At 44.6% G+C, this 72,089-nt stretch overlaps 1 long non-coding RNA gene across 2 annotated transcripts; it reads left to right on the top strand.

Annotated features, from left to right (window-relative positions):
* The first annotated feature begins 25,961 nt into the window (after positions 1–25,961).
* On the top strand, positions 25,962–29,333 carry LOC147965774 (uncharacterized). Of its 2 annotated transcripts, XR_015608564.1 has the most exons (3): positions 25,962–26,096; positions 26,186–26,955; positions 27,762–29,333. It is a non-coding gene; the product is annotated as an uncharacterized LOC147965774 (long non-coding RNA). The 2 variants fall into 2 exon arrangements; XR_015608563.1 differs by having other exon boundaries at positions 26,186–29,333.
* The last annotated feature ends 42,756 nt before the right edge of the window (positions 29,334–72,089 follow it).

The raw sequence follows: 72,089 nt of genomic DNA, 5'->3' as shown, positions 1-72,089 counted from the left end.
TGAGGATGATCAGTAAGGATGATTTGTTCATATTGTGGTGCTCTATCCATACATGTCTTGTTTTGCATTTAAGGGCACCCTAGCTTGAGTCAATCGAGCTCTACTTTTGCTATTTCGTGAGTCCTGGCAGATTGTTCACTCGTTAGCGATTTTGCCGAGGATGTTGTTGTTGATCCGTGCATGCTATGTTGTTGTTATTGCCATGTCTAGCTTATATGATATGTATTCTTGATGGGTGTATGCTTAGTTTGTCATGCCTTGCTCTGTAGTGAGTGCATCGAGCTCGTAAACATGCCTACTCGTTAACAGATTTGCATGTTCCAGTTTTTCTCTAAGTCTGTAACCTGATTATGTTTTTGCAATGTTCACATGCTTGCAATTGTATTTTCTGATCCCTTTTGGCTCAAGGTCACTGAGGGACTTTTGTTAAGTGATTTGAGTAGCTGCATTTCATGCCTTGCTTTGCCATGTTAAGTTCTGTAGCATATAGTTTTCATGCTCCAAAGTGTGCTACCTGATCTGAAATTCCAGACTTGTGTTAATTTCGCTAAGTCTGAAATCTGTTATCGTTTGCATTTTTGCCATGCTTGTTTGAACCTGTTAATGGATGAATTGGCCATAGCTCAGTGTTAATATTTTGTCAAGCATCATTAGTGGATCCCTGCCATGTATTTTGTTGCCCTGTTTGAGTGTTGTAGCATAATTATCTGGATGCATTTAGATGGCTACTTGCTGTTTGTCGCAGACCGTTACCATATTTGTTTTGCTTGCCATTTCCAAACTGTGCATCCGATTCCGGTGTTCTTTATATCAATTTCAACCGAAATCACCTCACCTTTCTAGTGGCACTCTTGGATTTCCATGTTGAGGCCAGATTCAATCATTCCTTGCCAAATCTTGCATATGCATCACATATCGCATCCCGCATAGCATACCATGTTTGCATCATGTTGTCCGAGCATTTGCACGTGGTTGATTGTGTTCCTTTCGCTTGTTTGTCTTGTTTGGGTAGAGCTGGGAGACGAGTTTGCTAATGAGGAGCCCGTTGAGTTTGCTTTCGAGGATCCAGTCAACTCTAACAACTTTGCAGGCAAGATGATCATACCCTCGAAATCACTTCTATCTTTGCTTGCTAGATGCTCGCTCTTTTGCTATGCCTATGCTACGTTGCCTACCACTTGCTTATCATGCTTCCAAAATTGCCATGTCAAACCTCTAACCCACCATGTCCTAGCAAACCGTTGATTGGCTATGTTACCGCTTTGCTCAGCCCCTCTTATAGCGCTGCTAGTTGCAGGTGAAGATTGGAGATCGTTCCTTGTTGGAACATTGTTTATTGTTGGGATATTATTATATTATCTTGTTATCTTAATGCATCCATATACTTGGTAAAGGGTGGAAGGCTCGTCCTTGTGCCTAGTGTTTTGTTCCACTCTTGCCGCCCTAGTTTCCGTCATATCTGTGTTATGTTCCCGGATTTTGCGTTCCTTACGCGGTTGGGTGATAATGAGAACCCCTTAACAGTTCACCTTGAATAAAACTCCTCCAGCAATGCCCAACCTTGGATTTACCATTTGCCACCTAGCCTCTTTTTCCCTTGGGTTTCCGGAGCCCAAGGGTCATCTTATTTAAACCCCCCCGGGCCAGTGCTCCTCTGAGTGTTGGTCCAAACAGAGCCACTTGCAACGCCACCTCGGGGAAACTTGAGGGTTGGTTTTAGTTGTACGTAGTGTTCTTCTGAGTGTGCCCCGAGAACGAGATATGTGCAGCTCCTATCGGGATTTGTCGGCACATTTGGGTGGTGTTGCTGGACTTGTTTTATCTTTGTCGAAGTTGTCTTGTAGAACCGGGATACCGAGTCTGATCGGAATGTCTCGGGAGAAGGTTTATCCTTCGTTGACCGTGAGAGCTTGTGATTGGCTAAGTTGGGACTCCCCTGCAGGGATTTGAACTTTCGAAAGCCGTGCCCGCGGTTATGGGCAGATGGGAATTTGTTAACGTCCGATTGTGGATAACATGAACCTTAACTTAATTAAAATGAATCAACTGCGTGTGTTACCGTGATGGTCTCTTCTCGGCGGAGTCCGGGAAGTGAACACGGTGTTGGAGTAATGTTTGCCGTAGGGTGTTCTATAGTTATTCGTTCGTGCTTTGCCTTCTCTTCTCGCTCTCTTTTGCGAACAGGTTAGCCACCATATATGCTAGTCGCTTGCTGCAGCTCCACATATTACCTTGCCTTACCTATAAGCTTAAATAGTCTTGATCGCGAGGGCGCGAGATTGTTGAGTCCCCGTGGCTCACAGATTACTTCCAAACCAGATGCAGGGCCCGATGACTCCGTTCCAGATGATGTGCTTGAGCTCTAGTGGGAGTTCGACAAAGACTCACGCCGTTACTATGTGTCTTTCCCTGATGATCAGTAGTGGTGCCCAGTTGGGGCGATCGGGACCGTGTCGCATGTTGGGGTTGATCTTTTATTTTGGTACTGTAGTCGGACCATGAGTGTATTGGATGATTGTAATGCTATTTATGTACTTTGTGTGACGTGGCGAGTGTAAGCCAACTATGTACCTTTCCCCTTATTATCTATTTACATGGGTTGTTGTGAAGATTACCTTACTTGCGACATTACTTTCAATGTGGTTATGCCTCTAAGTCGTGCTTCGACACGTAGGAGATATAGCTGCATCGAGGGTGTTACAATGTTGCCTTTGTTAAACTCAAAGGGGGGGCAGCGTATATCGTTTCACACTCAAAGGTCGCACATTCCCTCTTAGAACCACGAGCTTCCAAATTGGCCCAATTTTCAAGCTCGAGTATCTTTTGTCTCACCTGCTTTAAAACTCCCACTTCTTCAACCCGCGCCGCGCCTTGTTATCCCAAAATTTGGACGCACGCGATAACTCCTTCCTCATCCGAAATCGCTCCCGCAGCCCAGACACGCGAAATCCCCCTTCTACCCCTCAGCCGGAAATGAAGCTCCACATCGCGGTGTCAAAACCGGTGGGGGTACGCTGGTAACTTACCCTACATTTCAGACAAGCGCGTCCCTAAGCTTGGCTCCCCACTCACCCTTCGCCCCCCCCATTCGTACACCGAGGCCGCCAAAACCCACGAAACCCCACGCTCCTCCGTCAGCCTCCCGACCGCCGCCCAGCCGGAGACTCTTCCCCGACTACATCGTCCACCGCAACAGCTCGCCGTCCCTCATCCACCGCACCGGACGAGGATCCGTTGTCGATCTTGTCGTCCCGCCGGATCAGCCGCCCCGTCCTCCACCTCCAAGGAGTTGCCCCGACGTTCGCCTCGTCTATCGCGCCACCTCAATCCCCACAGTGCCGTCTTGACCTGCCTCACCGGAACCGCATCACCCTCACCAATTCCTCCGATGAAGCCGAGGCCAACTCGGCGCAACCAAGGAGGTTCTGCACTCACCGCTGCATTTTATCTTTTATTCGATCTCACGGGGCTGCAGGCACTCGATACCGAGCAAACATGGTGTGGCTCCATCGACGGCGCCGTCACCGGCCACATCATCCACGGCGTCTCTCCCCCATGTCGTTGCTTCCTCGGCGGCGACTTCCACAATGGCACTAGCTGCAGCTGCTCCGGCTCTCGCTCGCGCTGCAGCTCTGTTCTTGCTGTCGGTCGTGCTGCTGCACTGCTCCTGCTTTCGTTCGTGCCGCTGCTCTGCTCTTGCTCTCGCTTGCGCTGCTGCTGCTGCACGACCTCCTGCAGCTACAGGAGTTGCTGCTTTAGCACTCGCTCGCGGTGCTACTGCACGACTTGCTATCTGCTAGTGCGTTCCCTGCTCGAGCGTCTGCTGATTTAGATCACTGCTTCTCTGCTACTAGTGCTCGAACGCCCTAAACATCTATTGCAATGCTCTGTTACTAGTTCAATCAGTTTCGACAGTAAAATTCAGTTTCGACTGTGAAGTTCATTTTCTTCAGTTAAGTTCAAAGTGAACAGTACTTACAGCATCTGTCGGAGCAGCCGTGGCGCAGCTGATACGTTTTACATCTAGCAGTTTTTGGTGATGTATTTTACATCATCTATTGCAGATGATATTAGGGTCCCACTTCAGATTAACATTGTCTGTCTTGTCATGCTTCAGCCTCGTCGCCATACACCTTAGCGGAGCTGGTCCAATGACGGAACCGTCCATCACAGCGGAGAAGTACCCTCTGCGCCATTTCCAGAGGCCTCGGATCTTCTTCCCCGCCTCCGATAGTCACACCAGCATCATCACCATCCTCCACGTCCAAACCGATGATGCTGAGGTCCACAAGGCTATGCTAAAGAGGTTGTACACTCGTCGCATCACTTTGTTTCTCCATTCCTTTGTTCTTCTAATTCATGTGAGCCAAACACACAGGTTGACTGAAATCCTATGTTTCCAAATGCTCTGTTTTGCACGTGCATTCCTATCCTATTCCTGTGTTTTTCCTGTCCCTGCGTTTATAGAATCCTCCAATTCTAAGGAGCCCTTACGGATTTACTTCATTTTCAGATAGGCGTCAAAGAAAACTCTGTGTGTTATGTCCTGCTCCTGCCGTGCCGTCATCCACCCCACCTGAGGTGCACCATCGACAGAAGCATTCACTATAGCAGAGATCCCCCCTGCAGACTTCCTTTCGCCGCCTCAGATCATCTTCCCCGTTGCCGGCAGCCACGCCAACCGCATTACCATCACTGACTGAGCAGATGAACCTGAGGACTACACAGTTCCGGAAGAGAGGTCGCAGTCTTTTGTGTTTGCTTACGTTATACATCGGTTATTATTACCTGCTACTTTATCGTTCAATCTTGAGTTTTGAATTGCCCATGGGTCTCATATCGAGCCAGCAACGAATAGTATCTGTCTACTATCTGGTTCATCTGGGGTCTTCTATGTGGTTCATGTTGGGTGGGCAACAAACAATAGATGATCCATTGTCTATCTTTTTAAACTGAAGCTATAATCTACCTGGTATCATTATTTTTGGATCCATCCACTCGTTTGCTACCATCAGTCTTGATTTTTGCATGCACCCCTTAGGCCTTACAAAATCTAACTATTTTTTTTATTATGCATGTCAGATATTGTACACAATCGTACTGAACATGTAGAGAAAAAGAGAAGACCGTTGCGTGCGAATATAATGTCATGCAGACGCCGCTCCATGGTGGGCGAAGTGCCCCCCCCCCCCTCCTGCATTTCCAGATTGTATTCCAGAGGAAGATAACTGTTCAGATGGAGATTCAGAAGGAGCCGACCACGCCTGTTTACCACCTGAGGTGTTTGCTCTAACCTGGCATGCTGATGTTGGTCATATCATGCATATGGCGCCTTGCATTGCTTACATTATACATCTTATATGTCATCAGCTTAGTTTAGATTTGCTTTGTGTGAATGCCACCTGTTTGGTTTCTATATCATACTCCCACCATTCCTAAATATTTGTCTTTTTATAGATTTCAACAAGTGACTACATACGGAACAAAATGAGTGAATCTACACTCTAAAATATGTCTTTATACATCCGTATGTGGTAGTCCATTTGAAATATCTAAAAAGATAATTATTTAGGAACGGAGGGAGTATATGGGAATTATGCAATGCCATCTTCTTTAGCCAGGCATCATATACGTGAATCATGCAATGCCATCCTGTTTAGCCAGTCATCGTATATGTGAATTGTATCGTGCCATATTTTTTCCATAATGTATTCCATTTGTCAACAATGTTTATACATTCATCTACTCTTCCTGTGCATCAGCCATTTGAGTCGGTCATTGGAAAATCTGGAGTGAAAACAAGGTCTTCTGAGCAGTCAGTGCTACCTGTCGATGCAGATTTCTTGCTGGTTATAGATAGCTCCTCAGAGGAGGATTCAGAGAGAGATGACCAGTCGTATTCCCCTCCCCCCGAGGTGCATGCTCTAACTTGGCTGGGTTATATTGCTCATATCTTGCATATCTTGCATTGACATGCCATCTGCTTAGATTAGACATGCTTTGTGTGAATGGCTCATGTTTGCTTTCTATATCAGATATGTGAATTATGCAATGCCATGTTTTTCAGCCAGTTATCATATATGTGAATTGTGCACCGCCATAGAGCCAGGCATCATATATGTGAATTATCCCATGCCATCTTTTTTTCATTACGTATTCCATTTGTCGACAATCTGTGTATATTGAACTACTCTTCATGTGTATCATCCATTTGAGCCGGTTATGGAAAAATCTGGAGTGAAACAAGGTCTTCAGAGCAGACAATGGTACCTGTTGAAGCATATATCTCGATGGTTACAGGGAGCTCCTCAGAGGAGGATTCAGAGACAGATGACCAGTCCTATATCCCACCTGAGGTGTATGCTCTAAGTTGCAATATTTATATTTCTCATATGATGCATATGGTGTCTTGCATTGCTTAGTTTAGACATCATATGCACACTATTGAATTCTATCTGCTTAGTTTAGAGATCATACATGCGAGTGCCAGTTGCTTAGTATATGAATCAATTATGTCAATTATATCATGCCATCTTGTATACTTAGACAACATGTATGTGAATTATTTCATCCCAACCTATTTTAGAAAGACATCATATAGTTTTGTCATGTCATCCTGTTTAGGTACTCATCATATGTTGAATTATGCCATTATATCCTATTAAGTTATCCATCATATATCTGAAACTATGTCATCCTATCCTGTTTAGTTAGGCATCATACATGTGAAATTGTGTCATGCTGTCCTATTTGGTTAGACAACATACATGTGAATTACCAAATCTGTCTATCATACAATGTCTGTACGTTCAATTTCTATTCTTGTTTATCAGCCATTTGAATTGGAGGGGGTGATGGCAGTATCTAAGGGAGCAAAAACCCGTTCTTCACAAAAGACAGTGCTACCCGTTGATGCAGTTAGAACCATGGTTGTACTGGCCCACAAACTAGCCCCACCACACATAATCGTGACTCTTCAAGATTGCACACTTACACCGTTGGGCAGAGAACCAGCTACAACCCATCTAACCGCAACCCCAGCGGATAGTAACCCACTTATAGTTGACAAAGCACCATGTCCACCACAGAGTACCCCCACACGAGCAGTTTGTAAAGCTACTGCAGTGGCCAAAGCACGAAGACCACCACAGCTAACCCAAACTCCACGTTTAAAGCAGAAGAGCAACTGTTCTCAGGTCAGATTCCGTAGCTATGGTCCATACTCCTTTGCTGTTGCATCACTGTATTTACTCATACCAACTACTTTCGAATTTGAAGGATCCAATTGAAACTCCAATGGTGCAACAGGTATGTTTTAAACCTATTTCTTTAACTGGATTGCTGTTCTAACTTCTTGCTCTATGTTGATTTCAGTTTAAGTTGCATAAACAGTTATGTTCTCATGTGATGCACATTACAAGTGCTGCCAATGTTGTGTAGTTTCTCACACTTATATTCTGTCTATGCTGCTGTGTCTTAAAAATATATGAGTTGAACTGTGTCTCTATCTTGATTAGGGAACATAAACTAGAATGATATGGACAATACAGTGACCATAGTACATAGATATATGTTTGTTTCATGCTGTTATCCTGTCCACCTTACTACTGAACCGGTTTACCAAAATGAGTTTCGTATACTACAAGCTAAACCTGTGATGTGTCTGCTTGTTTCTCTTGTAGTATGCAAACAGAATATTGGAGAAGAGCACCCCACTATGCAATGGTAGAGAAAGTAATGCAGATAAGGTTCAAGATAGTGAGACAACCCTGTTAGTCTCCAAGAAAGGTGATAAAAACGATCTTGTAGACAGTGAGATAACCCCACAGTCCTGCGTTGATGTAGTGTTCGAGTTACTGGCAAGTATCGCTGGCACAAGCTCTTCCAACTCGCTGCTTGAATCACTTCGGCTTCTTCGGTCTCAGCTACAAGCTGAAAGGCATCAGTCAGCTGTGCTGCGGCAAGAAGCCGAAGGACTGAGGAAGTCCCTGCAGAATTCAGATGTGTACTTTCTTGTGCAACAGCAAGCGCTGGAGGATTTAAGCGCCAAACAAGAGAAAGTTAATAAGCTTCCTAAGCATCTTGCCAGCATTATGGGTACCCAGGATATTGTTTCTTGAGCTCTTCTGAAGTGGTTTCAATTTTGGACTTGTTTTGCTGCGGCGATTATATGCTAGTGTGTTCCCTATATTTGCATTGGTGGCGAACTTTGATGCCCAGTGGATGTAATATGTGTAATAGCCGTGATAGCCTAGCATAAGTTGCTCGCTTATTTATTTCCTTGTTTTGTTTATTTGTTTGCTTGTAGTCAGTGCAGTTCTTTTTCCGCGGTTTTGCTAGTGGATGCAATAACCTATTTTTTAAAACTAGGCCACAATAACCATGGGCTAATATTTACTGTAGTGACACTGGGCCTCCTACGGGCCGTAGAAACAGTGGGCCTTCTACGGGCCATAGAAACAGTGGGCCTTCTACGGGCTGTAGAAACAGTAGGCCTTCTACGGGCCGTAGAAACAATGGGCCTTCTACGGGCCGTATCATCAATGGTCCTTATACGGGTCGTATGATCGATTGGCCAAACATGGGCCAATAACAGGCCTCATTATGGCCGTAAATGGGCTAGAGTTGAAATCGTCCGTTCATGGGCCGACCATAACGGGCCATCGTTAATAGACCGTATTTGATGACCCTATGAAAACGGCCCAACGAATTAACGGACCACAAATGGGCCGACTGTAACCACGGGCTGAATTTGGCCCACAAGCAGAAAATGACAGTAACGGGCCGTAAGTATACGAATGCTGGAAATGAGCCCAAGAATAAATGGGCTCTGAGAAGGCCAAAAGATAACATGGGCTGGAAACGGCCCAACGGAATAACGGGTCGTCAATGGGTATAAAGTGATACACTGTTCATCATGGGCCGTTAATGGGTGTAAAGTGATACACTGTTCATTACGGGCCAGTTTCACCATGGGCCGTTAGTAGGCCAAGAGTTACATAGGGCCTCATATGGGCCGAAAGAGGTCATGGGCCATACATGGGCCAGAAGTGAAAACGGGCTGGAATCATATTGGATGGCCCAGATGACACTACTGGGCCTAATTCGGATAGGGCATAACGGGCCTTGGGTTAGCGGGCTGTAAATGGGCTATATTCGAACAGGCCGTTAATAGGCTTTCCATGGGCCGGCCCGCCAGCTTTTGACCAAGTCAAACGGGCCGGCCTTTACACAGGAATGGGCCTCTGTTGGGTCATGCCATGTGTCGACGTATCATAGGCGCCTATCTGACCCACTGACGAGCTGACACATGTTTCGTCTGGCCATTAAGAATTTTACACGTGGAAATTTCCCATTGGTCGGGGCTGTTAACGGGTTATCGGATCCAAAACCCGACCCGATAGCTTAACGGCGTTCCGTTACGGTGGATGCCACGTGTCGGCCACCCTTGACGAAAGCACTTCTATGACGCGCGATTTATCGTCATGGAAGTGGACACTTCCGTGATGATAATTTTGGTAATGTCATGGAACACTTCTACGACAGCACAGGTATGACTATCTTGATTCTGTCATAAATTTGTCATGGATGTACATGCATGAAAAAAAAAGCGACCTGCTGTGACAAACACGTATCATCACGGAAGTGTATTTTTTTGTAGTGTAGCAAAGTGCATAAGTTTGATCAATGATAATTTCAATCACTTTTCCTAGCATCATAACAACAATTCTTTTTTATAAAACCTCTCATGTTGTAATAGCAACCAATTCACATGTTAAGGTTCAAATGATGAATTCTCTTGAAACTCAAAAACCTATGTTCTTAGTCACCAAGCAATTGCAATTCAACTTATTCAACTGAGTTTAAGTAAGAGCTCCACATACTCAACCATCATATTGTCTTCTATGATTTCTAACACTCACCGCATACACATGAGCAAAACGTTTCAACCAGACACATAGAAAGATAGGGGCTTATAATTTCGCCTCCAAACGTATTCACCTCAAGGGTGATGTCAACAATAATAACTCATGCTACCCATATCCAACTGGATATATGTGCGTACATCTTTCCTCACCACATGATGCTTGCCAAAAGAGAAAAATAAAAAGGAATAGAGAGAAAAACTTTGACTCTTTGCATAAAAGTAAATACATAAAAGTAAAAGATAGGCCCTTCACAGAGGGAAGCAGAGGTTGCCATGCGCTTAGTTGTTTGTATGTTCAAACCCTTAGTGCAAAAGAACGTCATGTTGTATTGCCCCTTGTGATGGCAACCTTTATTATGCAGTCAGTGGCTTTTATTCTTCACCATCACAAGTTCGTACAATGCTCAATTTTCTCTTACACTAAATGATCTCACACTTTTAGAAATTTTTATTGCCTTATTACACCGATGACAACTTACTTGAAGGATCTTGCTCAATCCTTAGGTAGGTATGGTGGACTCTTGAAGATAAGATTTGGGTTTAAGGGTTTTTGGATGCACAAGTAGTATCTCTACATGGTGCGGAATTTTTGGCTACAAAGATGGGGGGCAAGCACCACATGTTGAAGGATCTATGACAATATAACTTCTATGTGAATATGAACAAACATAAACCATTACGTTCTCTTCCTTGTCCAACGTCAACAATTTTGGCATATAATATTTTGATGGGGGCTCACAATCACAAAAGATTTCCATGATAGTGTATTTGCATGTGGAAGTTCTCTTCCTTATACTAATTATTTGTGAATTGCTTGTATGACCAATATTGTGATTGTCAAGCCTTAAAAGATTTCACTTTCTAAACCTAATGTGAAGCTACCACTAGGCATGATATGATTTCAACTTCATGATATTCAATTCATTCAACAATTTACTCATAGGATATAAGTGAAGCACAAGAGTAAATGACAAGATACTCCAAAAATATATAAGTGAAGATCATGGGCATCATATTTCTTCATCTCAAATTAATTTAAGTGAAGCAAGAGAGATTTCTTCAAAACTACTAAAGCACATCGTGCTCAAAAAGATATAAGTGAAGCGCTAGAGCAATTCCATAGAAAAGAGCTTCGTTGATGGGATGTGAATGCCGCTTACTGAGCCTCCCTGACAACTATTTGAGGACTCTATTTTATTTAAAAACTTTCAGATCTAAGTATTTTATTAAAACAGCAAGCAAAGTGAAAATAAAATGACATTCTAAGAATAACACAACTCATGTGAAGAAGCAAAAACTTAGGCTCAACCTATACTAACCGATAATTGTTGAAGAGGAGAGGTGGGATGCCTATCGGGGCATCCCCAAGCTTAGATGCTTGAGACTTCTTGAAATATTATCTTGGGGTGCCTTGGGCATCCCCAAGCTAGAGCTTTTGTGTCTCCTTAATTCCTGTCATATCATGGTTTTCCTAAATCTCAAAAGCTTCATCCACACAAAACTCAACAAGAACTCGTGAGATAAGTTAGTAACCAATGCAAAAATCTTATCATTCTCTACTGTAGAAAATCACTAAAATTATTATTAAACATTGCACACTAAATGCCTCTGCATATTTAATACTCATATCCTCAAATAGAATCATTAAACAAGCAAACATGTGCAAACATAGCAGCAATCTGCCAAAACAGTACAGTCTGTAAAGAATGCAAGAGTATCAACAGTTCCCTAACTCCAAAACTTATGAAAATTTTCCACACTGTAGAAAATTTATAATAGCTCATTTTGCAAAAAGTTTCAACATTTTATCACATTCTTACTTTTCTAGGGAATTTTTGCAACAGCGGTAAACTTTCTGTTTTCAAACAGCAACATGTATACTTGCAAAATAAGCATGGCAAAGGCTATCATTGCCACTTTTATTGAAATAAAAGATGAAAAACATTATTCTAAATAAAAGCAATCAAATCCTAACAAAATAAAATGATGCTCCAAGTAAAACTCATATCATGTGATGAATGAAGACATAGCTCCAAGTGAGGTTACCGATAATGTTGAAGACGAAAGAGGGGGTGCCTTCCAGGGCATCCCCAAGCTTAGTTGCTTCGATCTTCTTTGAATATTACCTCGGGGTGCATTGGGAATCCCCAAGCTTAGGGTCTTGCCACTCTTTATTCTCCTCATATCGACATCTCACCCAAAACTTGAAAACTTCAATCACACAAAACTTAACGAAACTTTGTGAGATAAGTTAGTATGATAAAGAGCAAACCATTTCACTTTTGGTACTGTCAAAGACAAGATTCATAATTGTTCTCACACAATTAATACTGTAGCATGTCATTTCCACAATTTATATTGATCAATATAAGCCATGGAAATTAGAAAACAAGCAAACTATGCATTGAAAACATAATCTGTCAAAAACAAAACAGCCTGTAGTAATCTGTACTCCAACCATACTTCTGCTACTCCAAAAATTCTAAAAAATAGGAAAACCTAGGTAATTTTTCTATTAATATTCTTCAAAAAGAATCAGTATTTTATCACGCTTCTGTTAAAAACGAGAATTATTTTCCTCAGCACAAGAGTTTCTATTTTTCAGCAAGATCAAATCAACTATCACCATAGACCATCCCAAAGGCTTTACTTGGCACTTTATTGAAACAAAAGCAATATAACATGATTACTACAGTAGCCTAATCATGTGAACACACAAAAACAATAGGTAAAAGTGTTGGGTTGTCTTCCAACAAGCACTTTTCTTTAATGCCTTTTAGCTAGGCTTGATGATTTCAATGATGCTCACATAAACGATAAGAATTGAAACATAACAAGAGCATCATGAATCACATGGGAAGCACATTTAAGTCTAATCCACTGTAGTGATCCGACCTCAAACGGTCAAATCTCTATGCATAAGTGTCATCCCTGGATCGGTAATGCTGACACACACAATACTTGAAGGATTTATAACAGAGTGCAATCACACACTTATTACATCGAATGTCTCAAAAGAGAACTTATTACAATAATATGGTTGAAGGCCATCTAAATAAGATAACTGCGGAAGCTTCGAAGGTAAATGAGTCCATCAACTCCAACGGCATAGCTGAGTGTACGACAATGACCTAGCGCACCTTACTCTTCGTCTGAAAAGTCTGCAACATAATACGTTGCAGCCTGAAATGGGTCAGCACATGGAATATGCTGGCAAAATAACACTGTAGAGCAGTGAATAAGATAAATGCTAATACTACATGCATATATGGCTGGTGGAGGCTCTATGGTTATCATGTTTTTGTGAAAAGCCATTTTTTCCCAACTGCAAAGGAATATAATTTATTTTAACTACAAAGTTGGTTGTTAAACATTGAGAATGGAAACCCCATCTCAATCCCAATTAAATAGTAATTAACAACCCAACAAATTAATTAAGAGTGTTGAGATCACATCAATAATTCAAGAACCAGATACTCAAAATGTCCATAACCGGGGACACGGCTAACCATGATTAGTTTGTACACTCTGCAGAGGTTTGCACACTTTTTCCCACAAGACTCGATCTCCTCCATTGGATTTCTCGCGCTGCATGATGTTTGAGAAAATGGATGATCGAGACACAGTTTTTCCAAAGAGGTCCCCTTAACCGATAGATAGGTCGGTACACCTACAATCCCCTACATCTGCTAGCCCATCATGGAAAGGATTCCCACAACTTACTCAACTATGCCAGAGCCCATAATGGCTCGTGGCTGCACACAAAAGTTTCTAGCATGAATAATCTTATGATCCCTTTGAGCCTGGTTGGCGAACCATAGGATGAAGACACGGATTCCCCGGGATCTCCTTGGACAACACTGGATTGCCCACGTGCCCACAAACAATCCACCCAGATGTGTGTTAAAGTAGCCACCTTAAATAAACCCTTAGTTCATAATAATACTCACAACTATCATGAATCACTCAAACCAAACCACGTCTACGAGCATAGCATAGCAGTGTAAGCATAACCTAGTAACTCCCAGGGTATAAATAAAGGACAATATGTTCTACCTCATCAACTACTTCCCAATACCCACATGTTATCAAATCCTAACCATGTAGTGTTTAAGGATTGAAACTAATGCATAAAAATTGGGTAGTAAAGGGGTATGATCAAAGTGTTACTTGCCTTGCTGACGATCTGCAAACCCTAGAGACTCGTAGTAGCACGCTTCTCACTCTGGAAATTCTATCGCAAACATGCAATAGCATACATAAGCACTCAAGCATAGATGCAAGGGTAAAATTCAGATGAGAAAGTACAAACTGAAAGTTCAACTGAAGTGCTTCGATTCGCAAAAAGAATCAATCAAATCGGAGCTACGAAACTCAAACTACGATCAAAATAAGTTCGAATTCAAATCTACTTGAAACCAAATTTTAATTTTTCAAAACCACATTCAAGTTGATTAACCGGAAAGAGGGGTTCAAGACGAATATTTTGGCATTGGTTTCACTGGATTTCGACGAACGGTTAAAACGTTGCGAGGGTTTACAGATCAGGGGCTAATGTGTGATAAACATAATCGTGGATAGGTCTCTGGCCGAAAATGAAATAAAAATAAAAAGACTAACGGACGAACGTTCGTTAGCAGAGACAAACGAACAAAAACGTTCGCGAACAGAGACGTTTGGGTGAACGTTCGCTAATTAGCGGAACCAAAAAAACCAAACCAAACCGATCTAACGAAAAAAACCAGGGACGCTTTTGTCGGTTTTACCGGTCCAACAAAGCAAAACCGGCGGCGGCGGGATCCGGTGATGACGACATCGAGCAACGGTGAGGCAGGGCGGCTCCAGCAGCAGCGGCGAAGCAGCGGCGGCGACGGCTCAAGACGGGTGGAGAGGCGGCGGGGCAGCGTGGTATTTAAGGAGGGGTGCGGGGCATCGCGGCTTGCGGAGGGGCCCGGCATGAGCGGGAGTCCGGGTCGGACTCTCCTCGACGTCCGCGCCACGCACGGCGGCGCGCGGGAGGAAGACGGCGGCAGGAGTTGGGCCGCGGCCTGCTCGGCTGGGCCTTCGGCCCAGTCAGGCGGGAAAGATTTTTTTAAATAAATTCCACCGAAAACAAAAATCCTAATAAAATATAAAAAAATTCTTAAAATGCCAATTTTCACCATCTAAATAAAAAATTTAGAAAAAAGTGAACATTTTTCTGGCCTAAAAATGCAATTTTGAAAAATGCATATTTTTCTAATTCAAATATAATAGCAATGAAATTCCAAATAAAATATTTATTTGATTTTAACATTTTTCCTCCAATATTCCCCTCTTTTGGAGAAGTCATTTTATCTCCACTCATTTTATTTTTAATATTGGAAATATTTTGGAGAGAAAATTTATTAAAACCAAAATGATCCTCTTTTCAAATTTGAGAAAATTCAAATATGAAAATAAATTGAAATCCCCAACTCTCTCCGTGGGTCCTTGAGTTGATTAAGATTTCTGGGATAAAAAAATGCAAATAAAATATGATATGCATATGATGACCTATGTATAACATCCAAATTGAAATTTTGGGATGTTACAAACCTACCCCCCTTAAGATGAATCTTGCCCTCGAGATTCGGGTTGGCTAGAAAACATGTGCGGGTGGTCTTTCCGTAGGTCTTCCTCTCGTGCCCAGGTGGCTTCATCCTCGGTATGGTGGCTCCACTGAACTTTGCAAAACTTGATAACCTTGATGCGTGTAACTCGGCTGGCAAACTCGAGAATCTTGATGGGTTTCTCCTCGTAGGATAGGTCACTGTCCAAATGAATTGCTTCCAGGGGTACTGTATCTCTCAGAGGAATATCAGCCATCTCTGCATGGCACTTCTTCAACTCGGAAACGTGAAACACATCATGAACTCCTGACAATCCTTCGGGTAACTCCAACTTGTAGGCCACTTCTCCCATACGTTCCAAAACTCGGTATGGTCCTACAAATCTCGGGGCTAACTTTCCCTTAACTCCAAATAGTTTAACTCCTCGCAGAGGTGACACACGAAGATATGCTCTATGTCCGATCTCATTGACTACCTCCTTGCGTTTGGAGTCTACATAAATCTTCTGCCTAGACTGAGCTACCTTTAGTCTGTCACGAATCAACTTAACCTTCTCTTCGGACTCCTTGATCAGATCTGGTCCAAACAACTGGCGGTCTCCAACTTCATCCCACATCAACGGTGTCCTGCACCTTCTCCCATACAAAGCTTCGAAAGGTGCCATCTTCAAACTAGCTTGATAATTGTTGTTGTATGAGAACTCCGCATAAGGTAAATTATCATCCCAACTGGAGCCATAATCTAATGCACAGGCTCTCAACATATCCTCCAGAATCTGATTGACTCTCTCGGTCTGTCCATCTGTCTGCGGATGAAAGGTTGTAATGAACTCTAGCCTGGTACCCAAAGTCTGGTGCAACTAGTTCCAAAACTTCGAACTGAACTGTGTTCCTCTATCTGATACGATGGTCCTCAGAACCCCATGCAGACATACGATCCTAGTCATATATATCTTGGCCAACTTTGCACTCGTATAGGTGGTTTTCACTGGGATAAAGTGAGCCACTTTGGTCAAACGATCCACTACTACCCAGATAGAATCATATCCCGATCGGGTCCTAGGTAATCTGGTGATAAAATCCATGCCGAGCTTGTCCCACTTCCATTCGGGTATCGGCATGGGCTGTAGTAATCCTGCTGGCTTCTGATGTTCTTCCTTCACTCTCTGACATACATCACACACGGCTACATACTCGGAAATATCCTTCTTCATACCAGTCCACCAGAAATGCTCCTTAAAATCCAAATACATCTTGGTGTTTCCGGGGTGTATCGAGTATGGCGAGTCATGAACTTCTTGAAGTATTAACTTCCTGATCTCTGCATTATTCGGTACGTATACACGGTCCTCAAACCATAAGGTTTCGTGCTCATCCTCTCGAAAACCCTTGGCTTTTCCTTTACTCATTTTCTCCTTTATCTCAACAATTTCTTTGTCATCCTTCTGAGCTTCTCGAATCTTTCCCAATAATGTTGACTGAACCTCCATTGCTGCGACAAAACCTCTTGGAACTATCTCCAAACGAAGTTCCTTGAGATCATCAACTAACTCCTGCGGTAATCCTCCGCTTACGAGGGTATTGACATAACTCTTCCGGCTCAAAGCGTCTGCTACGACATTGACCTTTCCTAGATGATAATGCAGCTTCATATCATAATCCTTTATAAGCTCCAACCATCTCCTCTGTTTGAGATTCAGCTCCTTCCGAGTGAAAATGTACTTCAAACTCTTATGATCCGTGTACACATCGCAACGGTTTCCAATAAGATAATGTCTCCTGGTCTTGAGCGCATGCACTACGGCTGCTAACTCCAAATCATGCGTGGCATAATTCAACTCCTGTAGTCGAAGTTGTCGTGAGGCATAGGAAACAACTCTTCCGTCCTGCATAAGTAATCCTCCAAGTCCTAAGCGAGAAGCGTCGCAAAACACTTGGAAATCCTTGCATATATCTGGAAGAATCAGCACTGGGGCTGTAACCAAACGTTTCTTCAACTCCTAAAAACTGGCCTCACATTCATCCGTCCATTTAAACTTAGTGTCCTTCTTTAACAACTCCGTCATAGGCTTGATACGTCTCCACCGTATCTACTTCTCCAAACACTTTTGCCCTTGTTTTGGACTCTAACTTGCATGATTTGAATGGAACTAACCCGGACTAACGATGTTTTCAGCAGAATTGCCATGGTGTTATTTTTGTGCAGAAATAAAAGTTCTCGGAATGACCTGAAAATCAACAGAGCATTATTTTGGAATATATAATAAATATTGGAAGGAAGATCCACGTCAGGGGGGCCTCCACCTGTCCACGAGGGTGGGGGCGCACCTGCCCCCTAGGCACGCCCCCTACCTCATGGGCCCCCTAACGCTCCACCGACCTCAACCTGGACTCCATATATTCACTTTCGGGGAGAAAAAAACCAGGGAGAAGGATTCATCGCATTTTACGATACGAAGCCGTTACCAAGCCCTAAACTCTCTCGGGAGGGCTGATCTAGAGCTCGTTCGGCGCTCCGAAGAGGGGAATCCGTCGCCATCGTCATCATCAACCTTCCTCCATCACCAATTTCACGATGCTCATCGCCGTGAGTGAGTAATTCCATCGTAGGCTTGCTGGACGGTGATGGGTTGGACGAGATTTATCATGTAATCGAGTTAGTTTTGTTAGGGTTTGATCCCTAGTATCCGCTATGTTCTGAGATTGATGTTGCTATGACTTTGTTATGCTTAATGCTTGTCACTAGGGCCCGAGTGCCATGATTTCAGATCTGGACCTATTGTGTTTTCATCAATATATGAGAGTTCTTGATCCTATCTTGCAAGTCTATAGTCACCTATTATGTGTTATGATCCGTTAACCCCGAAGTGACAATAATCGGGATACTTACCGGTGATGACCGTAGTTTGAGGAGTTCATGTATTCACTTTGTGTTAATGCTTTGTTCTGGTACTCTATTAAAAGGAGGCCTTAATATCCCTTAGTTTCCATTAGGACCCCGCTGCCACGGGAGGGTAGGACAAAAGATGTCATGCAAGTTCTTTTCCATAAGCACGTATGACTATATTCGAAATACATGCCTACATTACATTGATGAACTGGAGCTAGTTCTGTGTCACCCTAGGTTATGACTGTTACATGATGAACCGTATCTAGCATAATTCTCCATTACCGATCCATTGCCTACGAGATTTCCATATATTGTTCTTCGCTTATTTACTTTTCCGTTGCTATTGTTATCATCACTACAAAACACCAAAAATATTACTTTTGCTATCGTTACCTTTTACCACCGTTACCACTACTATCATATTACTTTGCTACTAAACACTTTGCTGCAGATATTAAGTTTCCAGGTGTGGTTGAATTGACAACTCAGCTGCTAATACTTGAGAATATTCTTTGGCTCCACTTGTGTCGAATCAATAAATTTGGGTTGAATACTCTACCCTCGAAAATTGTTGCGATCCCCAATACTTGTGGGTTATCAAGACTATTTTCTGGCGTCGTTGCCGGGGAGCATAGCTCTATTCTTTGAGTCACTTGGGATTTATATCTGCTTATCATTATGAAGAACTTCAAAGACGCGAAAACAAAAATTTATCCCCCAACTACGAGGTGGGTAAGGAACTACCATCTAGCTCTGCACTTGATTCACCTTCTATTTTGAATAAGCTTGTGACACCTAAACCTGCTTCTGCTATTAATTCTGATATGTCGCATGTTATTGATGATGCCACTTCTGCTATGCATGATACTTATGATGAAACTACTTCTATGCTTGATACTACTGTGCCACTTGGTGAATTTCTTGATGAACAACTTGCTAGGTCTAGAGAGAATGAAATTATCGAAACTGATAATATTGATGAAAGTGATGATGAAGACTCTCCCCCTAGATATGAATTACCTGTTATGCCTGAGGGCTATGTTATGGATGAAGAAACTGCTAAAGATTTTCTTGCCTGCAATGATAGGAGTGATCTTAAGAAATTATTAGCTAAGCTGAAACAAAAAACTCTGAATGCTAGAATGAAATATGATCCTGCTTATGCTACTTCACCTATCTTTGTTACTGATAAGGATTATGATTTCTCTGTTGATCCTGAGATAATTACTTTAGTTGAATTTGATCCTTTCTATGGCTATGAATCTGAAACTGTTGTGGCACATCTTACTAAATTAAATGATATAGCCACCCTGTTCACTAATCATGAGAAAACTTGCTAGTATTATATCCTTAAAATATTTCTGTTCTCGTTAAAGGGTGATGCTAAGATATGGTTTAATTCTCTTGATCCTGGTTGTGTGCTTAGTCCCCAGGATATGATTTATTACTTCTCTGCTAAATATTTCCCCGCTCATAAGAAACAAGGTACTTTAAGGGAAATATATAATTTTGTGCAAATTGAAGAAGAGAGTCTCCCACAAGCTTGGGGGAGGCTTCTCCCATTACTTAATGCTTTTCCTGATCATCCTCTTATGAAAAATTAAATACTTGATATCTTTTATAATGGACTAACCGATGCTTCCAGAGATCACCTGAATAGTTGTGCTGGTTGTGTTTTTAGGGAAAGAACACCAGATGAAGCTGAAATTTTATTGAATAATATGTTGAATAATGAAAATAATTGGACACTTCCTGATCTAATTCCTGATCCAATTCCTAAACCAACTCCTAAGCCAACTCTGAAGAAAAGGGGTATTCTATTTCTCAGTCCTGAAGATATGTAGGAGGCAAAGAAATCTATGAAGGAAAAATGTATTAAAGCTGAAGATGTTAAGAATTTACCTCCTATTGAAGAAATACATGGTCTTAATTTACCGCCTGTTGAAGAAATACAAGGTCTTAATCCATTACCTATTGAAGAAATACATGGTCTTGATAACCTGACACATGTAGTAAAGGTAAATTCTCTCTATAGATATGATAAAGCTGAAATTCCATTTACTAAGGTTGCTAGCCCATGCTTGGATGAGTTTGATAACTTTATGGTTAAGCAAGAAAACTTCAATGCTTATTTTGGTAGAGAATTAAAACGCAATGCTGATATGCTTAAACACTTGGGTGATTATATGGCTAATGTTAAAGGTGAACTTAAACTTATTAGTAAACATGCTTCTATGGTTACCACTCAAGTAGAACAAGTATTTAAAGCTCAGAATGATTTGCTCAATGAATTAAATAGTAAGAAAAATGATAATCCTGTTAGAGTTATGACTAGAGGTGGTAAAATGATTCAGGAACCTTTATATCCTGAGGGCCATCCTAAGAGAATTGAGAAAGATTCTCAGAGAAATAATGTTGATGCACCTAGTCCTTCTAAGAAGAGGAAAAAGAAAAATGATATAGGACTTTGCATGCTTCTAGTGAACCTGTTGATGACACACTTGAGAATCCCAATGATATTTCTATTTCTAATGCTGAAACACAATCTGGTAATGAACATGAACCTAGTAATAATGTTAATAATGATGTCCATGTTGATGCTCAACCTAGCAATGATAATGAAGTAGAAATTGAACCTGATGTTGATCTTGATAACCCACAATCAAAGAATCAACATTATGATAAGAGAGACTTTGTTGCTAGGAAGCACGGTAAGGAAAAAGAACCATGGGTTTATAAATCCATGCCTTTTCCTCCTAAACCATCCAAGAAAAAGGATGATGAGGATTTTGAGCGCTTTGCTGGAATGATCAGAACTATCTTTTTGTGTATGTGATTAACTGATATGCTCAAAATGAACCCTTATGATAAGTATATGAAAGAAATTGTTACAAATAAAAGAAAGACACCGGAAGCTGAAATTTCCACCATGCTTGCTAATTATACTTTTAAGGTTGGAATACCTAAGAAACTAGGAGATCCAGGAGTACCAACTATACCATGCTCCATTAAAAGAAACTATGTTAAAACTGATTTATGTGATCTTGGATCCTGTGTTAGTGTTATGACTCTCTCTTTATATCGTAGACTTGATTTGAATAAGTTGACACCTACTGAAATATATTTGCAAATGGCTGATAAATCAACTGTTATACTTGTCGGTATTTGTGAGGATGTGCTTGTTGTGGTTGCAAATGTTACTATTTTAACGGACTTTGTTATTCTTGATATTCCCGAGGACGATAGTATGTCTATTATTCTTGGAAGACCCTTTTTGAATACTGTAGGGGCTGTTATTGATTGCACCAAAGGCAATATCACTTTTCATGTCAATGGCAATGAGCATACGGTACACTTTTCGAGGAAACAACCTCAAGTCCATAGTATCAACTCTATTGGAAAAATTCCACTGATTACTTTTTGAGGTATTGAATTTCCTCTTGTAGGACCCCGATTCTAAGTCACACTGATCTAGCCTGTAACACCTCATATAACTTTGCGGCCTCACGCACGGTATTCCCATGGGTGTCGCCTTACCATGGCCCGGGACCGTTTGTGCCTTTTGGCTCACGTATATGATAGTGTCGCTAGCATCCATATGACAGAGAACCCGGGCCGACATGACTAGTCGTGAACCCAAAGTGGCACTAACTTACAGGGACAGGCATACATGAATCAACCTCGAGCATGTCGATCAACAGCGTATGAATCCGGGCTGTAGCAACTGGGCTAACAGGACTCTGGGAACCCGGGCTGTAGCAGGCTAACAGGACTCCGGATGTCTCCGCGTGACATTTCCCCGAAGGGACAGACACAGGAACAAAGTGAATCACATGCCGGCCAGTCTAAGTGTTCCGGAGCAGTACTGCTGGGCTAGCAGGACTCCGGTAAACTGGGCTGTACCGAACTACCAAGGCTCAGTGGAAGAACCAGACTACATTTCCCCATAAGAGAGGCTACCAAGGATAAACAACTTGATTGCCGGATCCCACACATACCAAGCATTTCAAACATACACACAATTTGCTCGATATGTGTAAATACAACATGGCATCACAACAAAACTCTACAACTCAAAGCACTTTATTTAGAAGGCTCCAGAGAGCCATACATAATATGTTCATACAGGTAGGGGTCACACGACCCGACACTCAAGTCATGCAAACATACAAGCACATGCGGAAGCAAACTTTTCTGAGTACAAACAACTAGAAATCAAGAAGGCTTGACGAAGCATGTCTATCTACAAGGCCCTTCACGGCTCGGGATCACCACCTCGGTGGCAAGTCACTCGTCAATGTCGAGATCTACATAGAACCCATCGGAGGGGGCGGTGTTCTCTTCTGCAACAGTAATTAAGCAAACATGAGTACAAAGGTACTCAGCAAGTCTTACAATAGATCCTACTATACATGCAACATTCTCAAGAAGGATAGTTGGGTTATTGCAGCAAGCTAGCTTTGACTCTTGGCTAAGCTATCCTACGAGAAAGCAACTTGTAAATGTTTTGCGCACACGAGTCCACTACTCACCACAATAATACACTAACGAGGATCCTCCTCCGTCATCCTACGGAAGGGCCATCCACGACACTCACACTTGTCTTGAGGCTTTTAGGAGTATCCATTTACTTGTCTATGAACTATATAGGCAGCCAAGTAGTCCTTTACCGCGGACGCGGCTATTCGAATAGATGATGTTAACCCTGCAGGGGTGTACCTCTTCATACACGCTCTCACCACTTATCGTCGTTTACACGACATGTACTCGACAACTTTCAAGCGGAAGCCCAACGAGGGTGTCGGCCACAGCCTACCTAAACACTCAAGTCTCTAGTTCAGGTTTATCGCCTGTCCAGGTTCCATCTGCAGGGAGTCCGTCCGATGTTTCCACATACGGCCCCGAACGATGTGTATAGGGTTCCGAGACACCAAACGGGCGCCCGGCATACCCGGCCACGGTGTATCTACCGCATCATAGCCCACCCCTAGGGTCAGCGCTATGCACGGCCGCCAACACATATCCTATAAACACCAGAAACTAGTTGCAACTTCTGGACAGAGGAGTAGGGTGGTTAAGAAGCCAAGAGAGTCCATTGGTTTCGGGCCCAATGCATGGTAGTAGTTGGTTCTTAAATCACACATACAGATCTCGGTGCTTAAGGATGGTTCCAATGAAACAACCCACCATGTACTCCTACATGGCCTCTCATCAATACCTTTACCAAATCGTGTTCAACACACCACTCACATTACCGACATATTCATTTCACTCTAGCCCATCACCCAGATGAACCAGGCCTGACACGACTCTAAGCATAGCAGGCATAGCAAGGTAGGAAACACACACATGGCTCAATCAACTCCTACACATGCTAGTGGGTTTCATCTAGTTACTGTGGCAATGATAGGTCATGTAGAGGAAAAGGGTTCAACTACCGCACCACATAGCAATTTGAAACGTTGTTATCTTAAATGCAGTAAATGAGAGTAGGAGCAAGAACATGGGATTGTATCGATATGATCAATGGGGTTGCTTGCCTGATGGAGTGGTAGTAGGATACTGCCCTTCAGTCGGATATTCGTAGGTATCCTTGGAGGTAGAACCTACCACGAAAGACACAACGGAACACAATCATCACATGGCAATATGCAACAATATGATGCATGCTATGACATGCCAATATGGGTGTGTTTTGGCTAATGCATTGTAAAACAGGTTGGTTTGAGTCCATTTGAATCAAAGATTCAAATAAAAGCGCATGATATGAAGTCATATTACTGCATTATCTTGTTTCACTTATACAGCAAGGTTAAAGTGTTCTACATGCATGAAACGATTACAGATGGAAAGATTGGATTTTCCTGATCAATTTTCATATATAAATCTTTGCATTTGGAGTTACAGATTAATTTCTATGAATTTTTGAAGTTTAGAACATTTTTTGGAATTTCCTGTATAACAATAAATCTAGTAAATGATTTACTGCGTCGGCATTGCGTCAGGGTGACGTGAGCAGTCAACGGGGACGGTCCAGGTCAAACCTGACCGGTGGGTCCCGCGTCTTAGTGTCATTAGTTTAACTAATTTTTAGTTAGTCCTAATCCTAACTTAATTAGCAGGCAGGTCCCACTTGTCATAGACCCAGGGGGTCAAACTGGGCCCACCAGGAGTCAAACTCGGTCAGCGGGGTCAAACTCGCCGGTGTTTAGCCGTCGGCAAGGCCAAACACGGCGGGGCAGTGCGGGATTCGTGCTCCGGCGACCAAAACGATGGCGGAGCACATCTACGTGATGCGAGGAGTGAGCCGCGTAGAGTGGTGGCAGTGGGTGGAGCTGGGGTGGCTGGCGACGAGTTTGGCGGCGGCCGGAGCTCGGACGAGCTTGAACTCGTTGCTAGGAGGCACGGCGAGGTGCGTGGAGCGGTGCTACGGTCTCCTGCGAGTGCGGTGAAGACGGCGGCGTGCTCGGAATCAAGCCAACGTGGTTGTGGCCACGACGGCGACGTGCGATGGCGGCGACGGGTGCAGGCGAGCTTGGTGCGGTCGCTGCGGTGCTCGAGAAGGCAAACATAGAGGAGGAGGAGGTAGCAGGGCTCACGGCGATCACAACGAGGCAGACGGCGAGGTCGGGGATGAGCTGGTGCGGTGGTGACGGCGAAGGGGATCTCCGGCGGCGTTCGGTGAAGACGAGGTCGAAGACGACGGAGTAGAGCGTGCGAGCGCTCGGGGCTCGGCTAGCTCAACGAAGTAGACGACGGCGGAGCTCGTGGACACGGCAGCGCTGTGACGCCCCGAGACCGATGCGCCAGGTGTCTTCCAGTTATTCACCATCGTTGCCATGTCATTCGCTTGCGTGTTGCATCTTGCCATGTCATCATCTGCATTGCATCTACATGTTTTCGAAAACTTGCATCCGTCCGGGTTTCCCAGTTCCGTCCGTTGTCCGTTCTGAGCCCAGACACACTTGCACGCGCCCGCGGCACGTCCGAAATATTATTTTATAAGTGGCCGGAAAATGTTCTCAGAATGGGTTGAAAGTTGGCGTGTGGTCTTATTATAGTGTATGTAGGCCGCCTGCCAAGTTTCATCGCTTTCGGAGTTCGTTTGACGCCCCAACGGATAACTATAGCGGCAATAGTAGCCGGTCTATCGTCGGACGTTTTCGGTCCCCGGAAACGGTTGCCAGGCTGCCTTCTTTCCTCTCCTCTCAGCCCAAGCCCCTCTACACAGCCCACCTAGTCCATCCACCTAACCCTCCTCTTCGCGTTTGGAGCCGTCCGATGCGATCGCACGATCCGGAAACCCCTCTTTGCACAGTGCACCGACCCCTCACGTGCGCGTCCGAAACTTCCCCGGACCCGACCCGGGCAGTCATAACCGTTGGATCCGGATCATCCCCAAACATCTACAAAATATCTCCGTTTTGTTTATTGGGCTACCTAATCTATTCATCTCGGACCGTCCGATTTTTATCGGAGGGACCAAATAGTCTAACATCTAATCCCCTGCCTATTTATAACCAGACCAAACCCTAGAATCTAGGATTATGTCCCATCCATCCCATCCCCACGCCGCCGCCACTCCTCTTATTTTCAGTGCTGAACCAACCAACCAGCCTCCTCCCCTCGATCTACGAGATCCACAGCTCCTCCGGCCCTGCAGCAACCTCGCCGGAGCACCGAATCAGGTCGTGCCTTCTTCCTTCCCTCTCATTCTCCTGTCTCCTCCCGTAGCTCTCACTCATGTTGTCTCTCTCTCCTTCTCTTTTCACTGCAGGATGCTCCCGCGCCATGGCATCATATGGAGCTCTGGAGCCGCCATGGCCGACACCTCCTAGGGTGCTCTTTGCAGCCTTCCGTCCATTCTGTCTCATGTCGGACCTCGCCGGACCACTTCATCCATGGCGCCGCCCTCGCCTCATCTCGATCCGGCGGATCCGAACACCAAGTCCCTGCCCTCCAGGAGCTCCTGCCGCGTCGCGTCGCCGCCATTGCCTGTTGTCGCGCCGCCGGCCACTTGTTCTACTCTACTCGGGATCGAGCAAGTCCAGTCGCCCGCCTCCTCTGCTTAGCGCGTTGACTGCGCCGCTATTGGCCTCGTCCTGGACCTCCTCTGCATTGACCCAAGTCAGGCGCCCGTATTGACCCCGCCTTCGGCCACGAATCCGGTGAGGACCGGCCGCCCTCGCCCAGAACCGGCTGCCTAGCTCGCCTGGTGCCATCCCGTTATGCAGTGCCCGCTGCCGAGTCCCCGCACCACCGCTCTTGGTCTGCCTCACGACCCCCTGCTAGTGCTCCTGCCTCATCTTCGCCTTCGTCTTTGACATCTCGGTCGGATCCGCCGCTGCAGCTGTTACCTGCTTCCCACCGATCCTCACTCCTGCTGCCATGCGGCCATGGCGCCACTAGAGGAGTGCTGCCTCCTCTGCTCCTCGAGGGAGTGCTGCCGCCTCGTGTTGACCAAACCGCACCAAGCCATGCACGCATCAGTTGCGTGGGCTTCATCACCCAGCCAGCTCCTGCACCGAATGGGCCAAGGCCCACTAGGTGAAGCCACACCCCCAGCGCCTCCTTTTTTTTTCTTTCTCTGTACTGTTTGGGCCAGCCAGTTTCGGCCCGTGATGGTTTTTTTGATCTGCGATTTTAGCAATTATCTAGAGAGCGCCAGTTTTACAGTTTGGTCCCTAAACTTCATGCATTTAATAACTTCTCAACCGTGCATCGGTTTAAAATAATTTATATATGAAAAATGCTTGGTTTTTCATCTAGTTACATAATATCTAATTTTCATCCATGTTTGGAATGTTTAAAATGATGTTTGCTTTAATTTGGTTAGATGCCATGCTAAAATGATTTAATTCATAACTAAATAACCGTAGCTCCAAACCTAATAAACTTTATATGTAAATGGGGTAGAAAAATGCCTAGTTTAACATGGTGTACTTACTTTGCATGTTTAACAACTCTAAAATTTGGTTTAGGGCAGAACAGTACCAAACCTAAAATATGCATATGGGGATTTACCGGAATTGTTGTTCGTTGTTTCCGGCCTCATTTAAACTTGCCTAGATAGGTAGTCTTGTTGTGCTTTACCCCTTGTCTTGTTAAACAACATTTATTATTGTTGGGTGCATAAACGAGATCGAATTAAATAACTAAATGTGGTGTTCCGTCAATATGCAACTCGTTGCATATTGAGCTCCACTTAACTTGTAGTGTTGTTTGTGCACTTTGCCATGCCATGCTTCATTAAACCGGACATGCATCATACTTGGTTGTGCATCATGCCATGCTTATGTGATGGTTGTTTACTATGTTGTTTGCTTCTTTCCGGTGTTGCTTCTTCGGGTTAGTTCCGATAATGTGGCATTTGTGAGGATCCGTTCGACTCCGTCCTTTTGTCTTCTTCACGGACTCGTTCTTCTTCCTTGCGGGATATCAGGCAAGATGACCATACCCTCGAAATCACATCTATCTTTTCTTGCTAGTTGCTCGCTCTATTGCTATGCCGCGATACCAACCACTTGCTTTATCATGCCTCCCGTATTGCCATGTCAAGCCTCTAACCCACCTTTCCTAGCAAACCGTTGTTTGGCTATGTTAACACTTGCTCAGCCCCTCTTATAGCGTTGCTAGTTGCAGGTGAATATGAAGTTTGTTCCATGTTTGGAACATGGATATGTTGGGATATCACAATATCTCTTATTTAATTTAATGCATCTATATACTTGGTAAAGGGTGGAAGGCTCGGCCTTATGCCTGGTGTTTTGTTCCACTCTTGCCGCCCTAGTTTCCGTCATACCAGTGTTATGTTCCTTGATTTTGCGTTCCTTACACGGTTCGGTGTTATGGGAACCCCTTGACAGTTCGCTTTGAATAAAACTCCTCTAGCAAGGCCCAACCTTAGTTTTACCATTTGCCTCACCACGACCTACCTTTTTCCTTGGGAGTCGCGCTCCCGAGGGTCATCTTTATTTTAACCCCCCCGGGTCAGTGCTTCTCTAGTGTTGGTCCAACCTGAGCGATGTCCGGCGCCCCCTGGGCAACCAGGGTCTATGCCAACCCGACGTCTTGCTCATCCGGTGTGCCCTGAGAACGAGATATGTGCAGCTCCTATCGGGATTTGTCGACACATTCTGATGGCTTTGCTGGTCTTTGTTTACCATTGTCAAAATGTCTTGTAACCGGGATTCCGAGTCTGATCGGGTCGTCCTGGGAGAAGGAATATCCTTCATTGACCGTGAGAGCTTGTGATGGGCTAAGTTGGGACACCCCTGCATGGTTTTGAACTTTTGAAAGCCGTGCCCGCGATTATGGGCAGATGGGAATTTGTTAATATCCGGTTGTAGAAAACTTGACACTTAACTTAATTAAAATGCATCAACCGCGTGTGTAGCCATGATGGTCTCTTTCCGGCGGAGTCCGGGAAGTGAACACGGTTCTTGTGTTATGCTTGAACGTAAGTAGTTTCAGGATCACTTCTTGATCACTTCTAGCTCACGACCGTGCATTGCTTCTCTTCTCACTCTTATTTGCATATGTTAGCCACCATATATGCTAGTGCTTGCTGCAGCTCCACCTCATAACCTTTTCCTACCCATAAGCTTAAATAGTCTTGATCTCGCGGGTGTGAGATTGCTGAGTCCTCGTGGCTCACAGATACTTCCAAACAGTTGCAGGTGCCATTGATACCAGTGCAGATGACGCAGCTGAGCTCAAGTGGGAGCTCGATGAAGATCGTGTTCGTTGTGTTGTTTCGCTTCCAGTTGATCAGTAGTGGAGCCCAGTCGGGGCGATCGGGGATCTTTTGCATTAGGGGTTGTCTTTCTTTATTTGGTTTCATAGTCGGTCCTTGATTGTATTCTGGATGATGTAATGCTATATTTATGTATTGTGTGACGTGGCGATTTTAAGCCAACTCTTTATCCCTTCTTATTCAGTACATGGGATGTGTAAAGATTACCCCTCTTGCGACATGCCTACTATGCGGTTATGCCTCTAAGTCATGCTCCGACACGTGGGAGATATAGCCGCATCGCGGGTGTTACAAGTTGGTAATCAGAGCCTTCCCCGACTTAGGAGCCCCCTGCCTGATCGAATCGCTGACATTGTTGAGTCTAGAAAAATGTTTTGAGTCTTATAGGATTATATATATCGGAGAGTAGGATTCTTTTTACTCCTCAGTCCCTTCATCGCTCTGGTGAGGCCTCCTGACGTAGAGTTTTGACTCTTCTCTTCTCAAATTTCACGATTTTTTTAGGATCACACGGGTATCTTGGAATCGTTCCGATGGTTTTGTGGCGAGAACATTGTTCTTGGTGCCTCCTGACATTTAGGGGTTGTGGCAGTGTCCCGGGGAGTTGAGCTCCGAGGTGTTGTCATCACAATTTTATCGTTGCAGTTCTGGAATACCTGAGTTCGCCGACATCGAAAATCTCCTTTATGCAGTTGTTGGTGAGATAACCTCGACGCCACCCAGTATTGGGGCGGGAGTTCGGGAGTATTGCCATAACTCGTATAACGGATGCTTTTCGAAGGTTGAGGTAAACGATTTCCGAAGGTTTATTGGTTATGTGTTGAAGGATGGATACAGCTGGATGTAGGATTTGCTAGTTTTGGGTGAGATATTATGCTTCCCCTGTATCCCCAACACCTGATTGCATAACCAGATAGTTTCGGGAGTTTATAAGTGGGAATTCAAGTAGCTCCTAGGATATCTTTCCGATAGATGCATGATATGAGATTGGGGTTCGACGTCTAGTGGTCCGCCTATCCACGCTTGGTTTTACAGTGGTCTCATTGTGTCTTAAAGAGTCCTTGGCTATGCTGACTCGGGGACGCTTCGTATGTCATGTGCACTGCCTTGTACATGATGGTGCTGTACGATCGAGCCCATGTGGGACCCACCACGAAAACTTCGGACGAAATCTCTATCCTATGTTTGTTCCAGCTTATTTTGCAAGCCAATCCTTTGTTTTGTTTTGAGTTGTGGTATTCCAGTTGCTTCAATGTCAAATGTGTTTTCATACCTTTCCTAAGCGATGCCCTCATATTTCTATGTGGATGTTAATCCTTCTTGATATTCAAGGTTGTCTTTTCAATTCTTTCAACCGGTGTGTTTTCTCTTCAAGTGGATCCGATCATTTCAACATCCGCAAGATCACCTCTCGGTTTTCCCAACGTTGTTCGTTTCATCCGTCCCCAAATTGCCTTTGTTTTTCCCACCCTCCCACCCTTTTTCTTTAAGGACTCGGATTTCTTAATCAACTATCCATCTTATTGATGGGAAGCCTCTTCATTCCTTTTCGTCAATGTTCTTATCCGGTGATTCTCAGGAAGATACTAAGGAAGCTACAAGTTCATTATTCTTCGTTCCCTTTTCTTCTTCAGTGGATTAAGTTCGAGCTTTGTCGATCATATCTTTTCCTCATTTCAAATGTTTACCCATACCGGTGCACCTCATAATAGCTCACTTCTTGTTATTCATTTGTTTCGGAGTGCCGAAGATATCTCAGAAGATTTGTGTCTCCATTATCAATTCGTTCAAGATATCTCGAGGTTGTTATCTCTGTTGAGCCATTTAATTCAACCGATGCATTATATCTTCCTAAGCAATTATTTTCAATGATGTTTCTTTTGAGTGGGCCCTAACCCACAGGTCTTTTCCCAGGATCTTACCTGACTCTTCTAATTTTTGCGGAGCTATTCTCAAATGCATTTCAAAGTTTGACGTAAGAATGAATTTGCATCAGCTAATTCCCTTCTCCAATATCGCTTTCAAGTTCTTTTCATCTTTGGCCCAACCTTTCCTCTTTTAATTATTCCGGAGTGTCTCAAAAACTCAAGGTGGTGTTTCTCATCGTCATTCTCAACATTTGAAGACCGAGGAAGATTTTCTCTTAAATCTTGCTCCATTCTCTTAAAGATTCATGATTCTAGCTTGATGCCATCCTCTCATATTTATTTCCGATTGGGAGAATTCTTTTCACCCATCCAGAGCAATTCAGGAGTCTTTTCAGTTTGTTTCTCCGGAGCACACCATCAAAGAATTATTCATTCCAGCTTTCAGCTCTCGTTTCTCTAAATATTACTGGTGCATCGATCAAATATCCTCTAATCAGTTCATAATCTCTTCGTTCTCTTGTATCTAAACTCTCTCAGGTATCTTCGTTCATTTGCTAATTCTTACCGGTGATTCATCCCTTTACTTCGTTCATTTTCAATTCTTATGGTGGTTCATTGAGTTTACGCTATATCTCTCTCAATCCTTTCTACCGGAATAAGTTGTATGCAATCCGTTGCTTGTCAGCAATTTAAATTGGAGAAGGATACGCATAACATAGTTCTTATTCTTGCTTCATCCTAATGATCGATTCATTCTTCCGGAGTTTGTTCATGATGAGTAAATTCTCGGTTCAAGTGCTTCATATTTTTCCTGGAGTTCCAAGATCTCTCAATTATTTCACTATGGAGATTCATTTAAATCATTGCAAGGATTCACCTTCTGTTTTCAACTTCTCTTTCCTTCTATCTTCCTTTTATTACCGGAGTTCTTCATGGAGGCTCTACATGGTGGTTTCTCAAGGATTTCTTCATTCTTCAATTGTCCTCAAGATTTTCTCTCGAAGCTAAGTTCCGCCAAGCTTACTCAAAATTAAACATGGTGCTCAACACATGTCTTGTTTTGAGGAGTTCAAACATTCTTCATCTTGCATTCCGAAGTGCATTTCTTCCTACCATATCTTTTGAGACGGTGTTATGTCATTCTTGTTAATTTCCCTTCGTGTTTCATGATTCATAGGTTGTCAAGAATGACATATTTTAAACCCATCATCTTCTCTTCGTTCATGAGATCCTTTGCAACCCATCTATCTCTTCTTTGGAGTTATCTTGGGTTATATTTCACCTAAAGTTTTCCCTAAGGATTGTTGCTATTTATGGTGCTTATAAATGACCCAAGTTCTTCATTTATCCTCCCGGGGATATAAGTTTCTCGTCTTCTCGTTGATATCAATCCGATCTATTGTTTCCGTTAGTGGCAGAATTTCACCTCATAGTTTTGGGATGTTTTCCATAAGCGCACTACAAGCTTATTATTTTCGTTGTTGGTTTTCCAACAACTCCGTGATAACCTTCTTGGAAGGGTGCTTCCCAAGCTCAATTGTGGCAGAAGCTGGCATTTTCTTCTCCATTCTTTCATTCCAATGATCTATCTTCTATTCTTTCTTCCAGAGGTTTTGTGATGTTGCTCTCTTCACTCATCATCTCGAATTGTGAGGATCATGTTCTTTCCTTTTTCTTATACATTTAACCGGAGTGTCGTGTTTTCATTCGAGCTCTCTCATCTTATCAAGTTTTTCCTCTCTTTTCAACCGGAGTGCTGTCTGAAGTTTTTCTTACCCCTTGTGCCATTCGTTCAATAGTTTTGGAGGCAGTGTGTTGTTGATTTCATCAAGTATCCTCTCATCTTGTCAAGTTCATGTTGAATTCCTCCCATTTACAGTCGGAGTGCTGTCCAAATTATATCATTCTTATTCCTTCTCTATCTTATTTTAACCGGAGTGTTGTCGTAATTGATCTTATCGTTCCTTGTACATCTCGTTTCTACCGGAGTGCTTGCATGTACTTCTTGTCCATTGCAACCCTTTTCTAATGTCTTTCAACCTACAAGGTTCTCGTGATGTTCCTTGTTGCTCTTTTACAACGGAGTGTTTTCAACTTCTTGCATCTCTGTTGTTTTCCTTCTTTCAATTTTGCCAACCTCTCAAGGTTCGTTGGTTTCACTTTTTTGTCAAAGAAGTAACTTTGTTTTACCTCTTCGTCTTCCGCTTTTCTCCAGTGCCATCCTAGATCTCGGGACGAGATCCTCTCGTAGTGGTGGAGTGTTATGACGCCCCGAGACCGATGCGCCAGGTGTCTTCCAGTTATTCGCCGTCATTGCCATGTCATTCCCTTGCGTCTCACATCTTGCCATGTCATCATCCGCATTGCATCTGCATGTTTTCGAAAACTTGCATCCGTCCGGGTTTCCCCAGTTCCGTTCGTTGTCCGTTCTGAGCTCAGACACACTTGCACGCGCCCGCGGCACGTCCGAAATATTATTTTATAAGTGGCCGGAAAATGTTTTCGGAATGGGTTGAAAGTTGGCGTGCGGTCTTATTATAGTGTAGGTAGGCCGCATGCCAAGTTTCATCGCTTTTGGAGTTCGTTTGACGCCCCAACGGATAACTATAGCGGCAATAGTAGCCGGTCTATCGTCGGACGTTTTCGGTCTCCGGAAATGGTTGCCGGGCTGCCGTCTTTCCTCTCCTCTCAGCCCAAGCCCCTCTACACAGCCCACCTAGTCCATCCACCTAACCCCCCTCTTCGCGTCCGGAGCCGTCCGATGCGATCGCACGGTCCGAAAACCCCTCTTTGCACAGTGCACCGACCCCTCACGTGCGCGTCCGAAACTTCCCCGGACCCGACCCGGGCAGTCGTCACAGTTGAATCCGGATCATTTCCAAACGTCTACAAAATATATTCGTTTTGTTTATTGGGCTACCTAACCTATTCATCTTGGACCGTCCGTTTTTTATCGGAGGGACCAAATAGTCTAACATCTAATCCCCTACCTATTTATAACCAGACCAAACCCTAGAATTAGGATTATGTCCCATCCATCCCATCCCCACGCCGCCGCCACTCCTCTTGTTTTCAGCGCCGAACCAACCAACCAACCTCCTATCTACGAGATCCACAGCTCCTCCAGCCCTGCAGCAACCTCGCCGGAGCACCGAATCAGGCCGTGCCTTCTTCCTTCCCTCTCGTTCTCCTGTCTCCTCCCGTAGCTCTCTCTCATGCCGTCTCTCTCTCTCCTTTTCTTTTCACTGCAGGAGGCTCCCGCGCCATGGCGTCATATGGAGCTCTGGAACCGCCATGGCCGACACCTCCCAGGGTGCTCCTTGCAGCCTTCCGTCCATTCCGTCTCGTGCCGGACCTCGCCAGACCACTTCATCCATGGCGCCGCCCTCGCCTCATCTCGATCCGGTGGATCCGAACGACAAGTCCCTGCCCTCCAGGAGCTCCTGCCGCGTCGCGTCGCCGCCATTGCCTGTTGCCGCGCCGCCGGCCACTTGTTCTGCTCTACTCGGGATCGAGCAAGTCCAGTCGCCCGCCTCCTCTGCTTAGCGCGTTGACTGCGTCGTTGTTGGCCTCGTCCTGGACCTCCTCTACATTGAACCCAAGCCAGGCGCCCATATTGACCCCGCCTTCGGCCACGAATCCGGTGAGGACCGGCCGCCCCTCGCCCAGAACTGGCCGCCTAGCTCGCCTGGTGCCGTCCCGCTGTGCAGTGCCCGCTGCCGAGTCCCCGCACCGCCGCTCTTGGTCTGCCTCACGACCCCCTGCTAGTGCTCCTGCCTCCTCTTCGCCTTCGTCTTTGACATCTCGGCCGGATCCGCCGCTGCCGCTGTTACCTGCTTCCCACCGATCCTCGCTCCTGCTGCCATGCGGCCATGGCGCCACTAGAGGAGTGCTGCCTCCTCTGCTCCTCGAGGGAGTGCTGCCGCCTCGCGTTGACCAAACCGCACCAGGCCGTGCACGCATCAGTTGCGTGGGCTTCATCACCCAGCCAGCTCCTGCACCGAATGGGCCAAGGCCCACTAGGTGAAGCCACACCCCCAGCGCCTCCTTTTTTTTTCTTTCTCTGTACTGTTTGGGCCAGCCAGTTTCGGCCCGTGATGGTTGTTTTTGATCTGCGATTTTAGCAATTATCTAGAGAGCTCCATTTTTACAGTTTGGTCCCTAAACTTCATGCATTTAATAACTTCTCAACCGTGCATCGGTTTAAAATAATTTATATATGAAAAATGCTTGGTTTTTCATCTAGTTACATAATATCTAATTTTCATCCATGTTTGGAATGTTTAAAATGATGTTTGCTTTAATTTGGTTAGATGCCATGCTAAAATGATTTAATTCATACCTAAATAACCGTAGCTCCAAACCTAATAAACTTTATATGTAAATGGGGTAGAAAAATGCCTAGTTTAACATGGTGTACTTACCTTGCATGTTTAACAACTCTAAAATTTGGTTTAGGGCAGAACAGTACCAAACCTAAAATATGCATATGGGGATTTACCGGAATTGTTGTTCGTTGTTTCCGGCCTCATTTAAACTTGCCTAGATAGGTAGTCTTGTTGTACTTTACCCCTTGTCTTGTTAAACAACATTTATTATTGTTGGGTGCATAAACGAGATCGAATTAAATAACTAAATGTGGTGTTCCGTCAATATGCAACTCGTTGCATATTGAGCTCCACTTAACTTGTAGTGTTGTTTGTGCACTTTGCCATGCCATGCTTCATTAAACCGGACATGCATCATACTTGGTTGTGCATCATGCCATGCTTATGTGATGGTTGTTTACTATGTTGTTTGCTTCTTTCCGGTGTTGCTTCTTCGGGTTAGTTCCGATAATGTCGCGTTTGTGAGGATCCGTTCGACTACGTCCTTTTGTCTTCTTCACGGACTCGTTCTTTTTCCTTGCGGGATCTCAGGCAAGATGACCATACCCTCAAAATCACTTCTATCTTTGCTTGCTAGTTGCTCGCTCTATTGCTATGTCGCGATACCTACCACTTGCTTTATCATGCCTCCCATATTGCCATGTCAAGCCTCTAACCCACCTTTCCTAGCAAACCGTTGTTTGACTATGTTACCGCTTGCTCAGCCCCTCTTATAGCGTTGCTAGTTGCGGGTGAAGATGAAGTTTGTTCCATGTTTGGAACATGGATATGTTGGGATATCACAATATGTCTTATTTAATTCAATGCATCTATATACTTGGTAAAGGGTGGAAGGCTCGGCCTTATGCCTGGTGTTTTGTTCCACTCTTGCCGCCCTAGTTTCCGTCATACCAGTGTTATGTTCCTTGATTTTGCGTTCCTTACGCGGTTCGGTGTTATGGGAACCCCTTGACAGTTCGCTTTGAATAAAACTCCTTCAGCAAGGCCCAACCTTGGTTTTACCATTTGCCTCACCACGACCTACCCTTTCCCTTGGGAGTCACACTCCTGAGGGTCAAATTTATTTTAACCCCCCCCCCCCCCCCCGGGCCACTGCTTCTCTAAGTGTTGGTCCAACCTGACCGATGTCCGGCGCCCCCTGGGCAATCAGGGTCTATGCCAACCCGACGTATTTCTCATCCGGTGTGCCCTGAGAACGAGATATGTGCAGCTCCTATAGGGATTTGTCGGCACATTCGGGTGGCTTTGCTAGTCTTGTTTTACCATTGTCGAAATGTCTTGTAACCGGGATTTCGAGTCTGATCGGGTCATCCTGGGAGAAGGAATATCCTTCGTTGACCGTGAGAGCTTGTGATGGGCTAAGTTGGGACACCCCTGCAGGGTTTTGAACTTTCGAAAGCCATGCCCGCGGTTATGGGCAGATGGGAATTTGTTAATATCCGGTTGTAGAAAACTTGACACTTAACTTAATTAAAATGCATCAACCGTGTGTGTAGCCGTGATGGTCTCTTTCCGGCGGAGTCCGGGAAGTGAACACGGTTCTTGTGTTATGCTTGAACGTAAGTAGTTTCAGGATCACTTCTTGATCACTTCAAGTTCATGACCGTGCATTACTTCTCTTCTCGCTCTTATTTGCGTATGTTAGCCACCATATATGCTAGTGCTTGCTGTAGCTCCACCTCATAACCTTTTCCTACCCATAAGGTTAAATAGTCTTGATCTCGTGGGTGTGAGATTTCTGAGTCCTCGTGGCTCACAGATACTTCCAAACAGTTGCAGGTGCCGTTGATACCAGTGCAGATGACGCAGCTGAGCTCAAGTGGGAGCTTGATGAAGATCATGTTCGTTGTGTTGTTTCGTTTCCAGTTCATCAGTAGTGGAGCCCAGTCGGGGCAATCGGGGATCTTTTGCATTAGGGGTTGTCTTTCTTTATTTGGTTCCGTAGTCGGACCTTGATTGTATTCTAGATGATGTAATGCTATATTTATGTATTGTGTGAAGTGGTGATTGTAAGCCAACTCTTTATCCCTTCTTATTCATTACATGGGATGTGTAAAGATTACCCCTCTTGCGACATGCCTACTATACGGTTATGCCTCTAAGTCATGCTCCGACACGTGGGCGATATAGCCGCATCGTGGGTCTTACAAGCGCGGCGCGGGGACGACGGTGGACGCGAGTTTCACGGTGGCGCGGGCGCGACATCGTCGGCCATGGCGAGGAGAGGGCGAGAGAGAGGAGCAGGGGAGAGTGAGGTGTCGGGGTGGTCGAGCGGGCGACGTGGAGGCCGACCAGCACGTTCAGGGGCGAAGCGGCAAGCAGGTGGCGTCGTGGCGAGCTCGGGCGCACCGGCGTCACCTCCTGCCTGCCTGCCTCACGGGAGGAAGCAGCTGGCTGGCATGGGCCAGCACAGTGCTGGGCCGGCAGGTGGGCCTGCTAGGTAAGTGGCCTCTGGCCTTTCTCTCTCTCTTTTATTTAATTCTGTTTTGTTTTATTTTCTGCAAGTTTGTGGCATTTCTAAAAATAGCTAGGCACTTTCAAAAATCACCAAACTTCTCATGGCCCCTGTTTGGAATAAATCCAACATGGAACATTTTAGTTTAGGATTATTTGAGCATTTAAAATATTTATTAGCATTTAAATGCCAATTCAAATAACTAATGATTTAATCCAGTGACCTTAGGATGACCTAGAAAATTGTGCACCATTTTTGTCAGAGGTTTAGGACCAACGCAAAGATGATGAACATTTTAGAAGGGCATTTCAGGTTTACTGAAAATATTTTTAGTAAACCCTAGTTGGTTTCAGGGGCTGCTGGGGGTTCTGTCATCCCCATTTCCAAGATTCTGATAAATTAAACATGATGCAAGCACTCTAATTCACGAACTAGCTAGGGTGTGACAACTCACCCCCACTCAAAAGAATCTCGTCCCAAGATTTAGGGTCCGTCGAAGAAGGTGGGGTACTCAAGTCGAAGACGATCCTCCCTTTCCCAAGTGGCTTGTTTCTCGGAATGATGTGACCATTGAACCTTGAAAAACTTAATGTTGTGGCGTCGAGTGGTACGCTCGGCTTGATCAAGGATACGAACGGGATATTCCCGGTATGTGAGATTGTCTTGGAGATCAAGCGTTTCGTGGTCCACTCCACGGATAGGATCCGAGAAGCAACGCCTGAGTTGAGAAACGTGGAAGACATCATGAACTCTAGAAATATGCGGAGGTAATTCCAATTGGTAGGCAACTTCTCCTCGTTTGGCAAGAATGCGAAAGGGACCAATGTAACGAGGAGCCAATTTGCCTTTGATACCGAATCGATGGGTTCCCTTCAGAGGAGTAACCCGAAGGTAAGCCTTCTCGTCGACTTCAGAAATCATGGCCTTATGTTTACGATCATATTGGCTCTTTTGATGGGACTGGGCTGTTTTCAACTTTTCACAAACAATGCGAACTTGCTCTTCTGCTTCCTGGATCATATCCAGGCCAAAGAATTGTCTTTCCCCGGTTTCTGACTAGTTAAGAGGCCTTTGACACCTTCGTCCATAGAGAACTTCAAAGGGAGCTTTGCCCAAGCTAGATTGATAGCTATTGTTGTAAGCAAATTCGGCAAATGGAAGGCATTTCTCCCAATCCAATCTGAATGAGATAACAGAAGCTTGGAGCATATATTCCAGAATTTGATTGACGCGCTCTACTTGCCCACTTGATTGAGGGTGGAAAGCAGTGCAAAAGGAGAGACGATTCCCCATAGCATTTTGGAAACTTTCCCAAAATCGAGAGGTGAAGAGACACTATCCGAGAGATATACAGGTCTGCTAGCTGGCTAGCGGTTATACTCTCCCAAACAGGTAGGAAGTGGGCTACTTTAGAAAGACGATCGATGACAACGAAAATAGCATTATTCCCTTTCTTGGTCCTGGGAAACCCGGTAATGAAGTCCATACCGATTATATCCCATTTCCATTTAGGAATAGCTAAAGGTTGAAGGGTGCTAGCAGGCTATTGATGCTCTGCTTTAACACGACGATAGACATCGCAATTTGCAATATATTGAGCGATTTCTCTCTTCATCCTAGTCCACCAAAACCTCTGGCGTAGGTCTTGATACATTTTAGTACTACCGGGATGAATGGTGAGAGGAGAATCATGAGCTTCCTTAAGGATCAGTTACCGTAGTTGTTGTTTCTTGGGATCGACTAGGAGGTTCTCAAAGAAGACAACACCTTGATCGTTAACAGAGAAACATTTAGCAGCTCCACTAGCAATGTTCTCCTTGATCCGAGATATCCCCTTGTCATACCGTTGGGCGGTTATGATCTGATCCATAAGGGTCGGTTTCGCCACCATGGTAGATAGGAATCCTTGAGGAACAATGTGAAGATTAAGCTTCTGAAATTCCTCATGGAGAAGTGGTTGACCTTGTTGTAACATCAGGTTGTTACAATAGGATTTACGACTTAGTGCATCAGCCATAACATTGGCTTTTCCCGGGGTGTAAGTTATCCCTAAGTCGTAATCTGAGATCAACTCGACCCAACATCTTTGCCTGAGATTCAAATCCGGTTGGGTGAAAATATATTTTAGACTTTGGTGATCGGTGAAGATCTCGCAATGATTACCGAGAAGGTAATGTCACCAGGTTTTAAGTGCATGGACTACAGCTGCAAGCTCTAGATCATGTGTGGGATAGTTTTCCTCATGTGGGTGTAACTGCCATGAAGCATAGGCAATTACATGACGATCTTGCATGAGTATGCAACCTAGTCCTTGTCGTGAGGCGTCGCAATAGATAATAAAGTCCTTGGAGAAATCTGGTGGTACCAGTACGGGAGCAGATGTCAGGCGTCTTTTCAGTTTTTGAAAGCTAAACTCGCACTGTGGGGTCCACTCAAACTTTTTATCTTTCTTGAGGAGTTCAGTTAGAGGTTTAGCAACCTTGGAGAAATTCTCGACGAAGCGGCGATAGTAGCTCACTAAGCCAAGGAAACTCCGAACTTGCTTGACCGTTGCAGGTGGAGTCCAATTAAGGACAGCTTGAACTCGCTCAGGATTTACAGAAATACCCTTACCAGAGATTACATGGCCTAGGTAGGTCACTTCTGGTAACCAAAATTCACATTTAGAGAATTTGGCATATAGGCGATGCTCTCGAAATTTCGTCAATACTAGCCTTAGATGCTCGGCATGATCTTCCTCATTCTTGGAGTAGATGAGTATATTATCGAGGTATACCACAATGAATTTATCCAAATACTCCATGAAGATCGAGTTCATTAACCGAGAGAAAGTGGCTGAGGCATTGGTTAAACCGAAGGACCTGACGGTGTACTCGTATTGGCCATAACGAGTAAGAAAGGCCGTTTTGGGAATGTCCCCGTTTTTGATTTTGATTTAATGGTAGCCCAACCTCAAATCCATTTTGGAGAAGACTGAGGATCCAGCGAGCTGATCATACAGATCGTTGATCCTGGGGAGCGGATACTTGTTCTTTATGGTAACCAAGTTGACGGGTCGATAATCTACAACCATCTGATCCATACCATCCTTCTTCTTGACGAAGAGGACGGGGCAAGCCCATGGAGAAGAACTAGGATGGATGAAACCCTTTTTCAAGGACTCATCGAGTTGTTTCTTAAGTTCAGCTAGTTCTAGGGGTGCCATCCTATAGGGTCTTCTAGAGATTGGAACGGTTCCTGGTACAAGGTCTATCACGATCTCGACATCCCTGTTAGGAGGAACACCTGACAATTCTTCTAGAAAGACATCTGGGAAGTCATGGACTACCGGAATATCTTCAAGGTCTAGAAGAGGGTTGGCATTTAGGGAGTAGGGCTGTCGCTTGGCCACTCGGGTTAAGACATTGACTGTCTTGCCCGATGGGTGAGTAAGTTGAATAGTTCTAGTGGCACAATCAATCTTAGCATAATGGGCTGACATCCAGTCCATGCCTAAGATGATATTTATGTCCGAGGACTTGAGAGCTATTAAGCATGCAAGGAAGACAAGTCTATCGACAAGAATTTCATTCCCATGGCTTACTCTAGAAGTTTGCCATCTAGAGCCAGGGGTTTGAATTTCCATGGTGGTGGGCATGTCACAGAATGTCGTGTTATCCAATCGAGCATAGCTCTCAGATATGAATGAATGAGATGCTCCAGTATCGAAAAGAACAAATGCCGGATGGCAGTTAACAAGAAGCGTACCAAGAACGGCGTTAGGATCATCATGAGCCTCCTCTGCTGAGACATAGTTAACATGGCCACGTGTAGTGGTGATTGGCTTGGCATAATACACCTTTCCCACTGGCTTACCATGGCCAACGGACTTTCCAGACTGGTTGGGGTTGTTGTTCTGGGGACACTCTCGACTGTAGTGACCCGGCTCTCCGCACTTGAAGCATGTCACCGTGTTGGTGCGTGGAGCAGCATTGGCGGACGGTCCATCATAAGCCTTAGGCGGTGTATACTGCTGGGTTGGGCGAGGCGCCTCATAGGATGGCCTCGGAGTGAACCTGGGTGGCAGAGCTGTGTTTGGAATCCACACTCGGCGCTTCTGAGAACCAGAGTCGGATGAAGAACCAAAATCACGGGAATGCTTACGTGTAGCTTCAAAGTCAGTCTGACCGGTCTCAACACTAATGGCTTTGTTCACAAGCTTCTGGAAGGAGGTGCACTCATGCAAATGGAGGTCATGGCGAAGATCGGGGTTAAGTCCCTTCCGGAACTTCGCCTGCTTCTTGGCCTCAGTGAACACTTCCTCAGGTGCATAACGTGCCATATTTCCAAACTCACGGCTGTAGGCATCCACTGTCAGTCTGCCTTGGGTGAAGTTGCAGAATTCCTCTCTCTTGCGATCCATAAGACCCTCTGAAATGTGGTGTTCATGGAAAGCCGCGCTGAATTCTTCCCAAGTGGTAACCTGGACGGCTGGGCGCATAGCCTCATAGTTTTCCCACCAAAAGCTAGCAGGGCCCTCAAGGCGATAAGCAGCGTAAGGGACTTTGTCAACCTTGGCTACGCGTGCAGAACGTAGCTTATGGGTAATGCTGCGAAGCCAATCATCCACATCGAGAGGCTCGACAGAACGATGGAAAGTTGGTGGGGTCAGCTTGATGAAATCATTGAGAGATGCCAAGGCGTTCCTCTGGGAACGTGCAGTATTCTGCTTGATGTGTTCTAACAACCGGTTGGTCTTGCGTTTATTCCTTTCTGCCTCCAACATGACTTCAACCAAGGAAGGTGGATGGGGCAGACTCCCATCCCTAGCTCCACTGGCTTCACCCTGCTCCTGAACAGCAGGGGTGCTTCGGGTGTTCACCATCCTAGGAAAACAAAACAACGGTTTAGACAAGGATGGCAAAACCGTGGCATAAGAATGCAGAATGTAATGGATGACACAGAATGTAGAGATGTTCCTCCGTACGACATGGTAATACAGAAACTTCCATACATATACCATCGGTCATACACACCATACATAGTTTAGTACAAGCCCGGGCTGAAGTACAACTACAGTGAAGAACATTACATCTCATCAGAGGCATTCCAAGCTCCTATACATTATTTTTCTACACCTCCAGAATTCAGTACACACTAAGTCATATTCCACCAGACGCGCACGACTGTGGAAATACAACTGATACAATACTAGTGAAGCTACTACCAACTCAGATGTCTCCGTAGTAATCTTCATAGAGATTACCACCATGTCCTGGGAGCTGAACATGATCATCTGGAAACAGTCGGTCCTGTGGAGCTTGCGGTCCATAAGGACTCGGATGTGGCCTTGGTCCAACAAACGGTGGCAGACGAGGTCCACGGGGAGGGGTGATGCCTCCTACATCACGCCAGTTCATACGATCCGACAGACCAGATCGCACGGGGTACAAATCCCTCATGTCCATATACCCAGCCTGCACGGCAGGTGCAAACCATGTCAGAGTGGCCCAGTGATCAGATCGACTATTGAAAAGCTCCATTTGCAAAGCACGATTCTCATGGTCCTTGTCCTCAAGCATCTCTGATGTGGTGTGGAGTAGTGAATCCTCATGGGAGGAGTCAGTGTAGAGAGCCTGGTAGTAACCTTCTGCCCTAGGGAGTGATGCTGGCATATAGGGGAACTCAATGTTCCGAAGCAAAGGAAGTCTAGCTCGCATGATGGTCATCATCGAGTAAGCAGCGTCCTGTACGGACATCTGGATGGTAACCCCAAGTCCATATGAGCAATGGAGGGGTTCAGTAGCTCCAGGATATGAAGGGTATATCCTGACTGTGCAAAGGTATTGGCTCTGGTTGAAATCTCGATATTGCTCCTTAATGGTAAATTCACGATACCATCGATAGCCTGCCTCGGTCATCACACGGACTAGCATGGCCATGTGACCAGGTACATCGAGGCATCGAGTCAAATGAACCACTTGATTCTGGGTGCGGGTGGCCATCTGAAAGCACGAAATAATGCAAAGGCATTATAATTTTCTAGGAGAAATCGGACAGCATAACGGCTGTAAATGCTCAGAAAAAGATTTGAGACATTCACAACTATTGGCAAAACCACTCAACAACATCATATCAAGGTTCTGGTTCAACTGACAACATACTAAAAATAGTAGAAACTGAACTAAGGCCTGGAACCAACAACCCTAAGATTCTACGGATTAGTAACACGTGAACCTGATAGAAGATGAGATCCTAGTCCTTAACCCACGTAGAAAGGGAAGAGGATGACTCAGATCAGAGGGCATAAGGTAAATGAGTAAAAGAGCCTTACGCTCCCTCCCACAATCAATTCCCCTACATATAACTAAAGCATTTCTAGACTCGACATCGACCAGTTTGGCTTAACGAACCTACAGGCAGTTCGGCTCTGATGCCAACGCTGTCAGGACCCCGATTCTAAGTCACACTGATCTAGCCTGTAACACCTCATATCACTTCGTAGCCTCACGCACGGTATTCCCATGGGTGTCGCCTTACCATGGCCCGGGACCGTTTGCGCCTTTTGGCTCACGTATATGATAGTGTCGCTAGCATCCATATGACAGAGAACCCGGGCCGACATGACTAGTCGTGAACCCAAAGTGGCACTAACTTACAGGGACAGGCATACATGAATCAACCTCGAGCATGTCGGTCAACAACGTATGAATCCAGGCTGTAGCAACTGGGCTAACAGGACTCTGGGAACCCGGGCTGTAGCAGGCTAATAGGACTCCGGATGTCTCCGCGTGACATTTCCCCGAAGAGACAGACACAGGAACAAAGTGAATCACATGCCGGCCAGTCTAAGTGTTCCGGAGCAGTAGTGCTGGGCTAGCAGGACTCCGGTAAACCGGGCTGTAGCGGACTACCAAGGCTCAGTGGAAGCACCAGACTACATTTCCCCATAAGAGAGGCTACCAAGGATAAACAACTAGATTGTCGAATATACCAAGCATTTCAAACATACACACAATATGCTCGATATGTGTAAATACAACATGGCATCACAACAAAACTCTACAACTCAATGTACTTTATTTAGAAGGCTCCAGAGAGCCATACATAATATGTTCATACAAGTAGGGGTCAGACGACCCGACACTCAAGTCATGCAAACATACAAGCACATGCGGAAGCAAACTTGTCTGAGTACAGACAACTAGAAAGCAAGAAGGCTTGACGAAGCATGTATATCTACAAGGCCCTTCACGGCTCGGGATCACCACCTCGGTGGCAAGTCACTCGTCAATGTCGAGATCTACATAGAACCCATCGGAGGGGGCGGTGTTCTCTTCTGCAACAGTAATTAAGCAAACATGAGTACAAAGGTACTCAGCAAGTTTTACAATAGATCCTACTATACATGCAACATTCTCAAGAAGGATAGTGGGGTTATTGCAGCAAGCTAGCTTTGACTCTTGGCTAAGCTATCCTACAAGATAGCAACATGTAAATGTTTTGCGCACACAAGTCCACTACTCACCACAACAATACACTACCGAGGATCCTCCTCCGTCATCCTACGGAAGGGCCATCCACGATACTCACACTTGTCTTGAGGCTTTTAGGAGTATCCATTTACTTGTCTATGAACTGTATAGGCAACCAAGTAGTCCTTTACCGCGGACGCGGTTATTCGAATAGATGATGTTAACCCTGCAGGGGTGTACCTCTTCATACACGCTCTCACCACTTATCGTCGTTTACACGACATGTACTCGACAACCTTCAAGCGGAAGCCCAACGAGGGTGTCCGCCATGGCCTACCTAAACACTCAAGTCTCTAGTCCAGGTTTATCGCTTGTCCAGGTTCCATCCGTAGGGAGTCCAGCCGAGGTCTCTACATACGGCCCCGAACGATGTTTACAGGGTTCCGAGACACCAAACGGGCGCCCGGCATACCCGGCCACGGTGTATCTACCGCATCATAGCCCACCCCTAGGGTCAGCGCTACGCACGGCCGCAAACACATATCCTATAAACACCAAAAACTAGTTGCAACTCCTGGACAGAGGACTAGGGTGGTTAAGAAGCCGAGAGGGTCCATTGGTTTCGGGCCCAATGCATGGTAGTAGCTGGTTCTTAAATCACACATACAGATCTCAGTGCTTAAGGACGGTTCCAATGAAACAACCCACCATGTACTCCTACATGGCCTCTCATCGATACCTTTACCAAATCGTGTTCAACACATCACTCACATTACCAACATATTCATTTCACTCTAGCCCATCATCCAGATGAACCAAACCTGACACGACTCTAAGCATAGCAGGCATAGCAAGGTAGGCAACACAGACATGGCTCGATCAACTCCTACACATGCTAGTGGGTTTCATCTAGTTGTTGTGGCAATGAGAGATCATGCAGAGGAAAAGGGTTCAACTACCGCAGCACACAGCAATTTGAAACGTTGTTGTCTTAAATGCAGTAAATGAGAGCAGGAGCGAGAACATGTGATTGTATCGATATGATCAATGGGGCTGCTTGCGTGATGGAGTGGTAGTAGGATACTGCCCTTCAGTCGGATATTCATAGGTATCTTCGGAGGTAGAACCTACCACGAAAGACACAATGTAACACAATCATCACATGGTAATATGCAACAATATGATGCATGCTATGACATGGCAATATGGGTGTGTTTTGGCTAATGCATTGTAAAACAGGTTGGTTTGAGTCCATTTGAATCAAAGATTCAAATAAAAGCTCATGATATGAAGTTATATTAGTGCATTAGCTTGTTTCACTTAAACAGCAAGGTTAAAGTGTTCTGAGATGCATGAAACCATTACAGATGGAAAGATTGGATTTTCCTGATCAATTTTCATATATAAATCTTTGCATTTGGAGCTACAGAGTAATTTCTACAAAGTTTTGAAGTTTAGAACATTTTCTGGAATTTCCTGTATAAGAATAAATCCAGTAAATGATTTACTGCGTCAGCATTGCGTTAGGGTGACGTCAGCAGTCAACGGGGACGGTCTAGGTCAAACCTGACCGGTGGGTCCCGTGTGTCAGTGTCATTAGTTTAACTAATTTTTAGTTAGTCCTAATCCTAACTTAATTAGGAAGCGGGTACCACTTGTCATAGACCCAGGGGGTCAAACTGGGCCCACCCAGAGTCAAACTCGGTCAGCGGGGTCAAACTCGCCGGCGTTTAGCCGCCGGGGAGGCCAAATGCGGCGGGGCAGTGCGGGATTCGTGCTCCGGTGACCAAAACGATGGCGGAGCACATCTACGTGATGCGGGCAGTGAGCCGCGTCCAGTGGTGGCAGTGGGTGGAGCTGGGGTGGCCGGAAACGTCGCCGGCGACGAGTTTCGCGGCGGCCGGAGCTCGGACGAGCTCGAACTCGTCGCTAGGAGGCATGGCAAGGTGCGTGGAGCAGTGCTACAGGCTCCTGCGAGTGCGGTGAAGACGACGGCATGCTCGGAATCAAGCCAACATGGTTGTGGCCATGACGGCGACGTGCGGTGGCGGCGTCGGGTGCGAGCGAGCTTGGTGCGGTCGATGTGGTGCTCGAGAAGGCAAATGGAGAGGAGGAGGAGGTAGCAGGGCTCACGGTGATCACAACGAGGCATACGGCGAGGTCGGGGACGAGCTGGTGTGGCTATGACGGTGAAGGGGATCTCCGGCGGCGTTCGGTGAATACGAGGTCGAAGATGAAGGAGTAGAGCGTGCGAGCGCTTAGGGCTCGGCTAGCTCGACGAAGCAGACGACGGCGGAGCTCGCGGACACGGCAGCGTGGCGCGGGGATGACGGTGGACGCGAGTTTCACGGTGGCGCGGGCGCGACAGCGTCGGCCATGGCGAGGAGAGGGCGAGAGAGAGGAGTAGGGGGCGAGTGAGGTGACGGGGCGGTCGAGCGGGCGATGTGGAGGCCGACCAGCGCGATCAGGGGCGAAGTGGCAAGCAGGTGGCACCGTGGCGAGCTCAGCCGCGCCGGCATCACCTGATGCCTGCCTGCCTGGCGGGAGGAAGCAGCTGGCTGGCACGGGCCAGCACAGTGCTGGGCCGCCAGGTGGGCCTGCCAGGTAAGTGGCCTCTGGCCTTTCTCTCTCTCTCTCTTATTTAATTCTGTTTTGTTTTATTTTCTGCAAGTTTGTGGCATTTCTAAAAATAGCTAGGCACTTTCAAAAATCACCACACTTCTCATGGCCCCTGTTTGGAATAAATCCAACATGGAACATTTTAGTTTAGGATTATTTGAGCATTTAAAATATTTATTAGCATTTAAATGCCCAATTCAAATAACTAATGATTTAATCCAGTGACCTTAGGATGACCTAGAAAATTGTGCACCATTTTTGTCAGAGGTTTAAGACCAAGGCAAACATGATGAACATTTTAGAAGGGCATTTCAGGTTCATTGAAAATATTTTTAGTAAACCCTAGTTGGTTTCAGGGGAGGTGCTAGGGGTTCTGTCATCCCCATTTCCAAGTTTCTGATAAATTAAACATGATGCAAGCACTCTAATGCACGAACTAGCTAGGGTGTGACAACTCACGCACACTCAAAAGAATCTCGTCCCGAGATTTAGGGTCCGTCGGAAAGAAGGTGGGGTACTCAAGTCGAAGACGATCCTCCCTTTCCAAAGTGGCTTCTTTCTCGGAATGATGTGACCATTAAACCTTGAGAAACTTGATGTTGTGGCGTCGAGTGGTACGCTCGGCTTGATCAAGGATACGGACGGGATATTCCTGGTATGTGAGATTATCTTGGAGATCAAGCGTTTCGTGGGCCACTCCACGGATAGGATCCGAGAAGCAACGGTTGAGTTGAGAAACGTGGACGACATCATGAACTCTAGAAAGATGCGGAGGTAGTTCCAATTGGTAGGCAACTTCTCCTCGTTTGGCAAGAATGCGAAAGGGACCAATGTAACGCGGAGCCAATTTGCCTTTGATACCTAATCGATGGGTTCCCTTCAGAGGAGTAACCCGAAGGTAAGCCTTCTCGTCGACTTCAAAAGTCATGGCCTTATGTTTACGATCATATTGGCTCTTTTGACGGGATTGGGCTGTTTTCAACTTTTCACGAACAATGCGAACTTGCTCTTCTGCTTCCTGGATCATATCCAGGCTAAAGAATTGTCTTTCCCCGGTTTCTCTGACCAGTTAAGAGGCCTTGGACACCTTCGTCCATAGAGAACTTCAAAAGGAGCTTTGCCCAAGCTAGATTGATAGCTATTGTTGTAAGCAAATTTGGCAAATGGAAGGCATTTCTCCCAATCCATTCCGAATGAGATAACAGAAGCTCAGAGCATATCTTCCAGAATTTGATTGACGCGCTCTACTTGACCACTTGATTGAGGGTGGAAAGCGGTGCTAAAGGAGAGACGAGTCCCCATAGCATTTTGGAAACTTTTCCAAAATCGAGAGGTGAAGAGACTTCCACGGTCTGAGTTAATCTCCAATGGATCACCATGAAGAGACACTATCCGAGAGATATACATGTCTGTTAGCTGGCTAGCGGTTATACTCGGCCGAACAGGTAGGAAGTGGGCTACTTTGGAAAGACGATCGATGACAACGAAAATAGCATTATTCCCTTTCTTGGTCCTGGGAAACCCGATAATGAAGTCCATACCGATTTTATCCCATTTCCATTCAGGAATAGCTAAAGGTTGAAGGTTGCCGGCAGACCGTTGATGCTCTGCTTTAACACGACGACAGACATCGCAATTTGCAATATATTGAGCGATTTCTCTCTTCATCCTAGTCCACCAAAACCTTTGGCATAGGTCTTGATACATTTTAGTACTACCAGGATGAATGGTGAGAGGAGAATCATGAGCTTCCTTAAGGATCAGTTGCCGTAGTTGCTGTTTCTTGGGAACCACTAGGCGGTTCTCAAAGAAGACAACACCTTGATCGTTAACAGAGAAACATTTAGCAGCTCCGCTAGCCATGTTCTCCTTGATCTGAGATACCCCCTTGTCATACCGCTGGGCGGTTATGATCTGATCCATAAGGGTCGGTTTCGCCACCATGGTAGATAGTAATCCTTGAGGAACAATGTGAAGACTAAGCTTCCGAAATTCCTCATGGAGAAGTGGTTGACCTTGTTGTAACATCAGGTTGTTACAATAGGATTTACGACTTAGTGCATCAGCCATAACATTGGCTTTTCCCGGGGTGTAAGTTATCCCTAAGTCGTAATTTGAGATCAACTCGACCCAACATCTTTGCCTGAGATTCAAATCCGGTTGGGTGAAAATATATTTCAGACTTTGGTGATCGGTGAAGATCTCGCAACGATTACCGAGAAGGTAATGTCACCAGGTTTTAAGTGCATGGACTACAGCTGCAAGCTCTAGATCATGTGTGGGATAGTTTTCCTCATGTGGTTGTAACTGCCGTGAAGCATAGGCAATTACATGACGATCTTGCATGAGTATGCAACCTAGTCCTTGTCGCGAGGCGTCGCAATAGATAATAAAGTCCTTGGATAAATCTGGTGGTACTAGTACGGGAGCAGATGTCAGGCGTCTTTTCAGTTCCTGAAAGCTAAACTCGCACTGTGGGGTCCACTCGAACTTTTTATCTTTCTTGAGGAGTTCAGTTAGAGGTTTAGAAACCTTGGAGAAATTCTCGATGAAGCAGGGACAATAGCTCGCTAAGCCAAGGAAACTCTAAACATGCTTGACCATTTCAGGTGGAGTCCAATCAAGGACAGCTTGAACTCGCTCAAGGTTTACAACAATACCCTTACCAGAGAAAGTGGCATATAGGCGATGCTCTCGAAGTTTCGTCAATACTAGCCTTAGATGCTCGGCATGATCTTCCTCATTCTTGGAGTAGATGAGTATATCATCGAGGTATACCACGACGAATTTATCCAAATACTCCATGAAGATCGAGTTCATTAACCGAGAGAAAGTGGCTGGGGCATTCGTTAATTTGAAGGACATGACGGTGTACTCGTATTGGCCATAACGAGTAACAAAGGCCGATTTGGGAATGTCCCTGTTTTTGATTGATGGTAGCCCAACCTCAAATCCATTTTGGATAAGACTGAGGATCCAGCGAGCTGGTCATACAGATCGTTGTCCTGGGGAGTGGATACTTGTTCTTTATGGTAACCAAGTTGACGGGTCGATAATCTACAACCATCCAATCTGTACCATCCTTCTTCTTGACGAAGAGGACGGGGCAAGACCATGGAGAAGAACTAGGATGGATGAAACCCTTTTTCAAGGACTCATCGAGTTGTTTCTTAAGTTCAACTAGTTCTAGGGGTGCCAACTTATAGGGTCTTCTAGAGATTGGAACGGTTCCTGTTACAAGGTCTATCATGAACTCGACATCCCTGTCAGGAGGAACACCTGGCAATTCTTCTGGAAAGACATCCGGGAAGTCACGGACTACCGGAATATGTTCAATGTCTGGAAGAGGGTTGGCATTTAGGGAGTAGAGCTGACGCTTGGCCACTCGGGTTAAGACATTGACTGTCTTGCCCGATGGGTGAGTAAGTCAAAAAGTTCTAGTGGCACAATCAATCTTAGCATAATGGGCTCACATCCAGTCCATGCGTAAGATGATATTTATGTCCGAGGACTTGAGAGCTATTAAGGATGCAAGGAAGACAAGTCTATCGACAAGAATTTCATTCCCATGGCTTACTCTAGAAGTTTGCCATCTAGAGCCAGGGGTTTGCATTTCCATGGTGGTTGATACGTCCATTTTGCATCATGCTTTTATATCGATATTTATTGCATTATGGGCTGTTATTACACATTATGTCACAATACTTATGCCTATTCTCTCTTATCTTACAAGGTTTACATAAAGAGGGAGAATGCCGGCAGCTGGGATTCTGGGCTGGAAAAGGAGCAAATATTATAGACCTATTCTGCACAGGTCCAAAAGTCCTAAAACTCCACGGAAGATGTTTTCCAAATATATAAAAAATACTGAGAGCAAGAACTTCACCAGGGGGCCACACCCTGCCCACGAGGGTGGGGGGCGCGCCCTACCCCCTGGGCGCGCCCCCTACCTCGTGGGCCCCCTGGTGGCCCTTCGGTGACCATCTTCTGCTATATGAAGTCTTTCGATGGGAAGAAAATAACAAGCCATCTTCTCGGACGAAACTCCGCCACCACGAGGCAGAACCTTGGCGGAACCAATCTAGGGCTCTGGCGGAGCTGATCTGCCAGGGAAACTTCCCTCCTGGAGGGGGAAATCATCGCCATCATCATCACCAACGCTCCTCTCATCGGGAGAGGGCAATCTCCATCAACATCTTCATCAGCACCATCTCCTCTCACAAACCCTAGTTCATCTCTTGTATCCAATTTTTGTCTCCGAGTCCGGGATTGGTGCTGGTAGGTTGCTAGTAGTGTTAATTACTCCTTGTAGTTGATGCTAGTTGGTTTAATTGGTGGAAGATCATATGTTCAGATCCTATATGCACATTAATACCCCTCTGATTATGAACATGTTTATGCTTTGTGAGTAGTTACTTTTGTTCCCGAGGACATGGGAGAAGTCTTGCTATTAGTAGTCATGTGAATTTGGTATTCGTTCAATATTTTGATGAGATGTATGTTGTCTCTCCTCTAGTGGTGTTATGTGAACGTCGACTACATGACACTTCACCATTATTTGGGCCTAGAGTAAGGCATTGGGAAGTAATAAGTAGATGATGGGTTGCTAGAGTGACAGAATCTTAAACCCTAGTTTATGCGTTGCTTCGTAAGGGGCTGATTTGGATCCATATGTTTCATGCTATGGTTAGGTTTACCTTAATACTTTTTTTGTAGTTGCGGATGCTTGCAATAGAGGTTAATAATAAGTGGGATGCTTGTCCAAGTAAGGTAAGTATCCAAGCACCGGTTCACCCACATACCAAATTATTAAAGTACCGAACGCGAATCATATGAACATGATGAAAACTAGCTTGACGATATTCCCATGTGTCCTCGGGAGCACTTTTCTCTATATAAGAGTTTGTCCAGGCTTGTCCTTTGCTACAAAAAGGATTGGGCCACCTTGCTGCACTTTATTTACTTTTGTTACTTGTTGCTCGTTACAAATTATCCTATCACAAAACTATCTGTTACCACTTGTTTCAGTACTTGCAGAGAATACCTTGTTGGAAACCGCTTATCATTTCCTTCTGCTCCTCGTTGGGTTCGACACTCTTACTTATTGAAAGGACTATGATATATCCCCTATACTTGTGGGTCATCAAGACTCTTTTCTGGCACCGTTGCCGGGGAGTGAAGCGCCTTTGGTAGGTGGAATTTGGTAAGGAAAAATTTATATAGTGTGTTGAAATTTACTGTCACTTGTTACTATGGAAAGTAATCCTCTAAGGGGCTTGTTCAGGGTATCTTCACCCCGACCAGTAGAGCAAAGAGTTGCTCCTCAACCTACTCAACCTACTGAAAATGAAAATGAAAATGAAAATGTCTGCTTTGAAATTCCTTCAGGTATGATAGAAAAACTGCTAGCTAATCCTTTTTTAGGAGATGGAACAAAACATCCTGATGAGCATCTAATATATGTGGATGAAGTTTGTGGATTATTTAAGCTTGCAGGTGTACCCGGAGATGTTGTTAAGAAGAAGGTCTTCCCTTTATCTTAGAAGGGAGATGCATCCACATGGTATAGGCTATGTGATGATATGGGGTCTTGGAATTACAAACGATTGAAATTGGAATTTCATCAGAAGTTTTATCCTATGCATCTTGTTCATCGTGATCGCAATTACATATATAATTTTTGGCCTCGCGAAGGAGAAAGCATCGCTCAAGCTTGGGGAGGCTGAAATCAATGTTATTTTCATGCCCCAATCATGAGCTCTCAAGAAAAATGATTATTCAAAATTTCTATGCTCGGATTTCTGATAACAATCGCACCATGCTTGATACTTCTTGTGCTGGCTCTTTTATGATGAAGACTATTGAATTCAAATGGGATTTATTGGAAAGAATTAAACGCAACTCTGAATATTGGGACCTCGACGAAGGTAAGGAGTCAGGTATAACACCTAGTTTTGATTGTGTTAATTCTTTTATGGATACCGATATTTTTCATAAATTTAGCACTAAATATGGAATTGACTCTGAGATAGTAGCTTCTTTCTATGAATCTTTTGCTACTTATGTTGATCTCCCTAAGGAGAAATGGTTTAAATATCATCCTCCCATAGAAGTAAAAGTAGTTGCACCTATTAAAGTTGAAGAAAAGATTGTCACTTGTAATGATCCAATTGTTCCTACTTCTTATGTTGAGAAACCACCTTTCCCTATTAGGATAAAGGATCATGCTAAAGCTTCAACTGTAGTTTGTAAAAGCAATATTAAAACATATACACCTCCTGAGCAAGTTAAAGTTGAACCTAATATTGCTATTGTTAAAGATCTCTTGTCTGATAATATTGATGGGCATGTTATTTATTTCTGTGATGAAACTGCTAAAGCCTGTGCTAAAGATAAACCTAGACATGTGGTAGGCATGCCTGTTATTTCTGTTAAAATAGGAGATCATTGTTATCATGGCTTATGTGATATGGGTGCTCGTGCTAGTGCAATACCTATTAGCCTATATAGAGAAACTATGCATGATATTGCATCTGTTTAGTTAGAAAATATTGATGTCACAATTAAACTTGCCAATAGAGATACTATTTCACCAATGGGAATTGTTAGAGATGTTGAACTTGTGTGGGAAAACTAAATATCCTGCTGATTTTCTTGTTCTTGGTTCCCCACAAGATAGCTTTTGTCCCATTATATTTGGTAGACCCTTCTTAAACACTGTTAATGCTACCATAGATTGCAAAAGAGATGTTGTTACTATCGGTTTAGATGATATGACTCATGAATTTAATTTCTCTAAATTTAGTAGACAACACCGTGAAGAAGAATTACCTAGTAAGGATGAAATTATTGGTCTTGCTTGTATTGCCGTAACTCCTAGTGATCCTTTAGAACAATACTTGCTAGACCATGAAAATGATATGTTTATGAATGAAAGAGGGGAATTAGATGAAGTATTCTTTAAACATGAACCTATTCTGAAAAACAATCTACCTGTTGAAATCCTAGGGGATCCTCCTCCACCCAAGGGTGATCCCGTGTTTGAGCTTAAACTGTTACCTGATACTCTTAAATATGCTTATCTTGATGAGAAAAAGATATATCATGTTATTATTAGTGCTAACCTTTCAGAGCATGAGGAAGAGAGATTATTGAAAACTCTGAAGAAGCACCGTGCTGCTATTGGGTATACTCTTGATGATCTTAAGGGCATTAGTCCCACTCTATGTCAACATAAAATTAATTTGGAAGAAGACGCTAAACCAGTTCGTGACCATCAACGCCGGCTGAATCCTAAAATGAAAGAAGTGGTAAGAAAGGAAATACTAAAGCTCCTTGAGGCAGGTATAATCTATCCCATTGCTGATAGTCAATGGGTAAGCCCAGTCCATTGTGTCCCTAAGAAGGGAGGTATTACTGTTGTTCCTAATGATAAAGATGAATTGATCCCTCAAAGAATTACTACAGGTTATAGGATGGTAATTGATTTCCGCAAATTAAATAAGGCTACTAAAAAGGATCATTACCCCTTACCTTTTATCGATCAAATGCTAGAAAGATTATCCAAACATACACATTTTTGCTTTCTAGATGGTTATTCTGGTTTCTCTCAAATACCTGTGTCAGCCAAAGATCAATCAAAGACTACTTTTACATGCCCTTTTGGTACTTTTGCTTATAGACGTATGCCTTTTGGTTTATGTAATGCACCTGCTACCTTTCAAAGATGCATGATGGCTATATTCTCTGACTTTTGTGGAAAGATTTGTGAGGTTTTCATGGATGAATTTTCTGTCTATGGATCTTCTTTTGATGATTGCTTGAGCAACCTTGATCGAGTTTTGCAGAGATGTGAAGAAACTAATCTTGTCTTGAATTGGGAAAAGTGTCACTTCATGGTTAATGAAGGTATTGTCTTGGGGCATAAAGTTTCGGAAAGAGGTATTGAAGTTGATAAAGCCAAAGTTGATGCTATTGAGAAGATGCCATGTCCCAAGGACATCAAACGTATAAGAAGTTTCCTTGGTCATGCCGGTTTTTATAGGAGGTTTATTAAGGACTTCTTGAAAATCTCTCGGCCTCTGACTAATTTATTACAAAAAGATATACCATTTGTCTTTGATGATGATTGTGTAGAAGCATTTGAAATACTTAAGAAAGCATTGATCTTTGCACCTATTGTTCAGCCACCTGATTGGAATTTACCGTTTGAAATTATGTGTGATGCTAGTGATTATGCTGTAGGTGCTGTTCTAGGACAAAGAGTTGATAAAAAAATTAAATGTTATTCAATATGCTAGTAAAATCCTAGACAATGCTCAAAGAAATTATGCTACTACTGAAAAGGAATTCTTAGCGGTTGTATTTGCTTGTGATAAATTCAGACCTTATATTGTTGATTCTAAAGTAACTATTCACACTGATCATGCTGCTATTAAATATCTTATGGAAAAGAAAGATGCTAAACCTAGACTTATTAGATGGGTTCTCTTGCTACAAGAATTTGATTTGCATATTGTTGATAGAAAGAGAGCTGAGAACCCCATTGTAGACAACTTGTCTAGGTTAGAAAATGTGCTTGATGACCCACTTCCTATTGATGATAGCTTTCCTGATGAGCAATTAAATGTCATAAATGCTTCTCATACTGCTCCATGGTATGCTGATTATGCTAATTACATTGTTGCTAAGTTTATACCACCTAGTTTCACATACCAGCAAAAGAAAAAGTTCTTCTATGATTTGAGGCATTACTTTTGGGATGACCCACATCTTTATAAAGAAGGAGTAGATGGTATTATTAGACGTTGTGTACCTGAGCATGAACAGGAATAGATCCTACGCAAGTGTCACTCCGAAGCTTATGGAGGACACCATGCTGGAGATAGGACTGCACATAAGGTATTGCAATCTGGTTTTTATTGGCCTGCTCTCTTCAAGGATTCCCGTAAGTTTGTCTTATCTTGTGATGAATGTCAAAGAATTGGTAATATTAGTAGACGTCAAGAAATGCCTATGAATTATTCACTTGTTATTGAACCATTTGATGTTTGGGGCTTTGACTATATGGGACCCTTTCCTTCCTCTAATGGATATACACATATTTTAGTTGCCGTTGATTACGTTACTAAGTGGGTAGAAGCTATTCCAACTAGTAGTGTTGATCATAACACTTCTATTAAAATGCTTAAAGAAGTTATTTTTCCAAGATTTGGAGTCCCTAGATATTTAATGACTGATGGTGGATCACATTTCATTCATGGTGCTTTCCGTAAAATGCTTGCTAAATATGATGTTAATCATAGAATTGCATCTCCTTATCACCCTCAGTCTAGTGGTCAAGTAGAATTGAGTAATAGAGAACTCAAAATAATTTTGCAAAAGACTGTCAATAGATCTAGAAAGAATTGGTCCAAGAAACTTGATGATGCATTATGGGCCTATAGAACTGCATATAAAAATCCTATGGGTATGTCTCCGTATAAAATGGTCTATGGAAAAGCATGTCACTTACATCTCGAACTAGAACACAAGGCTTATTGGGCTATTAAAGAACTCAATTATGATTTTAAACTTGCCGGTGAGAAGAGGTTATTTGATATTAGCTCACTTGGTGAATGGAGAACCCAAGCCTATGAAAATGCCAAGTTGTTTAAAGAAAAAGTTAAAAGATGGCATGACAAAAGGATACAAAAGCGTGAGTTTAATGTAGGTGATTATGTATTGCTATACAACTCTCGTTTAAGATTTTTTGTAGGAAAACTTCTCTCTAAATGGGAAGGCCCTTACGTTATCGAGGAGGTCTATCGTTCCGGTGCCATAAAAATCAACAACTTCGAAGGCACAAATCCGAAGGTGGTGAACGCTGAAAGAATCAAACACTATATCTCAGGTAATCCCATAAATGTTGAAACCAATGTTATTGAAACCGTAACCCCGGAGGAATACATAAGGGATACTTTCCGGAACGTTTCAAACTCCGAAAAGGAATAGGTATGTGATACGGTAAGTAAACCGACTCCAAAACAGTTTTTAAGGCAATATTTCTCTGTTTTGGAATATTTAGAAAAATAGAAAAATAAGAAGCAGTCCGGGAAGGACACGAGGCCTCCACGAGGGTGGAGAGCGCGCCCTACCCTACTAGGCGCGCCCCCTACCTCATGGGCACCTCTCGTGCTTTCCGGACTCTGTTTTCTTACACGATACGTATTTTGGTCGGTAAAAACTCATTATATAATCTCCCGGGGGTTTTGACTCCCATATCACGCAAAAATCTCCTGTCTTTGTTTCGAGCTGTTTTCTGTCAGGGTTGTCAAGGCCAGGCACTATGTCGTCTCCCTCCTCCTCCAACCATGAGGGCAGCGATGCTTGGCTAATGAAGATAGAGCTGAAGAGAGAAGAACCTATGGAGATCAACAAGGATGAAGGGATCAAGAAGGCCATGGAGGACCATGTTCCAGCAACAGAAGACACCCTTCAACTGGATCACAATCTTCTTACCCCAACAGAAATCGAAGCTTTCAAGATGATTGAGTTAGCTCGTATACAAAATAAGTATCTCACACGTGAAAATATTTTGTTGAAGGAGCATACCATCGCACTCAAGGGCATCATCCGCAAGTTAGAAGACCTCCTACGCTCGATGTGCGACTATCCATCATCAACAACTCCACCTTCTTCACCAACAAAGGAGACATAATCACCTGGGTATGGGCACTCCACTTGGCAACTGCCAAGCTTGGGGGAGTGCCCCGATATCGTATCACCATCACTTTTATCTTTACCATTTTTCTTAGTTCGATCCTTTTGGTAATATTTTGATCCACTAGAATAAAAGTTCTTAGTATGATCTAGTTGTGAGTTTTGCTTTATAAATCCTTCTATGTAATCAAGTCCGTGAGCTATATAATAAAGATTAGTGTTGAGTCAAGGGCTTGATTATTTTGCCATGATCCTAAGTGAATAAAAGAAAAGAGAAAGAAATAAAAAGAAACAAAGAGATCATGTGAGCCTTATGGAGAGTAATGAGCTCACATAGAAAAAGTATGATGAATAAAAGTTGTTGAGGGTTGAAAAACATAGTTTTGGTCATCGTTGCAATTAATAGGAAGTAATAAAGAAAGAGAGGTCTTCACATATAAATATACTATCTTGGACATCTTTTATGATTGTGAGCACTCATTAAAATATGACATGCTAAAGAGTTGACATTGGACAAGGAAGACAACATAATGGGTTATGTTTTCTTACATATGAGATAAATTATATTGTCTTGGATCCTCCAATATGTTGAGCTTGCCTTCCCCCCTCATGCTAGCCAAATTCATTGCACCAAGTAGAAATACTACTTGTGCTTCCAAATACCCTTAAACCAGTTTTGCCATCAGAGTCCACCATACCTGCCTATGGATTGAGTAAGATCCTCCAAGTAAGTTGTCATCGATGCCAGCAATAAAAATTTCTCTCTAAATATGTATGACTTATTAGTGTGGGAGAAATAAGCTTTATACGATCGTGTGATATGGAAGAAATAAAAGCAACATACTACATAATAAAGGTCCATATCACAAGTGGCAATATAAAGTGACGTTCTTTCGCATTAAGATTTTGTGCATCCAACCATAAAAGCGCATGACAACCTCTGCTTCCCTCTGCGAAGGGCCTATCTTTTACTTTTATCTCCTACCTTGCATAAGAGTCATGGTGATCTTCACCCTTCCTTTTTTACCTTTTATCCTTTGGCAAGCACGGTATGTTGGAAAGATCCTAGTATATATGGCTAATTGGATTTGAGTTTTCATGAACTATTATTGTTGACATTACCCTTGAGGTAAAACATTGGGAGGCAAAATTATAAGCCCCTATCTTTCTCTGTGTCCGATTAAAACTCCATACCCATAAGTACTGTGTGAGTGTCAGCAATTGTGAAAGACTATATGATAGTTGAGTATGTGGACTTGCTGAAAAGCTCTTATACATTGACTCTTTCCTATGTTATGATAAATTGCAATTGCTCCAATGACTGAGATTATAGTTTGTTAGTTTTCAATGAAGTTTACTATTCATACTTGAGATTGTGATTGAATTATTACTCTAGAATAAGAAATCATATGGCAAGAATTATATAAGTTGCTGTTCTAAGAATGATCATGATGCCCTCATGTCCGTATTTTATTTTTTTCGACACATCTATCTCTAAACATGTGGACACATTTTTCGATTTCGGCTTTTCGCTTGAGGACAAGCGAGGTCTAAGCTTGGGGGAGTTGATACGTCCATTTTGCATCATGCTTTTATATCGATATTTATTGCATTATGGGCTATTATTACACATTATGTCACAATACTTATGCCTATTCTCTCTTATTTTACAAGGTTTACATAAAGAGGGAGAATGCCGGCAGCTGGGATTCTGGGCTGGAAAAGGAGCAAATATTACAGACCTATTCTGCACAGCTCCAAAAGTCTTGAAACTCCACGGAAGACGTTTTCCAAATATATAAAAAATATTGAGAGCAAGAATTTCACCAGGGGGGCCACAACCTGCCCACGAGGGTGGGGGGCGCGCCCTACCCTCCAGGGCGCGCCCCCTACCTCGTGGGCCCCCTAGTGGCCCTCCGGTGGCCATCTTCTGCTATATGAAGTCTTTCAATGGGAAAAAAATAACAAGCAATCTTCTCGGACGAAACTCCGCCACCACGAGGCAGAACCTTGGCGGAACCAATCTAGGGCTCCGGCAGAGCTGTTCTGCCTGGGAAACTTCCCTCCCAGAGGGGTAAATCATCGCCATCGTCATCACCAACGCTCCTCTCATCGGGAGAGGGCAATCTCCATCAACATCTTCATTAGCACCATCTCCTCTCAAAAACCCTAGTTCATCTCTTGTATCCAATTCTTGTCTCCGAGTCCGGTATTGGTGCTAGTAGGTTGCTAGTAGTGTTAATTACTCCTTGTAGTTGATGCTAGTTGGTTTAATTGGTGGAAGATCATATGTTCAGATCCTATATGCACAATAATACCCCTCTGAATATGAACATGTTTATGCTTTGTGAGTAGTTACTTTTGTTCGTGAGGACATGGGAGAAGTCTTGCTATTTGTAGTCATGTGAATTTGGTATTCGTTCGATATTTTGATGATATGTATGTTGTCTCTCCTCTAGTGGTGTTATGTGAACGTCGACTACATGACACTTCACCATTATTTGGGCCTAGAGGAAGGCATTGGGAAGTAATAAGTAGATGATGGGTTGCTAGAGTGACAGAAGCTTAAACCCTAGTTTATGCGTTGCTTCGTAAGGGGCTGATTTGGATCCATATGTTTCATGCTATGGTTAGGTTTACCTTAATACTTTTGTTGTAGCTTCAGATGCTTGCAATAGAGGTTAATCATAAGTGGGATGCTTGTCCAAGTAAGGGCAGTACCCAAGCACCAGTCCACCCACATACCAAATTATCAAAGTACCGAACGCGAATCATATGAACGTGATGAAAACTAGCTTGACGATATTCCCATGTGTCCTCGGGATCACTTTTCTCTATATAAGAGTTTGTCCAGGCTTGTCCTTTGCTACAAAAAGGATTGGGCCACCTTGCTGTATTTACTTTTGTTACTTGTTGCTCGTTACAAATTATCCTATCACAAAACTATCTGTTACCACTTGTTTCAGTACTTGCAGAGAATACCTTGCTGGAAACCACTTATCATTTCTTTCTGCTCCTCATTGGGTTCGACACTCTTACTTATCAAAAGGACTACGATAGATCCCCTATACTTGTGGGTCATCAGTGGTGGGCATGTCATAGAATGTTGTGTTATGCAATCGAGCATAGCTCTTAGATATGAATGAATGAGATGCTCCAGTATCGAAAAGAATAGATGCCAGATGGCAGTTAACAAGAAAAGTACCAAGAACGACGTTAGGATCATCATGAGCCTCCTCTGCTAAGACATAGTTAACATGGCCACGTACTGTGGTGGTTGGCTCGGCATAATAAGCCTTTCCCGCTAGCTTACCACGGCCAACGGACTTTCCAGATTGGTTGCGGTTGTTGTTCTGGGGACACTCTTGACTGTAGTGACCCGGCTCTCCGCACTTGAAGCATGTCACCATGTTGGTGCGCAGAGCAGCAATACCGGCCGGTCCACCATAAGCCTTAGGTGGTGTATACTGCTGGGTTGGGCGAGGCACCTCATAGGATGGCCTCGGAGTGAACCTGGGTGGCAGATCTGTGTTTGGAATCCACACCCGGCGCTTCTAAGATCCAGAGCCGGATGAAGAACCAAAATCACGGGAATGCTTACGTGTAGCTTCAAAGTCAGTCTAACCGGTCTCAGCACTGATGGCTTTGTTCACAAGCTTCTGGAAGGAGGTGCACTCGTGCAAACGGAGGTCATGGCGAAGCTCGGGGCTAAGTCCCTTCCGGAACCTCTCCTGCTTCTTGGCGTCAGTGGACACTTCCTCAGGTGCATAACGTGCCAAATTTCCAAACTCACGGCTGTAGGCATCCACAGTCAGTCTGCCTTGGGTGAAGTTGCAGAATTCCTCTCTCTTGTGATCCATAAGACCCTCCGGAATGTGGTGTTCATGGAAAGCCACACTAAATTCTTCCCAAGTGGTAACCCGGCCGTCTGGGCGCATAGCCTCATAGTTTTCCCACCAAAAGCTAGCAGGGCCCTCAAGGCGATAAGCAGCATAAGTGACTTTGTCAGCCTCGGCTATGCATGCAGAACGTAGCTTATGGGTAATACTGCGAAGCCAATCATCTGCATCGAGAGGCTCGATAGAATGATGGAAAGTTGGTCAGGTCAGCTTGATGAAATCATTGAGAGATACCAAGGCGTTCCCCTGGGAACGTGCAGTATTCTGCTTGATGCGTTCTAACAACCGGTTGGTCTCGCGTTTATTCCTTTCTGCCTCCAACATGACTTCAACCAAGGAAGGTGGATGGGATAGATTCCCATCCCTAGCTCCACTGGCTTCACCCTGCTCCTGAACAGCAGGGGTGCTTCGGGTGTTCACAATCCTAGGAAAACAAAACAACGGTTTAGACAAGGATGGCAAAACCGTGGCATAAGAATGCAGAATGTAATGGATGACACAGAATGCAGAGATGTTCATCCGTACGACATGGTAATACAGAAATTGCCATATATATACCATCGGTCATACACACCATACATAGTTTAGTACAAGCCCAGGCTGAAGTACAACTACAGTGAAGAACATTACATCTCATCAGAGGCATTCCATGCTCCTATACATTATTTTTCTACACCTCCGGAATTCAGTACACACTAAGTCATATTCCACTAGACGCGCACGACTGTGGAAATACAACTGATACAATACTAGTGAAGCTACTACCAACTCAGATGTCTCCGTAGTAATCTTCATAGAGATTACCACCATGTCCTGGGACCTGAACATGATCATCTGGAAACAGTCGGTCCTGTGGAGCTTGCGGTCCATAAGAACTCGGATGTGGCCTTGGTCCAACAAACGGTGGCAGACGAGGTCCACGGGGAGGGGTGATGCCTCCTACATCACGCCAGTTCATACGATCCGGCAGACCAGACCGCACGGGGTACAAATCCATCATGTCCATATACCCAGCCTGCACGACAGGTGCAAACCATGTCAGAGTGGCCCAGTGATCAGATCGACTATTGAAAAGCTCCATTCGCAAAGCACGATTCTCACGGTCCTTGTCCTCAAGCATCTTTGTGGTGGTGTGGAGTAGTGAATCCTCATGGGAGGAGTCAGTGTAGAGAGCCTGGTAGTAACCTTCTGCCCCAGGGAGTGATGCTGGCATATAGCGGAACTCAGTGATCTGAAGCAAAGGAACTCTAGCTCGCATGATGGTCATCATCGAGTAAGCAGTGTCCTGTACGTACATCTGGATGGTAACCCCAAGTCCATATGAGCAATGGAGGGGTTCAGTAGCTCCAGGATATGAAGGGTATATCCTGACTATGCAAAGGTATTGGCTCTGGTTGAAATCTCGATATTGCTCCTTAATGGTAAATTCACGATACCATTGATAGCCTGCCTCGGTCATCACACGGACTAGCATGGCCATGTGACCAGGTACATCGAGGCATTGAGTCAAATGAACCACTTGATTCTGGGTGCGGGTGGCCATCTGAAAGCACGAAAGAATGCAAAGGCATTAGAATTTTCTAGGAGAAATTGGACAACATAACGGCTGTAAATGCTCAGAAAAAGATTTGAGACATTCACAACTGTTGGCAAAACCACTCAACAACATCATATCAAGGTTCTGGTTCAACTGACAACATACTAAAAATAGTAGAAACTGAACTAAGGCCTGGAACCAACAATCCTAAGATTCTACGGATTAGTAACACGTGAACCTGATAGAAGATGAGATCCTAGTCCTTAACCCATGTAGAAAGGGAAGAGGATGACTCAGATCAGAGGGCATAAGGTAAAGGAGTAAAAGAGCCTTACGTTCCCTCCCACAATCAATTCCCCTACATATAACTAAAGCATTTCTAGACTCGACATCGACCAGTTTAGCTTAACGAACCTACAGGCAGTTCGGCTCTGATGCCAACGCTGTCAGGACCCCGATTCTAAGTCACACTGATCTAGCCTGTAACACCTCATATCACTTCACGGCCTCACACACGGTATTCCCACGGGTGTCTCCTTACCATGGCCCGGGACCGTTTGCGCCTTTTGGCTCACGTATATGATAGTGTCGCTAGCATCCATATGACAGAGAACCCGTGCCGACATGACTAGTCATGAACCCAAAGTGGCACTAACTTATAGGGACAGGCATACATGAATCAACCTCGAGCATGTCAGTCAACAACGTATGAGTCCAGGCTATAGCAACTGGGCTAACAGGACTCTGGGAACCCGGGCTGTAGCAGGCTAACAGGACTCCGGATGTCTCCGCGTGACATTTCCCCGAAGGGACAGACATAGGAAGAAAGTGAATCACATGCCGGCCAGTCTAAGTGTTCCGGAGCAGTAGTGCTGGCCTAGCAGGACTCCGGTAAACCGGGCTGTAGCGGACTACCAAGGCTCAGTGGAAGCACCAGACTATATTTCCCCATAAGAGAGGCTACCAAGGATAAACAACTAGATTGTCGGATCCCACACATACCAAGCATTTCACATACACACAATATGCTCGATATGTGTAAATACAACATGGCATCACAACAAAACTCTACAACTCAAAGTACTTTATTTAGAAGGCTCCAGAGAGCCATACATAATATGTTCATACAGGTAGGGGTCACACGACCTTCACGGCTCGGGATCACCACCTGGGTGGCAAGTCACTCGTCAACATCGAGATCTACATAGAACCCATCGGAGGGGGCGGTGTTCTCTTCTGCAACAGTAATTAAGCAAACATGAGTACAAAGGTACTCAGCTAGTCTTACAACAGATCCTACTATACATGCAACATTCTCAAGAAGGATAGTGGGGTTATTGCAGCAAGCTAGCTTTGACTCTTGGCTAAGCTATCCTACGAGACAGCAACTTGTAAATGTTTTGCGCACACGAGTCCACTAATCACCACAACAATACACTATTGAGGATCCTCATCCGTCATCATACGGAAGGGCCATCCACGGCACTCACACTTGTCTTGAGGCATTTAGGAGTATCCATTTACTTGTCTATGAACTGTATAGGCAACCAAGTAGCCCTTTACCGCAGACGCGGCTATTCGAATAGATGATGTTAACCCTGCAGGGGTGTACTTCTTCATACACGCTCTCACCACTTATCGTCATTTACACGACATGTACTCGACAACCTTCAAGAGGAAGCCCAATGAGGGTGTCGGCCACGGCCTACCTAAACACTCAAGTCTCTAGTCCAGGTTTATCGCCTATCCAAGTTCCATCCACAGGGAGTCCGGCTGAGGTTTCCACATACAGCCCCGAACGATGTGTACAGGGTTCCGAGACACCAAACGGGCGCCCAGCATACCCGGCCATGGTGTATCTACCGCATCATAGCCCACCCCTAGGGTCAGCGCTACGCACGACCGCCAACACATATCCTATAAACACCAGAAACTAGTTGCAACTTCTGGACAGAGGAGTAGGGTGGTTAAGAAGCCAAGAGAGTCCATTGGTTTTGGGCCCAATGCATGGTAGTAGTTGGTTCTTAAATCACACATACAGATCTCGGTGCTTAAGGATGGTTCCAATGAAACAACCCACCATGTACTCCTACATGGACTCTCATCAATACCTTTACCAAATCGTGTTCAACACACCACTCACATTACCGACATATTCATTTCACTCTAGCCCATCACCCAGATGAACCAGGCCTGACACGACTCTAAGCATAGCAGGCATAGCAAGGTAGGAAACACAAACATGGCTCAATCAACTCCTACACATGCTAGTGTGTTTCATCTAGTTACTGTGGCAATGACAGGTCATGCAGAGGAAAAGGGTTCAACTACCGCAGCACACAGCAGTTTGAAACGTTGTTGTCTTAAGTGCAGTAAATGAGAGCAAGAGCGAGAACATGGGATTGTATCGATATGATCAATGGGGCTGCTTGCCTAATGGAGTGGTAGTAGGATACTGCCCTTCAGTCAAATATTCGTAGGTATCCAGATCAATTTTCCTGATCAATTTTCATATATAAATCTTTGCATTTGGAGTTACAGATTAATTTCTATGAATTTTAGAAGTTTAGAACATTTTCTGGAATTTCCTGTATAAGAATAAATCCAGTAAATGATTTACTATGTCAGCATTGCGTCAGGGTGACGTCAACAGTCAACCGGGACGGTCCAGGTCATACCTGACCGGTGGCTCCCGCGTGTCAGTGTCATTAGTTTAACTAATTTTTAGTTAGTCCTAGTCCTATCTTAATTAGCAGGCGGGTCCCACTTGTCATAGACCCAAGGGGATCAAACTGGGCCCACCCGGAGTCAAATTCGGTCAGCGGGGTCAAACTCGCTGGCGTTTAGCCGCCGACGAGGCCAAACGCGGCGAGGCAGTGCGTGATTCATGCTCCGGTGATCAAAACGATGGCGGAGCACATCTACGTGATGCAGGGAGTGAGCTGCGTCGAGTGGTGGTAGTGTGTGGAGCTGGGGTGGCCGAAAGCGTCGCTGGCGACGAGTTTGGCGGCAGCCGGAGCTCGGACGAGCTCGAACTCGTCGCTAGGAGGCACGGCGAGGTGCGTGGAGCGGTGCTACGGGTTCCTGCGAGTGCGGTGAAGACGACGGCGTGCTCGGAATCAAGCCAACGTGGCTGTGGCCACGACGGCGACGTGCGGTGGCGACGGCGGGTGCGGGCAATCTTGGTGCGGTCGCTGCGGTGCTCGAGAAGGCAAACGGAGAGAAGGAGGAGGTTGCAGGGCTCACGGCGATCACAACGAGGAAGACGGCGAGGTCGGGGATGAGCTGGTGTGGCGGTGACGGCGAAGGGGATCTCCGGCGGCATTCGGTGAAGACGAGGTCGAAGACGACGGAGTAGAGAGTGCGAGTGCTCGGGGCTCGGCTAGCTCGACGAAGCAGACGACAGTGGAGCTTGTGGACACGGCAACGCGGCGCGGGGATGACGGTGGACGCGAGTTTCACGATGGAGCGGGCGCGATAGCGTCGGCCATGGCGAGGAGAGGGCGAGAGAGAGGAGCAGGGGGAGAGTGAGGTGTCGGGGCGGTCAAGCGGGCGACATGGAGGCCGACCAGCGCGATCAGGGGCGAAGCGGCAAGCAGGTGGCGCCGTGGCGAGCTCGGGCGTGCCGGCGTCACCTCCTGCCTGTCTGCCTGGTAGGAGGAAGCAGTTGGCTGGCACGGGCCATCACAGTGCTGGGCCGCCAGGTGGGCCTGCCAGGTAAGTGGCCTCTGGCCTTTCTCTCTCTCTTTTATTTAGTTTTGTTTTGTTTTATTTTCTGCAAATTTGTGGCATTTCTAAAAATAGCTAGGCACTTTCAAAAATCACCAAACTTCTCATGGCCCCTGTTTGGAATAAATCCAACATGGAACATTTTAGTTTAGGATTATTTGAGCATTTAAAATATTTATTAGCATTTAAATGCCCAATTCAAATAATAATGATTTAATCCAGTGACCTTAGGATGACCTAGAAAATTGTGCACCATTTTTGTCAGAGGTTTAGGACCAAGGAAAAGATGATGAACATTTTAGAAGGGCATTTTAGGTTCATTGAAAATATTTTTAGTAAACCCTAGTTGGTTTCAGGGGGGTGCTGGGGGTTATGTCATCCCCATTTCCAAGTTTCTGATAAATTAAACATGATGCAAGCACTCTAATGCATGAACTAGCTAGGGTGTGACACCTCTTCCTACTATCAAGAAGAAATATGATATTCTTATTGTTGGGGATGTGCATATCCCCGTTGAGGTAACCTAGTGTTATTCTAAAATTCTCCGGTTCCATGTTATTCAGAATGAGTTTGTTAACAAGACCTGATCAACCTTGTTAGTGGATTCCTTTTGATGAGCATGAGATGGATGAATTTAGAAAAGACAACTCTCTGTACCCTCTTTTTACTTTCTGTTATTTAGTAGAAATAAAGCAAAAATAGTATATTCTGTCTGTTTTCTGAATTATCCATGCAATAAAAAATACCCCGAAAATAAAAGTTCTCCGAATGCCCTGAAATTTAAATATGTTTTGTTCTAGAATATTTGAGAATATCTGGCACCGAGAACACAGCAGGGGGAGCAAGCACCTGGTCACGAGGGTGGAGGGCGCGCCCTACCCCCCTGGGCGCGCCCCCCTACCTCGTGGGCCCATGGTGCCTCCCCTCCACTTATTTCAGCTACCACACACTCCTTCTTCCTCCCACAAACACCACTAACCATCTCAAACCCTAGTCCAAGCTCATTTTGCTGCCATTTTCGATCTCCTTGCTCAAAGCACCTCTCACAAAACTGCTTTGGAGGATTGTTCCTTGGTATGTGACTCCTCCAATGGTCCAATTAGTTTTTGTTCTAGTGCTTTATTCATTGCATATTTTGGCTGCTTAGATGACCCTGTTCTTGAGCTTGCATGTCAAATTTATATGGTGAAAACTAGTTTTGATGCATGATATTGCCTCTAGGAACTTTTAGGAGTAGTTGCTATCAATATTGTTGAGTTTGGTTCACTTTTATTTTGAAGTTACTAAAATAAATTTCAGAAATTTTTCAGAGGAAGAAATATGCTTAGAAAAATGTACAAAGGTGGTCCTTCAAGGAAGCAAGGACCCAGGCTCGCAATGCGCGATGCCGATGAGGAACCACCGAGGGAAGCTCAAGTGCGGGCTTGTGAATGGCCTTCAGAGGACTTTATGGATCGAGCAGGAATCAAGGAAGAATTTAACGCATATGTGTGTAATGCTGATCTTGGGAGCTTCGAGGCAGACAAATGCCGCCAGTACCACTATCTCACTGATTCCTTTGTGAGGAGATTTGAATTTTCATCATCACGCAATTCTCAAACTGTCCTATTTGATCTTTATGAAAATTCTTATACTATGGACTTAGAGGACTTTAACACTTACGGATCTGAATATGGCAGACCCGTTGACTAAACTTCGCTCATAGGAAAAACATGATCACACCTTAGTACTCTTTGGGTGTTAATCACATAGCAATGTGAACTAGATTACTGACTCTAGTAAACCCTTTGGGTGTTGGTCACATATCAATGTGAACTATGGGTGTTAACCACATAAAGATGTGAACTATTGATGTTAGATCACATGGCGATGTGAACTAGATTATTGACTCTAGTGCAAGTGGGAGACTGAAGGAAATATGCCCTAGAGGCAATAATAAAGTTATTATTTATTTCCTTATTTCATGATAAATGTTTATTATTCATGCTAGAATTGTATTATCCGGAAACATAATACTTGTGTGAATACATAGACAAACCAAACGTCACTAGTATGCCTCTACTTGACTAGCTCGTTGATCAAAGATGGTTATGTTTCCTAGCCATAGACATGTGTTGTCATTTGATTAATGGGATCACATTATTAGGAGAATGATGTGATTGACATGACCCATTCCATTAGCTTAGCACCCGATCGTTTAGTATGTTGCTATTGCTTTCTTCATGACTTATACATGTTCCTATGACTATGAGATTATGCAACTCCCGTTTACCGGAGGAACACTTTGTGTGCTACCAAACGTCACAACGTAACTGGGTGATTATAAAGGAGCTCTATAGGTGTCTCCAAAGGTAAATGTTGGGTTGGCGTATTTCGAGATTAGGATTTGTCACTCCGATTGTCAGAGAGGTATCTCTGGGCCCTCTCGGTAATGCACATCACATAAGCCTTGCAAGCATTGCAACTAATGAGTTAGTTGCGAGATGATGTATTACGAAACGAGTAAAGAGACTTGCCGGTAACGAGATTGAACTAGGTATTGAGATACCGACGATCGAATCTCGGGCAAGTAACATACCGATGACAAAGGGAACAAAGTATGTTGTTATGCGGTCTGACCGATAAAGATCTTCGTAGAATATGTAGGAGCCAATATGAGCATCCAGGTTCCGCTATTGGTTATTGACCGGAGACGTGTCTCGGTCATGTCTACATTGTTCTCGAACCCGTAGGGTCCGCACGCTTAAGGTTTCGATGACAGTTATATTATGAGTTTATACTTTTTGATGTACCGAAGTCTGTTCGGAGTCCAGGATGTGATCACGGACATGACGAGGAGTCTCGAAATGGTCGAGACATAAAGATTGATATATTGGAAGCCTATATTTGGATATCGGAAGTGTTCCGGGTGAAATCGGGATTTTACCGGAGTACCGGGAGGTTACCGGAACCCCCCGGGAGGTATATGGGCCTTAGTGGGCTTTAGTGGAAGAGAGGAGAGGTGGCCAGGGCTAGGCCGCGCGCCTCTCCCCCCTAGTCCGAATAGTACAAGGAGAGGGGGCGGTGCCCCCCTTCCTTCTCTTTCTCCTCTTTCCCCCTTCCCGAATCCTATTCCAACTAGGAAAGGGCGGGAATCCTACTCCCGGTGGGAGTAGGACTCCTCCTGGCGCGCCCTCCTCCTGGCCGGCCGCACCCCCCCCCTTGATCCTTTATATACGGGGGCAGGGGGCACCCCATAGACACAAGTTGATCCACGTGATCATATTCTTAGCCGTGTGCGGTGCCCCCTTCCACCATAATCCTCGATAATATTGTAGCGGTGCTTAGGCGAAGCCCTGCGACGGTAGTACATCAAGATCGTCACCACGCCGTCGTGCTGACGGAACTCCTCCCTACACTTTGCTGGATCGGCGTCTGGGGATCGTCATCGAGCTGAACGTGTTCTAGAACTCGGAGGTGCCGTAGTTTCGGTGCTTGATCGGTCGGGCCGTGAAGACGTACGACTACATCAACCGCGTTGTGCTAACGCTTCCGCTGTCGGTCTACAAGGGTACGTAGATCACACTCTCCACTCTCGTTGCTATGCATCACCATGATCTTGCGTGTACGTAGGAATTTTTTTGAAATTACTATGTTCCCCAACACCTATCATGTCGCTCTCCCTGCTCCTGCTTTCTTTGACTCCCAGGCAAAAGGGAGATATGTTATAACCAGGGAGGAGGCGGACGAGTATAAGAGGAGGACGGAGACGGCCCGTCTCCAAGCGGAAGCTCATGAGGCAATAGCTACTGCATCTCAGTACGACCCGAACTATCACTTTGGATATCCGCCAGGCCAGCCGTGGCCATAGACCAACTTAGGCCAAAAGCCTAAGCTTGGGGTAGTACGTATTTCTCACTGACATTACATTCATGTTCACACATTCAGGCTAGTTGTCGGTGCTCATACTTTTTCATTGTATCATCCATGCTAGTTTATTTTCCTTTTTATGCTTTCTTCTTGTGTGTTTAATAAACCTTAAGAAAAACAAAAAAAAATAGTTGTAACTTTTAGTTAGTTTACTTTCCATGCTTGTAGTAGTAATTAAAAAGAAAACCCCAAAAGATTTCTCGTTCTTCTTTTGCTTGTTGGGAGCTTTCCCATGTAAATAGTTTTATTTCTTTTCTTTCCTTTGGGGTTCATAGGAGAAGACCATAATTAAAATGTTAAAGTGGCTCTTATATGCATTATCGTTGATCTAACAAAGAGCCCATATTACCTTGTGTCGGCGTTCTG

The sequence above is a fragment of the Triticum urartu genome, chromosome 6A (genome assembly GCF_056163025.1).
Source record: "Triticum urartu cultivar PI428250 chromosome 6A, HENAU_Tu73, whole genome shotgun sequence".
NCBI lineage: Eukaryota > Viridiplantae > Streptophyta > Magnoliopsida > Poales > Poaceae > Triticum > Triticum urartu.
This window is presented reverse-complemented; position numbering and strand designations above follow the sequence as displayed.